At 43.6% G+C, this 60,948-nt stretch overlaps 3 protein-coding genes across 3 annotated transcripts; 1 reads left to right on the plus strand and 2 right to left on the minus strand.

The window, feature by feature from the left end:
* Positions 1-13,071: 13,071 nt before the first annotated feature.
* On the minus strand, positions 13,072-17,850 carry LOC311338304 (cytoglobin-1-like; the record flags this gene model as incomplete). The annotated part of the gene is made up of 3 exons (XM_084463528.1): positions 13,072-13,278; positions 13,709-13,940; positions 17,714-17,850. The coding sequence occupies 3 exons, from the start codon at positions 17,848-17,850 to the stop codon at positions 13,072-13,074; spliced, it is 576 nt and encodes a 191-aa protein (XP_084319654.1).
* Positions 17,851-40,897: 23,047 nt separating this feature from the next.
* Positions 40,898-50,511, minus strand: adsl (adenylosuccinate lyase). Its single transcript, XM_084488647.1, has 12 exons — positions 50,253-50,511; positions 48,075-48,278; positions 47,452-47,496; positions 46,172-46,251; positions 45,446-45,617; positions 45,275-45,321; positions 44,958-45,048; positions 44,640-44,709; positions 43,557-43,704; positions 42,838-43,018; positions 42,450-42,626; positions 40,898-41,087 (listed from the first exon to the last, which is right to left on the minus strand). Exons 1-12 carry the CDS (start codon positions 50,394-50,396, stop codon positions 41,001-41,003), a joined length of 1,446 nt encoding a protein of 481 aa, XP_084344773.1. The 5' UTR covers positions 50,397-50,511; the 3' UTR covers positions 40,898-41,000.
* Positions 50,512-51,944: 1,433 nt separating this feature from the next.
* LOC311367973 (GTPase IMAP family member 8) lies at positions 51,945-57,895 on the plus strand (the record flags this gene model as incomplete). The annotated part of the gene is made up of 6 exons (XM_084486844.1): positions 51,945-52,067; positions 53,993-54,578; positions 55,832-55,929; positions 56,362-56,493; positions 56,931-57,524; positions 57,822-57,895. The coding sequence occupies exons 1-6, from the start codon at positions 52,043-52,045 to the stop codon at positions 57,893-57,895; spliced, it is 1,509 nt and encodes a 502-aa protein (XP_084342970.1). The 5' UTR covers positions 51,945-52,042.
* Positions 57,896-60,948: the final 3,053 nt, after the last annotated feature.

The raw sequence follows: 60,948 nt of genomic DNA on the forward strand, positions 1-60,948 counted from the left end.
AATGGTCTTTACTATAACTAATTACAATTACATTTGTGTCAACTAAATTGTAAAAGATGTTCGGATATTCACATCATGGCTAATTTGTTTTTCTTTTGGTTTAGTATTTGTTAATTAAAAGAGAAGCGTTGATGAGTTGATGCGACAATAGTGATGGTATTCATAATAATTTTGTTTTATACCTATGATAAGGGTCCAATATGTTAAATCTGTATTACACAAAATGTACACATGAGAATTTGAGACTAGGGAAAGTTTTGAAGGAACTATAGAAGTTGGTGTGCTTTAAATAGATTTTACATGTTGAGTTTGCTTGAAAATTGCTGTATAGCCTATAATACAGTTAAGGGAGAATGCCATTTTGCAATAATATTTCCCGCTGTATTGCTCATGCTCACCAGGGCCACTGAATAAATGGGTTGTAAACTATGGGGGTGTTACCGCCCATACTCCCATGTGCCTCCCTGGCAGGGGCTAATGAAGGATGTCCCCGCTTGCCTTTTTATTTTATTTTTATTTTTCTATACCTGAAGGTGCTGAAAGGAAGATATGTTATGACATATATATAGCCTCGTATTTTGCTGTTTGTTTGTTTGTTTGTTGTTGCGATTTAGCGGCCCCATCGGGCCGCTAGGAGGGATTGATTTGATTTGATTTATCTTCCGATTTTAATTACTTTGACTTGATTTATCTTTTAATTTTAATTACTTTAACTTTCGGTTTTAATGACTAATTTTTTTTTAGGTATTTTGATTTCCTTAATCGTTTTGGTTTAATTTCGTAATCACGATTTCTTACTTAATCACATGTTCTGATTTTACCTTTCCTTCTGTGTCATTGTGCAAAGGGGATGTGAGGCCGGGGTGGATGCCACCCCCTAGGAGGGGTGTGTATGGCATACTCATGTCCGAAGCATGAGTAGCGTTTCTCCCACGTGGTTCCCCATACACCCAGCCAAGCGAGATATTAGGATCCCATGCTCATGGTTGCTTATTTTTTATGGTCAAGTTTGTCGTCTTTCTGTGATAATAATGATGCTACAATGATACGTCAAGCGCTGAGGTCCAACCCCTCGTGTCCCTAGTAAGTGAAGCCGTCTAGCGACGGGTTGAGGGGGATAGCTGTTTTTATTTGTAATTTTTTTAATTTTTTTATTTTATATATGGTTTGGTTTATATGGTTTGGTTTGGAGTTTGTCGTTATTTTTATGTTAAGTGAAAGTCGTCTGACGACGACTTGAGGGGGATATGATGGGAAAAATTAACCTAACGGACACATTACATTACGAATATAGTCAACTCTGGGTCCAAACTGAACGAACACAACACACCACACATTCAAGAGGGTCAAGATGACCCTCGAGCCCCCCTATCAGTTTGCGGAGAACACTCTGCCACAGCTGGATGGCGAGGACACACATATCACACAGAAAGACAACACAACCCGGAGGCTCAGGGACAAGAGAACCCTCTATAACCCACACAAAGTCTAGCACACACACCTGGCTAGGAAAGATACTATAAGTTTCACATGCACCGGATCACAGGGGCTCTTCTGAAGCAGAACCTCCTCAGAGGCGAAGCTCCGGACGACCTCAGCGCTGTTAGGGGACGTAGAATATTCAATCTCTCACGCTTTATGAATCAGTATTACCTTTGCCACTTTACTCAATAAATCCGAGGCCCTCGTGCTGACAGACTTTATCACCTCTCCGTCTCATTTTATCTGGTCAAGTAACTAGGCAGACTGTTTTTCCCAACAGTGTGTGTGTGTGTGTGTGTGTGTGTGTGTGTGTGTGTGTGTGTGTGTGTGTGTGTGTGTGTGTGTGTGTGTGTGTGTGTGTGTGTGTGTGTGTGTGTGTGTGTGTGTACTGTACTGGCAGATAAGAAACAATCCATTACCCTGATGAAGTGAGGCATGCTAAGGAATTCAAAATAGTGCGCCTTGATTGCAGGTTCACTGCTTTGAATTATAAAATTAGTATTATTAAGAAAAAATGTTGTTGGAATCACAACATTCTCATGGTTCAGGAATTCCAGGATTGCATTGAAAATCTAATTGATAAGATAAACGTTTCATATTTGGAAATTGAATTTAGTTAATTATGAATTTATACCAAAGATTGCAGAATCATAAATCATCCAAGCTCTAATTTCACATGTGAAGAAAGATGCAGCAACTTTCTCAACAGTGGTCCTGAGATTATAACGCAACTTCAGATTGTTCCATTGCTCTATCACACTCAAGGTTGTGCTTTGTTCCTGAGTATCAGCAGGGCTGTAATTCAGTTGAAGGTACAAAGACCAAAGATAACCACAGAGTATGATATTGCATTTATACAACAGTTAAACAAGCGCCATTTATTAGTTAACAGACAACCGATGAGGATTTTCCCAGGCTGTTTCCCTGGTATTTTGGATTTCCCTTTGTTTCTTTCCTTTCTCCTTCTCCCTGTCCTATGTTTTTAGGAATGCAAAATGGCCGTTCGGGACTCCACTGCACTGATTGGTGGAGGAATGACAACGAGGGCCAAGCCAGCAGTTAAAGGCTCATCAGTGCCACCTGTTCAAGGCTGAATGTCAAACACACCAGCAAGCTGGATGCATGTGTGACTTCGGTCCCTGGTCTTATCGGCACATGCTTGTGTCTGTGTTGGTGTCTAAATAGTGTTTTACTCACCATACTACTGCCTGTTGGTTTTATGCTGTCTGCTGCATTGGTCGCCATTGGTCAGCCATTTTATTTTGTTTGATTGTGATTTCTTGCTAAGGTGAAAAGGTAAATGCTAACGGGCAACGGGACTAAGGCCTGTAGTTTAGAGAATTGTGATTGGCCAAGGGCATGTTAGGGCTGGTCAGACAATGGGAGAATATATTGCGAAGTATAGGAGAGTTCGCAGGTTCTTTGTAAACCAACTCAGGTGATGTTGTTACTCTGTGCAGCGACAATAAAGCCTTGATCATTCAACCCTAGTCCTTCTCGACCTCTCGTATTTTACATTGTGGGTTTTATCCACAACAATCTCTCAGCTGATAGTAGCGAATCAAGCTTAGTACTGAATGAATCTTGAATGGAAGAGTCATGTCTTAGACGAGGTAGATCTGGGTGTGGTGTAGGAGCCATAACAATCCGGTGGTCTGATTCGAAAGGCTGACTTTTCTTAGGGTATACTCTGCAGTTCTTGGTAGCACGTTTGACATGCCATTATATAATCCAGTCTTCACTTGCAGCCGAGATTCAAATTAAAAGACCACCTATCCTAGTCGCAAACTGTTTCCAATTTAGTCCAATTTTATGTTCAAGATGTAGTCTATTTCCTTCTGCCGTTTCAATGAGCTTCATTGCATTAAAGCTGGTTGGGTTTTCATTGATAAGGGCCCACTCCTTCCCAACTATCAGGATCGCAGTCATGACCGATGGTTGCATTTAAGTCACCAGCAGCAATGATCTTATGAGATGGGTGGTCTTTTTTCACCCTGAATAATGTGCTTGACATCCAATAGTATGACATTTTGGGCCAGAGCGACAGCAACCTTCATGCCATTGTACACAAGCGCCAACATCTCAGCACATTGTCCTTAAAGCAGATTTCACATTCCTATCTCTTCCTATGTCAAACTTCGAAGTTATATTATGTGACATGTCCTTATATTAATGGTCCCGAGCCAAAACTTATGGCACTGATTTCGCTCCATTGGTATTATATTGGAATAAATCACTACATCTTACTTACCTATTAACCCTATACTAAACATATATCAGAGCGATATATCACACATATCCCACAAATCAGGATCTTCACACTTAATCAGATAGAGAAAATGGTCAATTGCCTTGTATAAGGTCTACTTATTCCAGAAAGAAAGAGGCTAATTCACCTTCCGGCTTCATTACTCCGTTGCCCGACCGCAAGGTCAGGCTACCCAGGGTGTACCTGTCACACAAGGTGACGGAGGTGGAGCTGACTTGAGTTTGAGTAGTGATTAGACTTATCAGCACTTATGAATGCCCGGTAAACCTAGCAATATTGTAATAATATTGAGAGTTGCGCATCAACACCAAAAACACCCCAACACATATGTGGCGAGAGGAAATTAAACTAAAAGATCTAACTAAAAACAAGAAAAAGAAACCGACAACGCCACCCTGGGAATTTCACCCAGGGAATTAATTTAAAGTGCAAAGCACACAGGTAAGGCCACTCCTTAAAAAGGCATGAGACGTGGTTTAAATGTTGTGGAAAAATACAATTTATTAAATAACTTCTTTATTTTAAAACAAAGTCTTTATCATCATATCGTTCCACCAAAATAAAGAAATCAACCAAAATCACCCAACATACATGGCACACACACACTGAAGTAAACCCGCTCCCAGGACACAGAAAACGAGACAAGGGGGGACACCACCACCACGACACCAGCACGCCACCACCGGTCTCCAGCCACTAAACAGAGAAATAAACGAATCAGTGGGCAATTGACAAAACAACATTAAACAAAATGATTTCAGAGATTAACAAAATTATAACTATTGGGCAAATAAACTTAACCAATATCAACAACTGTCCACTATTAACTTATATAGTAATAAACAAAAGAATATGGAAACAAAAACCCAAAAGAAAACAAACACAATACACCCGAGATAATTTAAACTCAGTAGGACTAAGTAAATAGTCAAACCAAAAGTACCAAATTACTCAAATAATCAGAACGCACTTTAACACTCATTCACACATGGGGGGGGCAAGCCCCGGTTAAAAAAACACTCTAGATAAGCGCCCCCGGTAGAGCTACTCGGGAGGTGTGCGCCGCAGCAACAGGCGGCAGTGGGCACGAGGTGCCAGCCGGAGCAAAGCACGTGGGGTAAACAGCAGCAGCGTGAAGCAGCAGCGAAGCAGAGCAGCGTGGAGACAGTATCAGCAAGCAAAGCAGCAGCGACCCCAATAAGCTGATTGCAGTTGGTTCTAATCATGAAAAAATGATGTTAGTGTTGCTACATTAGCCAGAAATGCTGCGGTTGTTTGCTATGCTAACACACATACCTGTTTACAACCAAACACGGACACACACACACACCCGTTCACACAGGAGGAGGGAGGGAGAGAGGACTCCGGCCGTCATCGGCGTTTACCTGAGACCACACTAGTGTTAGCCATCAGACAGCATCAACTACATTGCCGAAAAAGAGAATACTTACCAATCAAGAACTACACCTCAGCGCGCACGGGAAACCCGGAGCAGCGACAAGTAGTCACCCTGTCGGACCAGACAACCTTTGGCCCGGAAGTGACGCGCCAGTGACAGGAGCGCAAAAGGAAGAGGCAGGTGGAGGATGGCTGCTTTTATACCAGCCCACATCATGACGGCCACTAGTGGTACTAAACAAACAGTGACACTGAATAACATGGATAGCACATCTATGCTGCTACATTCTACCCCACCTTCTTGGATCGTCATCCCGACGATCAACAAAGTAAGGTAAACACAACAAGCTAACTCCAAGGTCTAAACAAAGCAGACACTGAGTTGGACACAGAAGCAGAAGGGTTGGCCGCTTGCGCCTCTCCAGCAGGCCGTGGAAGACGATGCACATTCGGGTGCTGACCAGCCGTTTGACGTGGGGTCCGGCGTGGGCCCATGTTACTGGAAACAGGGCAAGTGACCAAAGGAGGACATGAGGATGCCCCCGGATCTGGAATGGATGAAGGCACCTGGGACGTAGTTGGTCCAGCGGATGGCATGGCAGAATTGGCCACAGAAGGTCGTTGGTCAAGGACTAACAAATCATACTCAAATGAAGGCTCCTCTTCTGGGGATGGTTCGTCCCTGGGTGACGAGTTGTGGGAAGAGGCAGGACGAGGTGAGTCCACCCCTACGACCGCCTTCAGCATAGTGCGGTGGACCTGTCTGCTCTTTGTCTCATCGTCCACTGGCGCAATAGTATACACTGAGCCACCCTCTCTAGGCATCCTCAACACTCGATACTTCACCAAGCTCCACCGATCTCGGGTCTTCTGGGGCCCCCTGGCCCTGAAGTCGCGCAAGTACACCAACTACCCTTCCTGCAGTGGCAAATCTCTTACATGCTGATCATGGACTCGCTTTCGCCGATCAGCGGCATGTTTCAAACGCCCCCTTGCACCTTCAAAGGCCACCTGCAAGCGGGCTTGGTGCTCTTGCACCCACTCATGGATGGACCCACCGACTGGGCTCTCGACCCTACCCAACAAGAAATCGAGTGGTAGCCTTGGTTCCTGCCCGAACATCAAGACAAAGGGAGACTCTCCTGTTGATTGGTGGGGAGTCGTGTTGTAACAATAAAGGACGTGAGGAAGACACATATGCCAATCCCTTTTACGAGACACTGGCAGAGTGTGCAGCAGGTTGTGGCGTGTCCGGTTGAACCGCTCGCATTGACCATTTCCTTCGGGGTGGTACGGGGTGGTACGTGATTTTACGATACCATACAAGTTACACAACTGTTGAATGAGAGAGCTTTCGAAGTTACGGCCCTGGTCAGAATGCAAACGAGCGGGGACACCAAACTTATAAAACCACTCTGACACCAAAACCCTTGCTACGGTGGCCGTGTGCTGGTCCCGAGTAGGGACAGCCATGGTGTACTTACTAAAAACATCAGTAAGCACCAAGATGTTCTCTACACCATTCTGGGCCGGCTCTAGAGTAGTGTAGTCGATGGCAAGGATTTCGTTGGGGCGGGAAGCCAAGAGATGTCCCATGACTCCATGCGCCCTTGGGTGAACATCCTTGGCCACTTGACACCTCTCACATTGCTGACACCAACGGGCTACATCAGAGGACATAGCAGGCCAGTAGCATCGAGACCGGAGGAGAGCCAGTGTTCGCTCCACCCCCTGGTCACCATGCTCTTGGTGCACTTGGGTCAGGACCTCGTCTCTCAATACATTGGGCAACAACAGCTGGTACATGGCTTCAGCACCATCAGGTCGAAACACTTTTCAGTACAGGACATCATCCCTCTCAAGCAGGCGATCCCACTGCCGCAGCAACACTAGCGTAGCTTGGGAGAGCTGTGCCCGCTCCTCACGACTAGGACGCTGCGTCCTCCTCCAAAACACCAACAGTTCCTGTATCACAGGGTCAGTCTGCTGAGCGAGACGAAGTTCAGGTGGAGTAAGCTGTGGCATGGCTGCGATGGTAGCTTGGGTGGCCTCTGCCTTTCCCAAACCCGCTTGCTGCAAAGACTTCGGCATGGCTGTACCTGGAAGCATCGCCGCAACATCCTGGGGACCAGATGGGTGCTGACGAGAGAGAGCATCGGCATTGGTGTTGCTCTTCCCTGATCGATACTTGATCTCAAAATCGAAAGAGGCTAGCTGGGCTGCCCACCTCTGCTCAGTAGCAGCCAGCTTAGCAGAAGACAAATGACTGAGGGGGTTGTTATCAGTATACACAACACATCTATTACCAAGTTTCATAGAGCTATAGTTCGCCATGTTCCTCTCTGTAGGTCGCAGGCCCCTGCTAGCATCTGCCTCATCTTGCCCACCTGAGCCTGAGAGAGGACTGCGCCAAAGCCACCATAGCTTGCATCGACCTCCAGAATGAATGGAAGAGCGAAGTCTGCATAAGCCAATACCGGCGCGGTGGTGAGCTTCGCTTTCAGTGTTTCAAAGTTCTTGTTACACTCTTCAGTCCAACACCTGGAAAACCGCTGATCAGGCTTCTTGGTGCCACCACATTCAGCCACAGCCCTATGCAGAGGAGCTGCCAGCTTGGCGAATCCCTCCACAAAACGCCGGTAATAACTGGCAAAACCAAGAAAAGAACGAAGCTCCGAGGCAGTAGTGGGAAACGGCCAATTAGCAACCACATCAATCTTGCCCGGATCTGTGGAGACACCATCGGCCGATATCACATGGCCCAAGTAGTGCACCTCTTTGCGAAAGAACGAGCACTTACTGAGCTTGGCTTTGAGGCACTCACATTGAAGCCGCTCCAGCACCACCTTGAGTCGCTCCAGATGCTGTTCAACAGTGGAGGAGAACACAACAATATCATCAAGATATAACAATAAAGACTGACACTGCTGGTCACCAAAGATGCATTGCATCAACCTTTGGAAGGTGCTGGGCGCATTACAGAGCCCAAAAGGCATTCTGTTCCACAGGTGATAGGCAAGAGGAAATTAAACTAAAAGATCTAACTAAAAACAAGAAAAAGAAACCGACAATGCCACCCTGGGAATTTCACCCAGGGAATTAATTTAAAGTGCAAAGCACACAGGTAAGGCCACTCATTAAAAAGGCATGAGACGTGGTTTAAATGTTGTGGAAAAATACAATTTATTAAATAACTTCTTTCTTTTAAAACAAAGTCTTCTTTATCATTCACCCAAAAGCAAGTAAGGGCTTGGAGCCGAGTAAGTGGATGTTACGGCCACTGTTTGTTTGTTGCTGCCTTCTCTTCCCTCTGTTCTGTGCAGGTGCCAGTCATTACCCATTCATCATCCCGCCTCTCCCCCTGCTTGAACTAATTGTGAACACTTTTGTTAGCCCCACCATGTTTTTGTACTTTGTGGCTACCTTGTGGTCTTGGGACAGGTAAGACAGAGGCCTCTATACATTAACAACACGTAGTACTGCTCTTTGTTTAGAAAGACTAGGTTAGGAGTGTTGCTACCAACTGTTTTTGGCTTAGTTTAGTTAGGGTAGCAGACATGTGGTCCGCGGGGTTAGCTGTTAGCTTAGCTTTGTTTTGTTTGGTTAGTTTTCTTTGGCAACCCTCAAGTCCCAAGGCCCGGTTGCTGTGCTGTGTTGTGTTGTACTTCTGTGTTTTTGGGTTGACCTTCTCCAGTAAACCTGTGATCACCCTCATGCCTCATTGTCATTCCTTTATTGTTCACTCTCAATTGTTCATCTACACTCATAACCCAGACATTTTAACATCCGTTACCTCCCCCACTACCCCTAGACAGTGGGGTTGTAACATATTTGGGGGCTCGTCTGGGATGAACAATTGGTGTGTGTATAATATTGTGTCTGTAAACAAACTAGGTGGTTTGTAGTTAGCGCGTTGAGTGGCACAACCTAGCTAAGGAGTGCTATGTAGGTTAAAGGGATAGGGAAATGGCTACTTTTGCTCTAGATGAGTTCATCAAGGACCCCTCCATTTATGTTTTTGACCAGTGCAGGAAGGCAGACTTGTTGGCAATTGCGGAGCATTTTGGTGTGTTGGTGTCGAGGCTTCGTGAGTTAGTCCTACTTGAGGAGTTTAAGAGGTGTGTTCCTGAGCGTGTTGTTGTGTATTTAAATGAACAGAAGATTGTGTCATTGACCAAGGCTGCTGTCTTTGCGGACGAGTTCACCCTTACGCATAAGTCTGCATTTATGTCCCCCCGTAGTGAAAAACATACTGGTTCACTGCCTGCTGACTCCTCTGGGACCCAGCATCAGACTAAAAAGATGTCTCCCACACGTTACAAGGACCAGCGGGAGTGCTACTACTGCCATAAGGGAGGTCATGTGATGGCTGATTGCTACGCTCTGAAGAGAAAGCATTCAAGTCAGAACCCACCAAAGCCAACCGCTTTTATCAGGTCTGTTCCTCAGACATCCCAGTTGTTGGGACGTCCTGATCCTGCAGTTAAAACCGGTTATGAGCCATTCATTTTTAATGGTTTGGTTTCACTCACTGGTCAGCCGAACGACCAGAAGTCCATTCAGATGTTGAGGGATACTGGTGCATCTCAGTCGTTTCTACTGACCGATGCATTACAATTGTCCGAGGCTACTTCATGTGGATCTAATGTGCTGGTGCAAGGTATTGAAATGGGGTTTGTCTCTGTTCCATTGCACATGGTGCACATCCAGACTGATCTGGTTTCAGGTTGGTTTAAAGTGGCTGTCCGCCCTGCGTTACCTGTGCCAGGTGTAGTTTTTATCATGGGAAACGATGTGGCGGGTGGTAAGGTCCGCCCGGTACTTGAAGTGCTGAGTCAGCCAGAAAATTCAACAACGCCGGAGATGTCTCAATCGGCCCCCAGTGTGTTTCCTGCATGTGTGCTCACTCAAGCCCAGACAAGAAAGTGGGGTGGAGCCATAGATCTTTCAGAGTCTGTGTTAGGTTCCCTGCCTTCCTCTGATGAGACTGAGGTCTCTAAAGGCCCTCCTGGCCTGAAAGTGGCAGTAAGGGATAACGAAACACTTGTTGATCTGGATTCAATTAAGTTGCCCATTACCCGTGAGCAGCTTATTAGCACCCAAAGGAGTGACCCATCACTGGAACAGTACTATGCTTTAGTTGCCAGTCCTGAAGCTGGTAAGACCAAGTCAGTGGTTTTCTTTCTGGATAATGCCTTGTTAATGTGAAGGTGGTCTTGTCCTGCTGCTGATGGAATGGATTGGGGTGTGGTTAACCAGGTAGTGGTTCCAGCAGCTTATCGCAACCAGGTGCTGGCCTTGGCCCATGAGAACCCCTGGTCTGGTCACCTAGGTATCACAAAAATGTATGATAGGATCCTGAAGCACTTCTTCTGGCCTAAACTAAAGACCTCTGTGGCACAGTATTGCCAAACTTGTCATACCTGCCAGGTTACTGGGAAACCAAACCAGGTTATTCCTCCTGCCCCTCTCTGTCCAATACCTGTCATGGATGAACCATTTTCCCATGTGATTGTAGACTGCGTGGGCCCATTTCCCAAGTCAAAGACTGGCAACCAATTTGTACTTACCATCATGTGTGCGGCCATTAGGTTCCCTGAGGCGATTCCCTTGCGTACGATAACCTCAAAGTCTGTGATCAGAGCCCTGACTAAGTTCTTCTCTACCTTTGGGTTCCCCAAAAGTCTGCAGACGGACCAGGGCACAATTTTTCTTTCTAGAGTATTTAAGCAAGTGTTGCAGTCACTGTCTATAACCCACAAGGTCTCAAGTGCTTACCACCCAGAGTCACAAGGCGCCCTTGAGCGCTGGCACCAGATTTTAAGTCAGTTCTGAGGAAGTACTGTTTAGAGACAGGCAAGTGTTGGGATGAGGGCGTCCCGTTTGCCTTGTTTGCCCTTAGAGAAACCATACAGGAGTCACTTGGCTTCAGCCCTGCAGAGTTGGTTTTCGGGCATACTGTGAGAGGCCCACTGAAGGTGCTAAAGGAGCAGTTCTTGGCTGATGATCTGCCTCCCAAGGTAAAAGTGCTGGACTACGTCAGCCAGTTTCGAGAGCGCTTACAACAAGCTGGCTCTCTTGCTAAGGAAGCTCTGGCCTCCACCCAGAAGACGATGAAGAAGCATTGTGACCAGAAAGCTGTCATTCGCTCTTTCGAGCCAGGAGATAAAGTGTTGGTTATGTTGCCCATCCCTGGTTCAGCTCTGTCAGCTCGCTTTGCTGGACCTTATGCAGTGGAGGAAAAGCTTTCTGGCAGCAATTATGTGATTCGCACCCCAGATCGCAGACGTCAAACTGATGTTGTCCAGTTAATTTCAGATTTTCCGAATCTATTCAGTGACACCCCTACTCAAACAACTGTCCTGACCCATGACATAGATGTAGGTCAGTCACCACCCATTAGGCAACATCCCTACCGAGTCAATGCTCCGAAACGGACTGCCATGAAAAAGGAAGTGGAGTACCTTTTGTGTAATGGTTTAGCTAAGCCGAGCCATAGTCCCTGGAGTTCTCCCTGAAACTACCTCAGTTCCAAGTTGTCTTGAATGCTGTATCAGTTCCCCCCATATAGCTTGCACTTAAAAATAAGGCACTTAAAATTAAGAAAGTTTATGTTTTTATTTGTCTGTTTATACAGTTGTGAAGGTTAGAAGATCATTTCTAAAAATCTTTTACAATGATTGTTAAGAAAAGCCAATAAAGAACAGTTGTTGTACTATTCATTAGCAACTGATAAAAAAAACTAGGAATATTTCTATGGCATTTAGAACAAGATGACATTTAGAATTAGATGAAATGGAGATAATATAAATTATGTTGAAGGCACAACCCAGTTTGACATAATCATTGGCTTGCTGGTGGTTTGGGCATATTTCCTTTATACAGTTTAGTTTATTTATAAAAACACAGACAATATCTGTGACAAACAAACTAACAGCCAATATCTGTTTAGTTTCTGAAAAAAATAAGCCATTTAGAACAAAAATAGTAAAAAAGCTGTTATATGTATAAATGTGTAAATAATATACATAAAATGTGAGATGGAGATCTTGACTGTAGCTTTAGTTTGTGTTAGGTTGTTAGATTGAGTAGGCTGGTCTCTAGCATGTGTTTAGCGCCATGTTTAGCACTAGCCTCAATGTTTAGCACACTCACTCACTCACTCACTCACACAGGTCCTCGTTGTCTAATATTGCTTATGATACAATTTCTTTCAACCACCACTTATTTAACCATTACATTATTTTCCCACCATTTCTAATAAGCTTGACTGTTGGCCCATCTTAGGGTCAACCTCTCAGCTGTATTAGGTCTTTAAGAACTGGATACACATTTGAACCAAACACTCAGAAGCTCAACATTGCTTTTTACCCCTTGCTTGTCATTTTGAGCCCATGAGTGCTCATTAGTAGTTCACTGAACGTGAGCATGCCCATTACTTATGGATGTATTATAATATTTCCCGGTCACCAAGTTGGACATGGTACCAGTCTGTCTTAAACTGTTTTAATCCAGGACCTGTACGCAGGACGCGTAATTATGACGAATATATTCTGAACTTGAATTAACAGTTTTCCGACTCAAACTAATTCTGTGACTAGACACACATTTCAACAAACGTGAAGCGCAGGGGTTTAAACAGTCACTAATTAAATTGAACTATTTATTGGAAAGTGTAGCCCAGTAGCCACTGCTGCACAGCTACCCTGTGTTGAATTGGAACTAAATGGTCTTCCCGTGAACTGCTACGGAATTAAGTCACCAGTATGAACGAGGCCTTAGTACGGGGTATGGTGGTTCAGGTGCTTTGGCGCACATGCTCATTTTTGGTGTCGGGACGTCAATAATACAAAACTCAAAAAGTCTTCAGAAAGCCAGGAGAAGCGAGGTGGCCGTAGGGGCATAAGGGCTTGTGTTGATGACTAGCTGCTGCTGGAGGTGTCATCATGGTGGTGCTGCTGCTGGCCGTCCTGGTACCCAGGCCCGGGGGTCCAGCCCAGCTCGTCATACACGGCAGAGAGCTTCCAGCTCACGGTGGCCAGCAGCTTGGTCCACGCGGCCGCCACCTCCGCCGTCACCACCTCCGGGTACACCTCCGCAAGAACCTCCAGGATCACCCCACACAGGACCTGGGTGGAGGGGGGGTCAGGGGAATGGAGAGAGAGAGGGAGGGAGGGAGGAAAAGGTTGGGAGTGGCGACAGAGAGAGAAAGGGAGAGAGAGAGTGAGAGAGGTTAGAGAGAAAGGGAGGAATGTAGGGAGAGATGGAGACAGGGGGAGGTTAGAAGACAGAAAGAGGAATGTAGGGAGAGATGGAGACAAGGACTCAGAAGACAGAAAGAGGAATGTTGGTTGGTTGATTTAGCTGTAAATCTTCACTTTCTTCTGTGGACAACAGAGTGTGTGTATGCATGTTTATAAATCTGTCTTTTCTGTGTATATGAGCATGTTTATGTGTTTAAGTCAGTGTGTGGCATGTTTGTATGTTGTGTACTGTGTACTGTGTGTGCGTGCGTGTGTGTGTGTGTGTGTGTGCGGGTGTGTGTGCGTGTGTTTGTACCTTGAAGTAGACAGGTTCCACCTTGTGTGTGAGTGCGTGTGCCTTGCCCACCATCTTCAGCACGGATGCCGTCTTGGCATCGTCCTGGATGTTCTCCACCAGGGTGTTGATGGCGCTCATCACCCGCTGGGCGTGCTTCTTCAGCTGGGTGCTGCTCTCCAGCTCCAGGGGGTCTTTTATGTCCCGGAATTGGCTGAAGAAGCGCTTGGAGCTGGGTGCGTTCCTAAACAACCTGGGAGGAAGGGGTACAGGGATTGTCCAGCAGAATGCATCATGGGAAAGCATCATGATGGCAATTCTCCACAATATTTAGATATACTGTAAAATCCTAAATCACCTAAAATATACCATAACCAAGGTTATTAAATACGTTTTGCCACATCTTGCATGAGAAACGCTGTGGAAGTTTCAAACACAACGATGTCTCTCCATAATGACAAATCATTTCACGATAAATAACCTAACATTAACCAAAAAACATTACGACCACCAACATAATAACTAACATTCCAATGCTCCTATGCTCCAAAAATGGAGGCGCTCATTGAAGATGTGACGTTGTGATGTAAAAGCCTCACGAATCAGAATGATTGACTTGCCAACAGCAACGTAGTGCAGTTCTTTCCCTCCATGCATTCCCATATAAACATAACGTTAAAATAAAACTATAGAATATTAGCAAAAAATGTATACTGTATAAAATATGTGATTATATACGTTTTCGTTCACTTGTCTAACCTGTAAAAAAAAAAAAGCTGTGACCCTTGAGTTAGACAGACTATGAAGTACTATTGTTTATATCAAAGTTGAGAGAGAGAGAGAGAGAGAGAGAGAGAGAGAGAGAGAGAGAGAGAGAGAGAGAGAGAGAGAGAGAGAGAGAGAGAGAGAGAGAGAGAGAGAGAGAGAGAGAGAGAGAGAGAGAGAGAGAGAGAGAGAGAGAGAGAGAGAGAGAGAGAGAGAGACTAGATTTACAACAGACATTAGAGTCTGTAGTTCACTAGGGTCATCATCCAGGAAAAACCCACATTATAAAAAAAGTTCTTTCCTCATTATACGTCCAAGATTTTGATAAGGAATGATGTGTTCCACTCAAAGATTGTAATTGAACCCTAAGAGATATAACATGTTTAGGAGTTTGTGGTTTAACTCTTAACCCAGGAAAGAGAGCATTTACAGCTGTTGGACCTGCATCTCACCGGTGTCCACCACAGGCCTGATAACCCTCCCCTGTGTAATTCTTCATCTACAAGATATCGTAAGTAAACACTGAGTGTTGACATGGGAACATGCATATTTTTCTCCCTTGTAATTTTTAACTGTTGTGTTGTTTGTGCGGTCATGTATGTGTAAGCAGAGTGTAATTGTGTGTGTGTGTGTGTGTGTGTGTGTGTGTGTGTGTGTGTGTGTGTGTGTGTGTGTGTGTGTGTGTGTGTGTGTGTGTGTGTGTGTGTGTGTGTGTGTGTGTGTGTGTGTGTGTGTGTGTGTTTGGTGTGTGTGTAGTCTGTATGTTTGTATATGTGGTATGTCTATGGTGTGTGTATGGGTGATGTGTGTGTGTGTGTGTGTGTGTGTGTGTGTGTATGTGTCAGTATGAATAAGCATGTTGACTTTGATCAACATGCTTAATGAAAAATCATTATAGGAAGACATCTGTGATCTTTGAACACGCAGGTTCTGCAATAAACATTAAAGTATGAGCCAGTTAGAAATAATTCTTAGTAGATAATCTATCTCTGATAGCACAACAAAGGAGCGGTAGCCTTCTGTCTAAACGTCTGGCTTTGATACTAAAACAATTCTCTTATCGTTTTTTAAAATCACCACCTCTTTAGTGTCCGGCTTGGTATTCACAATGTGCAAACATTTTCATTTTAATGTAAAAATCAGCATTTTTGACAAAACAAAATCTTCTGTTATTATTTTGCTGTATCTACAATCAAATTAATTTGATCTACTCAGTAGACTCTCTTGTCCAGAACTCTTATCTCAATCAGACTTTAGATTCATATGTCTATAGTCTGAGGGCAGACATGCTCAAATCTGGGTGAACCAACGTGACCACCAGCCTAAACAACAGAAAAGGTTCATTGTGAATATCAGCTATCAACCAGGGGTTTGGACCTGTGATTAGAACCACAGATTTAGTTGTACAACTTGACTATGATTGTGGATCCAGATCCAGATGGAAGTGTTTAAAATGGAATGTGTTCAAAAGGCCTTGTGTTTGTTTTACGAGAGGAAGGTTGTTGAAGAAGGCTCCTCTAATTAAACTAAAGAGTAATAGACAGAATAAAAATCATTCAAGAAACAAAAAACATATCCCAGCAGTGTCCATATCAAGAAAGTAGTAAACATGTCTGACTTTTGTTAAACAGATTCATAGCATGAGGTGACCTTTCCAAAAGCGCAACGATTTCTGGTGAAAGACCACGTACATGACATTGTGTTACATTTAGTCATTTGGTAGACAATCAGAGAATACAATCAACATCAAGCAACTCCAAAGACTGTTAAGTACTGCAGGAGCATTTTTAACAGCTATAGAAATCAAACGAATCTATTTTATTTTTATATATATAATCTGTTATTAATGTATGCTCTCGGTCTTGGTTGAGATTGGTTGTCACCCGCCAAAACTGAAATGCTTTGCATTTTACAACTCATTGTACTACATTTTACCTTATTTTACTTTAATAATAATTTACTTTACTAACTTTTATTCTGCCATGTAAGGTGCTTTGGGTCAACTCCTGTTGTATTTAAATGTGCTATATAAATAAAAGTGACTTGACTTGACTTGCATTCTTGAACCTTTACAGACACTTTGTTCAAGGGCTGTGTTGTCTGGACAGCATGTTTTTGCTTGCCTTCCTGCTGCTCAGTTTAGTTTGCCAGTGCTTTGAATTGAATTGAATTGAAGAGTCTTTAATGTCCCCAAGGGGCAATTTGGTTTACAACATGTAGCCAGCTTTACCAGTGAGTTTGTGTTTGCTGTTGGCCAAGGAGAGATAGGCCTACGATATTCGTAATAAGATGATGTTGTTAAATTCATCATTGTCTTCTTCTGGATCCGAAATGAATGGTCAGGCGTATCCCGTTTGTTGTGGTACCGCTTGTCAAGTGTTTCCAGTATAGATTAATGCCATGTAATGCGGGGATCTGCACGTCTACAGATCCCCAACTCCATGAATGGTCAAAACACATTTTTTTAAAGCAAATAAAGTGTTAACCCAGATTTGCCATAGCACAGACACACTTGATTTTGGTTAACATTAGGTTCACACCTCACACATTCCATGATATTTTAAAGCTACTATCAACAATTTTCTCATGGTTCTCATGCATTCGGCGCTCTATAGCATGGCAAATCAAAACACAATACAATCAAAACCAAAAATGTCTGAATGCAGCGTTAATCTTTCTTGATCACATTTGATCTATTGCAAACATGTGGAAAAAAATGTCACTGATGCCAAAAGAAAAACTCTTTGTAGTTTTTTCTGTGGCCCACTGTATGTACAAATCAACCACTCTTTTTGGCTGTATGTGTTGTATCTGTCATTCAGATCATATTATCTGAGTATTCAAGGAATATAAATTTAAAGGGAAAAAATGACAAAGGCCTACTATTTTACCCAATTCAATGACTTTTGCAAATGTAGCTGTGCTAAACTGTAAACAAAGTCTTTAGACTGGACTTGGTCTTGCCTTGATATAATTAAATAACAGCTGTGGTGAAGAAAGGCTTTTGCTGGGTGCTTGTAACTCTCCATGCTGCTGTGGTGCTAAATTCTCAGAAAAGCGATCCTACATATAATTTAGCCAAACCGACAAACACTCTGCAAGAATAAAATATACATAATATATAATATATATAAAATATAATATAACATTACAACTTCAGTTTTTCCGTGTCCAACTCGTCAAGAACTAAATGTGAGGGTGAACAAAGGTCAGTTCTACGTAGCGGAGCGGAGGGGAAAGCAAAGGTAAGCCAATGATTACCTGAGCAAGATGGCCACACCCACTTTCTCAGAATTCAGGTAGACTTGAGCCCAGGTGTCCTGGATGATGACCTGCTCCCCTTCGCTCAGCGGGATTGGCACCTCCAATTCCTCCGCCTGCTTCCTGGCCCGGTCCATGTCAGAGGACAGGCGTGCACGGGAGCGCACGTGGTAGAGGTGAGGGTGCACGAGAGGGTGCACGTGGTGAAGGTTAGTGGGCTGATAAGAACAGACCCAAGAGTCCACCTAGCTTCTCAAACCCTAAGAATCCACCTAGCTTCTCCAACCCTATAGTTTTCTTTCTCTCTCTATCTCTCTTCCTCTCCCTCTCCTATTCTTTCCTTCTTCTTCCCTTCTTCTGCTGCTATGTTTTGTTCCTGAAGAGCTGGTATTTCTATCCGCTCCCCTGTTCTCCTGAGAGAGATGGTGAGATGGTGAGATGAGAGAGAGGGTAAGTGAGAGTAAATGACAGAGCGAGTGAGTGAGAGAGACTGAGAGAGACAGTGAGAGAGAGAGGCAGCAGATGAGTGCAAGAGAGAGAGAGCGAGGGGACCATAATAAACCCACTTGTGCAAGGAGGAGCCTCTGTGTTCACAGTTAAACATTTTCTCCCCCTCCCCTCTCTCTATTTCCCTATCTCCCTTTTCCCTCCCCTTCTCCCTCCTCCTCTCTATCTTTCACACCCCCCTGCCCAAATCTGACACTCTATACTAGCAAACACCCACAGGGCATGATTAGAAAAAGTTTCAATAAAATCATATCCTTTAATCATTTATATACTAATACTAATAATAATAACACCATGCCGAATGTCAACATTAAAGTTTCAACAACAATAAAGAATAAATCATTGAAGACACTAAACATGAAACAAGATTCTGACATTTAAAAATCACTTATTTAACATTCATTCAAGTACAATTCAACCAACCATTTAAGGGTCAATCATTTCCAATTGGACTACTAGATGTGAACTGCTTCTAATTCACACAAATATTAAGATAATGACACTGGAACTAGTGCATTTATGAACCTTGAAATCCAATATTGGCTGTTCTCACAATTATCTAAATTGAGCAATTTCAAGCTCATGGTGCCCCAGGAAATAGGACAGACATGTTTTGTATTTCATGTTTTGCGCTTACTTGTCTAGAATTCAATACTGCACAAGCGCTTGTGTTGTTTTAGCCAACACCTTAACCAAGAGACCAGTGATAGGGGCTGTCAAAATCTTCCATCAATCCTCATCTTATTGGTGACTACCAGAGAATAAATAATAGATTAAAAACCTAAACGTTAACTTCATGCACATCTTTGAACACGTCACTGGTATTCATATACTGAGGCAACACAATTTGACTTATTCTGATTCATTAATGTTTCATTAGTCATTCATTCTCGTATCACAGTGTTTCTCAACCTTTTTTGAGCAAATGCCCCCCTTACCTTACCCTGATCCTCTGGCGCCCCCCATTATTGTTAATTTTGTTTAAAGAAATTGCGACACCCGTGGGTAGGCTATATCCATTACCAACTCCACTCCAACTCGTGCTCATTGCTTGAATAAAAAAATTAAAAAAAGCTGTCTGTGTCGTTTTGGTTTCTTCTGGACAAGAAAATGTGTATTCAGAGTTTTATTAAAAGGTTTTATTATTGAGCTCTTGAAGTTGAATACGTAACAGTGCTTGTGTATATTTTTATTGGTTATTGAACTGTTGTTGAACTTGGGTTCAATATGTCCCTTTGTTTAAGTGACGTTGCCTAGCAACGCTGCGCATGTGCAGCCTTTATCCGCTTCGTTCGCGGCCAAATAGTAATTAAAGTTTGTTATTAAAACTTAAGAGCCTGTAACATGAGTGTTAAATGCGTATGTGCCGGTTGGTGTGCGTACCTTATGAAAAAAAGTGTTTATCGGTTCGCAGACGTAATGAGAGACGGTGCAGTGGTCTACATGTACTGCACACGTTGTTCTATTGTTTACAATACAATCCCCGAAGAGGATGGAGGGCTTTCATCGATGGCCTATGTTCCCTAGGGAACTAAAAGCCTAACTAACTAACTAACTAACTATTGTTTACAATTAGCATGCTAAGCAGAGTTAGCTTTATTCACGTCTTATGTTGATTCATGTTGCTTAGTGTAATGCCCCATCCACCACTTGCTTTGCATGTCCCGCAAACCAACCAGTGGAAGTCAGGGGAGGGCGAAATAGTTTCGGAAAGAACCACGCTGCTAGAGTTAGAAACAAAGATAGGCTTTTTATTTCAGTTATCCCATTTTTGCACTGAAAATATTTGAAAGTTTAAAAAGTTAAAAATAATTACTACTACACAAGCAAAGTTGTGACGCCCCCGTGTTCGTTCCCAGCGCCCCCTAGGTTCTACGAACGCCCCCCAGGGGGGTGCTGACGCCCCCGTTGAGAAACCCTGGGAGTTCCACGGAAGAACACTTGTACCGAAGTTAAGTGAGAAAATAAATAGTGTTTCTGACCCCGTGGTCCGGGATCCCTCTTTTGGTTGCACATTTGGAAAGTCCTGTATACAAACAGACGGCCTTATAATGCACATACGATCAGTTGGAAATTGATATTACCAGCAAATGTTCACAGGGTTAAAAAACCAGTTTTTAAAGATTTTTCAGACCAAATAAATGTGAGGACAACCGAGTTGCATTTTGTATAAGCTTCTCGCTCCTACCATCTAGCCAAGTAAATATAACTGCCTTCTACTCTGGTAAGGTTAGGGGCAAATCAAAAGGTAAAACACTAGCATACTCTTAACATTCATATGGGCTTCTGATACAGGGTTTCTCAACGGGGGCGGCAGCGCCCCCTGGGGGGCGTTCGTAGAACCTAGGGGGTGCTGGGAACGAACACGGGGGCGTCACAACTTTGCTTGTGTAGGCCTAGTAGTAATTATTTTTTACTTTTTAAACTTTCATGGTTTTCAAATATTTTCGGTGCAAAAATAGAATAACTGAAATAAAAAGCCTATCTTCATATGGGTTTCTATGGAAGCCCATTCCCGCCAGGAAAAAAAAAAAAGATGAAAACTCTTCCTTGATAAAAAAAATTAAATCCCCACTGTAAGTCATAATTATGAGATAAAAAGTCGAAATTATGAGATAAAAAGTCAAAATAATGAGATAAAAAGTCAAAATTATGAGAAAAAAAAAGAGAAAATAAAAAGTGCATAGGTTAAAGGTCCCATGGCATGAAAATTTCACTTTATGAGGTTTTCTAACATTAAGTTGAGTTCCCCTAGCCTCCCTATGGTCCCCCAGTAGCTAAAAATTGCGTTAGGTGTAAACCGAGAAGTAGGTATCTTGCTCCATCTTTGAAAAAAGGATCGCTGAAACGCTTTGATTTGGCTTCCGGTCCCGTATGACGTCATACGGGACCAGGTTACCTCCCCTTTCTCTGCTTGGCCCGCCCAGAGAATTTGGCCCGCCAATGAGACAATGAACTAGGACCGTGCGAGCGCCACATGTGTGTGTGTGTGTGTGTGTGTGAATACACACACTGTAACGCAAGTGTTCTTTGTTATTTGGATAACCGTTCTGCTGTTGGTGTTATGGCGCATAACACGCAACACAATAACGCAAGCTTGCATAAAGCTCCCATTTGGGGCTCCAGCGGGAGACAACCCCGGGCAACGGGCAGTGTTTAGCGGGGCTCTGACAGACAATCCTGGGCAACAATCCTTTTTCTCGTCCATGTCGCAGTTTCCAATTCCTTCTCAACCAACCCGACGCAGACAACCCCGGGCAACAATCTCGGGCAACAATCCCTTTCTCCTCCATTTTGCAGTTGTATTGACGTGGAAGTGGAAGAACCAGAGGCGTTTGAGAACCCGACGCAGTCGTTTGAGATTCGTAATATCATCCAGAGGCGCAAACAGCTTTTGCCCATGATAATATATATTATATTATATAGATATCTAAATATAATATGATATTATATAGATATAGAGCTCCAGGACTCCCGCCGGAGCACCCGGAGTGTTCAGTGTTCCACTGTAAACACTAGCGCATGGTGCCGTGGCCACAAGCTGCTCAGGGCCACACCCAAAAACGGCATGTTTGTGGAGAGCTCATAGTGGGACTGGCTCGTAGTGGCTGTAATTCTGCACCAAGGCAGAATTTCTTGAACGTCTTCAAGTACTGTATTAGGGGCCCACTAACACCTATATTAAAGCATCCATAAAATAGCATGCCATGGGACCTTTAAGAATTACAGCTATGGTTACTTTTGTTAAAGTCTTTCAAGTAGTCAAGTCAAGTACAAGTAGTCAAGTCAAGTACACCGTTACAACTAAACAAATTAGATCTCTGTTTGTGTAGTCAAAGCTACACGAACAGAGATCTCATTTGTTTAGTTAATTTAAGCATGGTTGGGGATGCCAGCGATGATGGTGACAATGAAGGGACCTTTGAAAACAGTGCTACTGGAGCGCATGCACACTTTACTTTTTATCTCATAATTTCGACTTTTTCATCTCATAATTTCGACTTTTTATCTCATTATTATGACTTTTTATCTCATAATTTCGACTTTTTATCTCATAATTATGACTTACAATGGGGATTTAATTTTTTTTATCAAGGAAGAGTTTTCATCTTTTTTTTTTTTTTTACTGGCGGGAATGGGCTTCCATAGGTTTCCAACCCCTCTATCGTCTCATCTACTTTTTACTTTATGCTCAGTGCCGTCATGATCGCCATAGTAACACCGATGAACAAACCCACCTCATCGCAGTAGCGTGGTGCTTTCCGAATTTCGCCCTCCCCTGACTTCCACTGGTTGGTTTGCGGGACATGCAAAGCAAGCGGTGGATGGGGCATTACACTACCCAGCAAACATTTTCTCGACCTGCGTCGAAGCGAACAAGTCCAGTCGACGTCGAGTTACGACGTGACTTCATTTCGACATGAAAACATAATCATTAGAGGAATGGTGATTTCAAGGAAGACTTATTTTAGAGTGGTGTAACCGAATAAACACTCCCAGCAAACATTTATGCATTCAACAAGTCTAAAATACGCCGGGTCACAACGTGACTTTATTTCGACCATTTGCTGACATGAAAACATATATGCCGCAACGGAAATGGTGATTTAGAGGAAAGCTTGTTTGACAGTGGTGTAACTGAATAAACACTGTTTATATCGCTATTTACCTTAACAACGATGTAACTTTGTAACATTAGTGTGAACGGTAATGTTTACACATTAATAGTATTATTGAAAAGTGTTATTATTCCAAACGCAATATGCTATCATGTATATGGCCAATATAGGTGCTAAAATGTTTTATTCCAGCATTTACTCAGTTCCATTTAGGAACTATTTTTCCTTGCGCACCAACACATAATCCCTCCAACGCATGCGCAGGTGATATCAGTTCGCCGTCAAGTTCGGCAGCAAGAGTTGCGGGTGAGTTTCGAAAAGACACTGCAATTTAAAATGCAACTGTATTTGTAGAGACATTACCCTTTTATTATTTGCATGCTAAACTGTTGAATTTGAGGCTACATGGATAGCGGGTTTTCATATTTGTAACATTACATACGAACTGAGAGCGGGAAACTAGCAGGCTAAGATAGCAGGCTATCTTAGCCCTGAAACGGGACGCTGCTACCCAGGCCCGGTTCAGAACAGAATGCCTTGGGGTGCATCTGAGATTATAGGGGGTGCACCAGTACTATAGTAAAACCAGCTACCCAGCTTCAGTTCAGACTTCGCTTTTTACACTAGGCCTTTCTACCAGTAGATAGACAAGCACTTCTGGGTAGTTGTACTGACATGTTGGGACAAAAACATTTACTGTGCTTAAAAGATGGTATCACATCATGTCTTGTGATGTGGAGAACATTTCAGCTGCAACGTTAGCTTATTGATATCCAAGCTTTGGATATGAGAATGAATTAATAATGGTTAAATTAAATCAAATTTGAAAAGGCTCAAGAGGTTCACATACTTTCAAGCAGCACTGTAGCCTTGTGAGACCAAATAATTTAACAACATAAACATAAAACATGCTCTGTATTTATATAAGTGAACCACTAAATGTTACAAAATAATTTTACATTATCATTCACAAGATAATGCTTGAAATATATCACTTCATGTCTAATACATCTAGATTATATGGAACCTTTTGAATTAAATTACAAAAAAATTGCTTTTCCCTGATATTCTAATATTATGAGATGCACCTTTATGTGAACCACTTAATGTCAATAAGTGCTTATTCTGCTGCCCAAAACTTTTAATGCTGACAGATAAAACCCAATTAGGAATGTTATTTTCACAAAAAGTAATCAGTAATACATAGTGCCTTTCTTAAAGTTCACAAGATTGTAAATAAATACAATCAAAACACAATTGGCAAATATGGGTTCTTATGAACAACACAGTGGCGCCGGCAAAGGCTGCTTGTCCGGGAGTGAGAGCTGCGCCGGCAAAGGCAGCGAGTCGGGCAGGATTGAGCTAGCGTTTCTAGTGCTAGTGTTCACAACGGTTATACTGTCTGATGTATTGGATTCTTTTGCGGTGTTCTTTTTTATTTTCGGATATCCATTGTAAATGCCTAATTGTTGCTGCCGAAGAAGTTTAATGTCACTGACGTGCGCGCCGCCGGACGGGGCGCAGTTTACGCGCACCTGTCATAATAATAATAACGTTCTTATCGGTTTAGTGAACAAAATAAATGCAGCAAACAACGGTATTTAATGGAACAATTAGTTTTGTGAGCAAGTGTTTTCTTTTTTTTAATCATATTTATAAAAAAATAATAATAATTCACTCCCTCCTTTTTTCAATTGAGGGTGCAAACAATTTTTTTGGGGGTGCAATGCATGCTTATGCACCCCCGTAGAACCGGGCCTGCTGCTACCTCCCAGCTGGGGAGCAGCAGCGTCCCGTTTCAGGGCTAAGGTTAGCTGTGTGTTCTTGAACATAAAACACGGGTGGCAAAGCCCTTTCCCTGTACATTAGTCCTGTGAACTGTTAGTAAATTTTAGGACCCATTCTTATTATTCATAGCGAGAGGGGTGATAGCGTCCGATGTAGCTAGCTAAATGGACTTGATGTAGCCACCAGTTAGCCCTTGAGGCTGGGGCGCTGGACGGTGAAGCTGTCTTCGTCCACTGAGCCAAACACTTGTGCATTTTGGCCAGTCAAACTTCCCACTCTCCCCCAACCTTGTACTGGTGTTTTCCTTCCAGCTGCTGTGAAGAGATGGAATTCCAAGGCCACAGATACAGAAATCGAAGCAGCCATGAGTTTACACCTGAAACATTCACCTGCAAGGACTGGGGGGATGAGATTTTGGTACCAATAAGTTTTCATTTTGTTGTTTAAAGAAAATCTGTCTTTTGCTGAAGATTAATAGGACATGTATTAATGCTTGATTGATAGGGTATGCATAACTAAACAAAATATTATAGATGTAGCCAAATATTGCTATCCTTTTGATGTGACCAAATGCTCTATAGGCTACATTTGGTTCTATCTATACATGTCTCATGTCGGCAAAGGGTCGAAATAAAGTCACGTTGCGACTCGACGTCTATTGGACTTGTTGGCTGGAATTGGTCTAATGGTTGTAAATATGTATACAACAGATTGAGACATGTTTAATTGTATACATGCAGCACAAGAACTGCTTGTTATAGGTTTAGTGGGTAGCTGAAACCCGTAAATTGGGGCATACTACAAGGTAACTGAAATGTAGCTTAATACTATTTTTTTCATAATTAAGTGGGTATTTAGTGTCTTGGCTTAAAAGTAAATTTCACGTAGGGTGAAATAATGTTGTCTATACAACGTCGAAACGACGTGGACTGATGTAGTGGTGGCTCGTTCGCGAACGAATCAGTTCGAACGAACGACTCTTTAAAACGAACGAACCGAACTGATTCGCCGCTCTCGTTCGTCGTCGTTCGTCTCGTTCGTTCTCCGAGACTCGACTCCAGCTCCACCCACTAGTCGCTGACTCGCGAGTCGCCGTTCGTTCACTGACTGTGTTTAGCGGTGAAGACTCGAGGACTGAGAAGTCACGAGAGTCAGACGGGCAACAACATCCCGATTATGAACATGAAGCACTCCTCAGCTAAAAGGAACTTAGTTAATGTTGTGTTGATTGATGACCGTTTGCACCATTGCACGATCGTGATTCGTTTGAGAATGAGAATGAGGGAGGAGCTGAGTCTGACCGACTCGGCTGAGAACGTGCATTTGCGATTTGTTTGAACGAGAACGAGGGAGGAGCCGAGTCTGACCGACTCGGCATTCGCAAACGTGCATTCGCGATTCGTTTGAACGAGAACGAGGGAGGAGCCGAGTCTGACCGACTCAGTGACTGAGAATCATGATTCACCGCTACCGGAAATGCGAACGAACGAACGAATGAATGAACGACTCTTCATGGCGAACTGACCGACGCAAACTGATTCTTTCAAACAAATCATGAAATCCACCACTAGACTGATGTCGTCTATGAGCCGTCGAAGCGACGTCGGTCGAAAGACTGACGTCAGAAAAACTTTCATATCAGCCCCTCAAATCAACGTCGTTTCGACCTCCATGACCAACGTCGATTAGACGTCTGATCGACGTCGAAATGTTTGCTGGGTAAGCAACATGAATCAACATAAGACGTGAATAAAGCTAACTCCGCTTAGCATGCTGATTGTAAACAATAGTTAGTTAGTTAGTTAGGCCTTTAGTTCCCTAGGGAACATATGCCATCGATGAAAGCCCTCCATCCTCTTCGGGGATTGTATTGCAAACAATAGAACAACGTGCACAGTACATGTAGACCACTGCACCGTCTCTCATTACATCTGCGAACCGATAAACACTTTTTTTCATAAGGTACGCACACCAACCGGCACATACGCATTTAACACTCATGTTACAGGCGCTTAACTTGTATAATAACAAACTACTTTGATTACTATTTGGCCGCGAACGAAGCGGATAAAGGCTGCACATGCACAGTGTTGCTAGGCAACGTCACATAAACAAAGGGACACATATTGAACCCAAGTTCAACAACAGTTCAATAACCAATAAAAATATACACAAGCACTGTTACGTATTAAACTTCAATAGCTCAATAATAAAACCTTTTAATAAAACTCTGAACACACATTTTCTTGTCCAGAAGAAACGGAAACGGCACAGACGGCTTTTTTTTTCTTTTTTTTATTCAAGCAATGTAGCACGAGTTGGAGTGGAGTTGGTAATGGATATAGCCTACCCACGGGTGTCGCAATTTATTTTAAACAATTTAACAATAATGGGGGGCGCCAGAGGATCAGGGTAAGGTAAGGGGGGCGTTTGCTCAAAAAAGGTTGAGAAACACTGATTACATGTATCTGTAGGTTTGCAATGAATCCGCTTCCAGTGAAATAAGAGACAGCAGTTGTATTTAGCAAGTACAAAAGTAAAAAAAATAAAATAAACTTACTTTTTACAAAATTGTCAGATTTCTCCTTTGTTGTTATTATCATTATGTGTTGGTTGACTATTATTATTTTCACCATACATTTTATTTGTTTATTATTATGACCCCTTTTTTGGGCCCTTAACTACTTCTGCAGCTTCTTCCCCTCAAAACTCTGTAACATTTTTAAATCTTCAGCTTGTATTGGAGTCAACAGCTACTTCCTGAATCCCGAAGAGAGCAACACTGTCTTTTATTCATTTACAAGGCCTTACGTGGAAAGCTCCCTATGTACTTATCTTCACTGCTAAATTCCCCCAATACAACATATCAAACTTGCACTCAGTCACACTTTAGACTTGTCATTCCACGCACCAATAGCAACTCAGGAAAGATTGCTTTTAACGTTTATACTCCTGACAGATGGAATAGACAGATCTCAATTGAGACGTTCAAGGTGATGATTGAAGTGGCATTAAATAGGGATTGTTTTAAATTGCTTTCTTAATTTCCCCATTGTATTATTTATATGGATTAATATGAGGTTCTGGTTGTATGACCTACTGTTTATATCTATTGTACATTTGTATTTCAGTTTTTATTGTGTGTTGTAATCAGGGCGTCATTGAAAAAGAGAGCTTGCTCTCAATGGTTTTCCCTGAATGAATAAAGGTTAAAAAAGAAAAGTTGATACGATACCTGACCTGATACAGTGGCAGATGCAATCCCTAGAATGTGTTTGATGATGAAATAAATACATTGAACTGCTTCAAATGTGTTTGGTGACATGGTGTGCATGGTGACAAAAGCCTACTGAAGTGGACAGCATGTTTTCCCTGTCCCTGACTGGTTTCCTGTGTTACTGTGTGTTGATGTGTTGTCATCTAAAGTCAAAGCACACAAACACACACACATTACTTCTCAAACTGTAGTGAAGTACAAAGAAAACACTGCTCTACACTTGTACTCTAGTAAGTATGATGGTTACCGGTATACTTCTACTCTATAAACCTGTATTTTTATAAGACAGAACAGAATACAATTATGCCACTCATTCTCTACTCTACTCTGCTCTAACAGACTATATCATCCATCCATCGACATTATGTATGATATATCTCTATCAACCAGAGGGGGTAGGATACAGTGATAAACAGGGCGGCACAGGCCGAGCAGCAGGCCACCCGGAGCGTCCCCCTGCCATGCCTTGTTGTGGCAGGGAGCGCTATGGTACATCTGCCACAGCTGGAGCGTGACGCAGACCAGGCCCGGGATGAACGCCAGGAACATCCCGAAGAAGTGCAGCACCATCACAACTGAATGCTGATGCGACGGGGGGAAAACACACTTTTGTTTTAAATTGCTTTTGGCCAACCGCCTTCACCTCTCTCTACGATATTTGATTTGTTAGCGTTTAAATATTTGAATGGGACTTTTTCCATTGTAAAGGGCATTATGAATAAAATGTGTTACCTGGAAGTTGCCCATGAGGGAGATCCCTGACGAGGAGGTCAGCCCCAGAGCCAGGCAGGCCCTGTTGGTTTTAGGATGGCAGTCCGAGTCCCGGATCTGCTGGTAGCGGATCACCACAATCAACATGCCTAGGGTCCAGAGAGGAGAGGAAGGGGTCGATGCAGAAGATGGTAATCAGTCAAGACAGATTATAACCAGGTATGGTCATGAACCCCAGTTATATAAAAAATTGCATACAAATATTATAATTATATCATATTAGTTACATAATAATAATTATAGTAATAATTATCATAATGTTAACAGTAATTATTTCCATTATTATCTAATTATTAAATCATTCATATTAAATTGTGTTAAATAATATTCTTTATTAGAAATGCATATCATTGTAATAATCTAAGAATTATTATATAAAAACATATACACAATAATATGAATTGCACAATAATATTTAGATTGTAATGCCGTAACCTAAAAGTGAGCAGATGTTGCATAACCTCAACCCCTAACTATAACCAGACTTTACTTTCTGTTCCATAATGTTATAAAATTAAGTACATGCTGTTACATTTTTACATTACTTATTGAATAGCTTATTGAATAGATATTATTTTGTAGTTCATCTTGTGGGTCCTTTCTGCAATCCCTAATCTGTTATGTTATATGTAGTATGTATGTAATATAAGTATATAATATAATTTAAGAGCTGTCTTATCTTACTTACCTGATGAGTGGAAAGCTCTCTGTTATGTGACCCATGGGACACAGCCACAACAAACCTAACAGAAATTAATGACTTTATTACTAATTATTCATATAAAAGTTCCGGGTTCTCTGCATGTAATTGTCCACTGTGATCCACTCTTACATGTTGCCTGTGTTTTCTACTTCAGTGCATTAATATCACTCTTTTGGGATTTAGTCCTAATATTTTGCTGATCAATATGCGTAAGTAGTGCTTACACTGCCGCTATGCCAACCAGCCCAATGGCAGTGAAGCAGATTGGTAGCCACAGCCATAACAACATGTTGCCATCCGACTGTGTCTCTTATCCAAACTCGGGCTCAGCACCTGGTACAGAAAGACATTCTCAATCACGTTAGAGAACCACTAAATACCCATGAAAAGGGTGTAGATTGGAGCAGTTTTTAACGCAGCAGTTGCTTCCAGGCATTGTTAAAACAGTAAAGAATTTCAACAACTTCCTCTGCTAGCAGCTACCGTGTCAACAATAACGCAAAGCTCAGCTGCACTCGGAGGGGCGTACCTACCAACATGGCGGAAAGGGGGGGGGCTTACACGGCTTACTGTGCCGTGACGTCAACTCCTCATTCCTAAATGAGAACACAATTCGGTGTTTAGCTAGGCTAGTTGCACACGTCTTTTTTATGTAGACTAGCCTAGGCAAGGCCTGCGGTTCGATGAATACTTTTCTATTACCCCCGCCTTCACTGCTTTGATATGAAAAATGGCTGAGGCAGGTGAGTCCTCCGAATCAAGTCGAGTATTTCAGGCCAACTGGTAAAGGAGTGTCACGGCTTTCAAACACACAAACCATAAAGCCTATGGACGCCTCAGAACGGACTAGTCAACGCGCTGCGGCATCACTCGGGCAGGTTGGTGTGTGTGTGTGTGTGTGATTTCAAAGTAACAAATTCAAAGCCGATGCATGCGTCCGAAACTATTCGTTCAAAACCAAATAAACAACAAAAACAGCGTTCCTTATTCGCTTTAAATACTTTTACCGCGCCGTATTAATTCCCAAGTTTTGAAAAGAAAATAAAGTATTTGAAGCGAATAAGCGACGACACACACGCACGAACACACGTGCACGCACGTTCATTCACGCAAGCAGGTACCCACTACAACCTGGAGAGGCTGTAAATGCTTTTAAAAATGATAATGGCTATAGACAATTTTTGACAGGTTACAAATTCTCCCAATTTACTTACTATTCCTCTGTACATACTTGTTTTTTCCTGCATTTTACAGATTTGTGGGGAGTTTTTCTGTATTACAAACAAAGATCTACTCGGAACATTCAGAGCTGCTGTAGAAAAATATGCGCCCTATTGCTGAGTTTGTACCGCGCCCGAAAAACAAGAGTTTGGCAAGGACCTGAAGGAGATACTGAGAAAGCTTGATGATGAGGTGTGTGCACAGTACAGTACCAAACAATACTTTTTCCCAGATGAAATTCAATCTGTTGAATTACAATTAGTCTTGCTATTATTAGAGCTATCTTTCTGTTTTTTCTTTTTTTCTTTGAGACCACCAACATCGTCAGACACGGCAAGGAAGCAGCCATGAAAGGACTTCCTGTGTTCCTACGTGAAGATCCTAATCTACTTTTCAAGCAGTGTCTTGTAAGTATTAATGGTCATTAATATACATTTTACAAGCATAGAGATACAATTGTAAAATGAAGATACTGTAATTGAAAATACTACAGTAGAAAATCTGAAAGTTTATTTCTGTTTCACCCTCGGACTGCTTGAGAGAGGGAAGGGAAGTTAATTGCCTGTCTTATATAAAAGCTTATTGGTTGTGAAGTGAGTCCCTCTAGCACATTTGACAGGGGTTTCAGATTATACCATGAGGAAGATGCTGCTTTGATATACAGGTTGTTGTCGGCAGATGTTAGACCGAGGCTACCTGCTTTGGCTAGAACTAGGGGGCTAGATCACAGCCATATCACTCACCACCTGTCAGGTCATTCTTTTGATACTTGTGATTAGGTCTAGGCCTCTACAGGCTACAAGCTATTATTTTTCTTACAGTCCGAGTCAAATGTTCTGGGCCACATAACTACAAGGGTGATATACTCTTCTACATTGGGTTGGAACCATTTCCTTGGTTTTGTGGACATTGCAGGTTATGCTGGTGAGCTGGCACGCATCTCACAGGGGTGAATTGTACCATAGATTATAGATAGATAGATTATACCATGAGGGAAGATGCTTTTATTGAGCTGGCTCCTCTTTGCTCTTTTATCTGTTTAAATGTGCGCTATGCATGATGGTGGAAGTTCAGTTTGTATTATTTGTTTAAATTTCTTGGTTGATGCTTTTGCCCAACAGAACATAGAGTAGGTTTAAAGTTTAGGATCACTTTGAATGTTCTTGTTTTCAATGGAAACACACATGAGTTATCCTGCATAGGAAATATAGGAGACCAAATCCAGTCTTTATTCATTTTTTCCAGATTCATATGACGGTCTTATCATGGTAAACTAGATCATTGTCAGGTGTTTAACAGCGACACACACTCGGAGACAGTAAAGAAAGACGGGTCCGAGCTGCTACGCGCGTTTGATGTGCTCTCACCGTTCTCATGCACACAATTGTTTTTTTAATACATAAATTAAAGGCTTGCGGTTTGTCCACGATGCGGCCTATATGCGGGAAATTACGGTAGTGTAGTTAACATAGTTTTCATAGTTATCAGCCTACGTGCTGCTGAGAAGACCAGAGTTTTTTTACAACACCCTCAGGGGTCGCATAGCTATTGGATCATGAGGAGATATTAGCTGAATGCTAGGAAATGTTATTTGTTTAAAGGTCCCATGGCATGCTATTTTATGGATGCTTTAATAAAGGTGTTAGTGGGCCCCTAATACAGTACTTGAAGACGTTTAAGAAATTCAGCCTTGGTGCAGAGTTACAGCCACTACGAGCCAGTCCCACAATGAGCTCTCCACAAACGTGCCGTTTTTAGAGGCGGGTCAAGGTGGAGGGTGGGGGTGTGGCCCTGAGCAGCTTGCAGCCACGGTACCATGCGCTAGTGTTTACAGTGGAACACTGAACAATCCGGGTGCTCCGGCAGGAGTCCTGGAGCTCTATATATAAATAATATATTATATTTAGATATCTATATAATATATATTATCATGGTCAAAAGCTGTTTGCGCCTCCGTATGATATTATGAATCTCAAACGACTGCGACGGGTTCTCAGACGCCTCTGGTTCTTCCACTTCCACGCCAATATTAAGTAGGCTACAGACTCAACGGAGAAATTAAATGGAGGAGAAGGGGATTGTTGCCCGCGATTGTTGCCCAGGATTGTCCGTCGGAGCCCCGCGGAACGCTGGTCGCCCCCGGGGCTGCCCGCCCAGCCCTGCTGCCACGGCAGTGGTCCGTCTGTCTTGTGCTGAGGGATAGTGGATGTCACATATTATAAAACGGGGGGCCTAAATCAAGCGATCTGATTGGTTCCCAACCGTTGTATATTGAGCGTATACACACAGCTATGACGCCCGTTCAGTTTACAGAGTCCAGTATCACTCCGCGCCTAACTTGAACTGTTGTTTATTTATATATAAAAGCGATAGCATAGTTCACTGAAGCCTAAAAAAAGCCTGTAAAGCAATAGGCACACGGTCGCCGGCAATTTAGCCTTCTAAATTGCTAAATTGCCGGCGAACCAAGCTACCGTCTCTAGCCTTCTCTCTGAAGGACGCTAGTGTGTTGCATAGCAACCGCCGTACACTTTGCCGGCAGCCAGGAGGGACTACTTTTCTGTATTCGTTAAAAAAAAATGCTTTTCCGACTTTCTAGCTTTTTCAAAATTGAGGGTGTCTATGACTTTAATTTCGCCATATTTACGTAACCGTTTTATAAAAGCAATAGATCACTTCAGTCAGTGATATACGGTCATTATACCACAGTGAAGGGGGTCGCCGCCCCTCCGCTGCGCGTCGGGACGGACAACGCCCCTTAACTGTGGTATAATGAGCGTATACCACGGCCTGTCGTGATCTATTGCTTAATTCTACTCTGGCCACCTGTGATCGGTTCTTTTAAGCAATCTTACACAAGATGGCGTTCTTGAATGTCATTGGTACGCAAAGCACAGCCGTAGGAACGAGGCGCTTGCGCCGAGTTCCGAAGTCCTGTGCTTCAAGTACCAATAATGACATTCAAGAACACCATCGAGTGTAAGATTGCAAATCAATAACACAAACCATCTTCATTATCAACAATATTGTAAAATGTTTTCATATTGTGGGTTAATTTGCCCTCAAATTCAAGCTTTCTGCCCGAGTTCATCTCCATCAGAAAATAGTTCCTATAGTAAAAGCGCCTCGTTCCTACTGCGCAAGTGAAACAATGTAACAGTTGAACGTTGTTATGGAAACTAGGCTCATGAAAGTAGTTTCAGCTAGTTAGCATAGCGATACTTTCTGTAATTAGGCACATTTTTCTTGTCCGTTCTTTCACCAGGGGCCTCATGTACAAAGCTTGCTTACGCACAAAAAAGCTGCGTAAGCAACTTCTCACGCAAACGTTCGGATGTACAAAGACTGACTTGACGTGAGAAAGTGCAGTTCTCCACGCAAACTAAATGCCTGGCTTACGCACATTTCTGCTGCATTTTGTCAGTTGGCGGCACATAGAGGCAATGCAGCGCAACAACATTAAGCCTACGTGATCACGAGTCATGAAGTAATATTGCAATATGAGGCGAGTTCAAAGTGGATTTTAATGTCGGAATGCGTGATCTTAAATGCGCTTCAATCATGCGTTATTGTTGTCGAGACGCATAATGTGACAACAGTGTCACATTATGCGTCTCGACAACAATAACTTGTCAGGCTAAACTTAAACAGACCCATAAAACTAAATTGTCAATATTGGAATTAAAAGGAAGCCCCAGCAATATTATTTTCAGTGATGGCTTGTTTATTAAACGTTACATATTTTCCGGACCACGCATGACATATTCTCTCTCTTCACACATTTGTTGTGAAATTCTTGACTGCAATATTATTATGTGATGTTGAGTGGAGTAAGCACAAGCCATTGTTAGTTAAAATCAATCCATCAATGAACCAGTCGGCCAATTAAGAATTATGTAGCCCTACATATTATTGACACATTGGGTGTATGGATACAACCTATCGTCAGCATGCATCCAAATAAATGAGAATATAAAAGCATGCGCAAAATGTGCCGATAGGTTGACAATGGCAGTGTTGGCCTTGTTAGAAGATGGTCGCATTCAAAATTAACGAGTGTTCCGCGACTATTATGATTTTTTGGTCAAAAAAGAGCCGATCCCAAATCACAGCTGCCACCCTTTGCTCAAATAGGGCGAGCTCCCAGACTCCGCCCCGCTGCGCTCTGACCCACGCTTCTCCGGTGGGTAGAGACCTTTCTTTTTACGTCCACCTTGATGTCCGACCACTTTTTTTTTATGTCAGCCACAGTTCGGCTTTCCGCCCCAACCTCATTGACGCCAGTTTTTTGCTTTTGGTGCTGATTTTGGTGCTTTTGGTGCTGAAGAGAGCCAAACAAGATTTTATTTCTGGCCTCTACCTCCGAAATCAGCACCTCCACCTCGCATTCACTAAAGTTATTTTTTCTTCCTTTCTCCATGTTCTCCTTTCTCCTAACGAGCGCACTACTGCAGGCCTATTTATACGAATTAGCATATTCAATGAGGGAGGAGACTGGGTGGAGAGACGGGCTTGTGCATGTGCGCTCGATTTCACGTTAATTGGGATGTACAAAGAGAATCTGCGTGAAATCGTGCTTACGCAAGGATTGATACATCCAGATTTATTTGTGCGCAGCAGCTTTCCAGATTTTGGCGTCCGCAAAGTTTTAGTCAGAAATCCACGCAAGTCTTTGTACATGAGGCCCCAGGCATTTAAACACACTCTAGAATGGGAATTGACCAATCAGAGTGCTTGCTTAAACTTGTGTGTTATTGAATACCACATTAAGTCAGCTTTACAAATTTTCTCATTTTTCCCATGGACAGCACCAGATAGGCTTGAATGACGGGGATATGGATCAGTATACACCGGAATGGTCCTTCAACAACAAAGCTAAAATGACAGACAACTTCATATTGGATATGACAATCCAATTTGAGATGCCTGGCTCCCTACAAGACATGTAGTATGTGATGTGAGTTTGAATTGAAAATCATATTTCTTAATGTCCTCAAACAGGAAACTGATCCAGATGACGTGGCTGCCAAGGGAGTTACTGTGGGAATTCTGTATGTCCTGTGTGGCTGAAGCCTCATCCCCCAAGATCCAAAACATCGCACTCATCTTAGAGGAATCCATAGTAGTAAAGGACCTTCCGGATACTCCCATGGCCTACCTTCTCGGCCTCCTTTATGCACTCAATATTTCCTATCCGGAGGACCTTAAGTACACCTTTGAAACACGTGTTCCTGGATAATGGCCCAAAATGCTCTGTGTGCGATCTCTAAAGAAAAAGCTTTGTCTTGTCTAAACGTTGCAAAAAGAAAAGTGAAATAAAGAAACAGGTTTTCCCTCTTGGAGTCAGCTCTGATTAGCAGCTGTGAAATTTGACAAGTTCACATAATTGTTTTGTGTTGTGTTCTCAGACTAATTGCTGGTTAATAACTCAAAAGTTTGTAAAATGTGTGTTACACCCATTTGTAAGTTATGTAGTTATTGCTAATAAGGCAACGTGAAATTTGACATTGATTTATTTTATTTATATTTTTCTACATTGTTACATTGCTACGTTGATTGTTCTAGCAAAATGTTAATGCAGAATGTATTTTCAAGTTAGACCTGTGAAGCCATACGTGTCAAGACAGCTGTGAATGACATGTTATGTGAATTTTAACAGAACATTTTTCATGTTAATTCTCTTAATGCCCATAGTCATCTCTGACCAGCAGCTGGCAAACTAATGTTTTAAGTGTTTATCACACATTTTATTGTCTTAAATTGTATTTTAGATGCATCTGAGCAGGGATTATTGTTCTAGCATAAGTGTAACTGCAGAATGTTTTTCAAGTTATACCTGAATATTTGGCCATATTGTTGAATTTGAAATTCACACATTGATCACTGACTAGCAGCTGTGAATGACATGTCATGTGAAATTGTTTCATGTTAATTCTCTTGATGCCCATAGTCATCTCTGACCAGCAGCTGGCAAACTAATGTTTTAAGTGTTTATCAAGTGAAGAATGGGGAGATCGCACACTAGGGCTGAGAAGTTCCAAAAGTATTTTAAAAGCCGAAACAACAATTACAGGATACATAAACAAGGGGAAACGTTTCGGGTCTAGCCCTTCATCCGTGTTCCTTGTACGTGATGCGTCACAGGGCGCAGCAGCCTTTTATAGGCTCGCCTGCCAATCACCCCAAGACACATGAGTGTGTTTGGGGTCACAGTGTATCCAAATCACCAAAGTTCGACCACAGGTACTATAATATCACGATTATATACAAACATGTACAGGAGATATAACATTTGTATACAGAAACATATAGTCACATTTTAATAGTGATACCATATTAAAATTAAAATTAAAATATATATTTAAAACATAATATTTAGAAAAAGGTACACATCACCCTTATCAAAAGCAATATCATCATAGCACATTAGGTTATCTTGCGTCCATGTTGGCCTAGTCCATTATTCAACCAACTATTCTAATTACAGTTACAGCGAACATGTTAAGGTAAATTCATCATTGATACCACATAGACGGTCTCCTAAGACCAGTTCAGACCAAAGATTCGCGACACAAGACTATCTTGGGACGTCGCAGGGGAAAAGTTGCAACAGTGTGAACTGGTCGTCGCAAGGCGGCTGATGCCGTTGCAAGGAGTCCCCAAAGATTGAACATGTCAAATCGCCAGGTCCAGTTTTAGAACGCAACGATGTGGCTATTTCTCTTCAGCCAATCAGGACAGAGCACAACAATTTAGGCTTATTAAATACAAGTTGTAGATGCTAACGGTATTATCTTTGGTTTTACACCGCACTTATTTAACATGCCCTGCAAATGTATAAATCAGTGTTCGAATTACGTGGGAGCCAGAGGGAACCGAGCTTCCAAAAAGGCAAAGTCAAAAAACTGAGGGGTCTCATATCTGAAGGTGTCTGCCATATTTGGCATTGTAATTTCATCTTAAACAACACTCATCCATCCCCGTGCAGTCTCTTACCATTACAGATGTTAGATTAAAATATAGGCTAGCCTACTATACGTCACGTAGACTGACTCATTTCACGGATTCCTGTGAGACCGGGTTGCCTTAATTACATCGGTCGCATTTGTCAGGTGAAAACTAAATGTCAAGGGAAAGAGGCGGTGGTTGAAAAAAGTATTTCGATCGCTTATTAAGTTCACTCGTGGCGTGTAATGATTTATTCGTTTCCCTGTATCATTTCCTTAATTTAGAAGACAGTTAAAAAATAATAAAGAAAAAATAATTATATAAAAAAATGTATACCAAAAAAAATTATATTGAAAAAAAAATTATATTAAAAAAAATGTATGAAAAAAAAATTTATATAAAAAAAAAATTATGAAAAAAAAATTATATAAAAAAAAAATTTATGAAAAAAAAATATAAATAAAAAAAAATTCTAAATTAAAAATATTTAAAAAAAAAAAATAGGACCTGCGCACAAATGTTTTTTTTTGGATGCGCACGCGCATCTTTTTTTGGACATGCGTGCGCATGTCCAAAAAAAAGATGCGCGCGCAGATCCAAAAAAAGATGCGCGTGCGCATGTCCAAAAAAAAGATGCGCGCGCAGATCCAAAAAAAGATGCGCGTGCGCATGTCCAAAAAAAAGATGCGCGCGCAGATCCAAAAAAAGATGCGCGTGCGCATGTCCAAAAAAAAGATGCGCGCGCAGATCCAAAAAAAAGATGCGCGTGCGCATGTCCAAAAAAAAGATGCGCGCGCAGATCCAAAAAAAGATGCGCGTGCGCATGTCCAAAAAAAAGATGCGCGCGCAGATCCAAAAAAAAAGATGCGCGCGCAGGTCCAAAAAAAACTTTTTTTTTATAATTTATTTTTTATATAATTTTTTTTTATATAAATTTTTTTTATATAATTTTTTTTTTAAATAATTTTTTTTATATAATTTTTTTTTCACAATTTTTTTTTAGATAAATTTTTTTTATATAATTTTTTTATATAATTTTTTTTATACAATTTTTTTTTCATAATTTTTTTTAATATCTTTTTTTAATATCATTTTTTGTTCATATTTTTTTTATATGACTCCCACGTAATTCGATTTATACATTTCAGAGCTGCCAACTTGCACGGTTTCACCGTGTGACACACGGTTTTGCCTGCTAACACACGCCACACACGTCTCCCCCCGTCAATCCCGATCGTCGGTCCGTCCGTTACCCCCCCCCCCCCCCCCCCACAGTCAACATTTACACCCGCGGACCCTGCTATAAGGTATGCATTACAAGATTCTACTGAATCTCACGCCAGTAATGTAATGCATTACTGAACTGGTCGTAGGAGACCATTCGGGAACCATGCCTATGTAGGTAAACAAATGATACGTCTAAACGTCTTTGTAGCGCGTTAAGACTGGACGTTATTGGGAAACCGGGCCCAAAGCTCTTCTGACTGCGCAGATTCCACAAGATGGATCATATCTGAAGCTGAATGGTTCCACGTTGCTTAGCAAAGTAAACATTAGTTGAAAAACACACAACATAAAGCATGTCAAATGTAAGTAACGTCAACGTCAATCAACCTCAATGTGCCCTGCGCCACCTTCAGCAATCTATTTGACTCAATTAAAATGTATTAAATGATTTTAGTATCCTTAAAAAAAGCAGTGCCGCCTGTTGATAAGATAAGCCCACTCCAGTGTTTCCCACACATAGGCCAATATTGAACAACGAGCGCCACAAATTGATTCCGCTTTTCTTATTTATTTTTACTTGAACGCGATTTTTAAATGTAACTCCGCCAGCCCGTAATCGCGCCCCCGTAATGCTGCCAGTCCGACGTGTTCCCATTCCGACAGTCCTGTGCACGTATGCAAATTAGCCATGTGCGCCAAACAGAGGAAGGGCCCTATCTTGCGCCCGGCGCAATTGACTTTCTACACCGACGCATGTGTCGTTGCTAGTTTGCACCCGGCGCAAAGCTGATTTTCCCCCGCAGCAACCAGGCACCACTACACTTGCATGTTAAATATTATGATGTCAAAGATTATTCATACGTGTGAAACTGTATGAAATAGCGTGTGGATTGTGGAAACATTTTTTCCCTGCATGAATGAACATGAATGAAGTATAGTAGGCTATGCCATCCGTTAAAATAATAATAACAATAATACATTCGAGCAAAGTATATTCCAGGCTTCCAAAACAAAATCTAGTTTTAGGGTAAATTATTGGTTATTAATGGTTATTGGTTATAAGTTATTTGGGAAAGAACAGCTGATACAGCGGTAAGTTGTACTTTTAAATCAATGCATCTGCAAACACCGTACAGCAAACACATATGTTCTTGACCCAGACATCGTGTACAAGCCCATTACTTTTAGGATTGATGAGTATTTGATCGTGGGTTTGCTGTGCTGTGCGTTGCTGTGTTTCGCCATTCTCCACTACTTCTGCATTGTAGTAATTCGCTGGAGCTTAGTTTGTTTAGATCCCGCTAGTTGGATACATTGCATTCTTTCGTAGTGGCGACTTCTCGACTGCAAGGGAAGCTCGGCTTCCCCTAAAATTCCCCGAAAATTAAATGGTCAGATATATACTGTTGTGTTAACGTTTCATTGATTAAAAATGCGTTAGAACACGTCCATCTCGAAGACGAGTTCGTTCAGAATCAGCTGCTTATCGCAGGTCGACTGACTCGATTTCCTTCTCATACACTTACGTGCTTAATTTGCGTGTGTTTAGACAGATGGGCGTGCACACACACGCGCACCAAGCATCACCCGCATTCATTCATTATTTTAAACACTCACTCGCGGTAAAACTATGTTTTCTCACGATCAAATACTCACTCATACGCGATCAGGATTGTTATTGTTGTTGGATGTGTGGCGTGTGTGTAAGCAGGCAAAAGCGTGTGTCACACGGTGAACCCGTGAGAGTTACGGTGAACCCAGCTCTGCTTCAACTTAAAAAATAATCGTTCATACTCCGCGTACCACTAGAGAACGCTCGCGTACCACGTAGGCCTACCACCGTTTGAGAACCACTGATCTACAACATTCTCAAAGTTCTTCCAGTAATTAATTAACTGGAGATTTCGTCTGTACCACACAGAAGCTGCATTGTAAATGCATTTATCAACACTGTCACACTTGACCTATATAGTAGTGGTTTTGGTTGAGAATGTAACAGTCAAATATTTATGTATATATTATATTCAACAACAGACTGCATGAAGTAAAACGAATAAAAAGGCACCAGACAAACTGTTTCAATATTCATTAAAATCACAGATGGAAAGATACAATACAACACATTTTAACTGAAATATATCTTATTTTATTCAGTGTAACAATCACAATCACAAACAATGTTGCCAGTGAGGCCCCTGCATGTGCGTGGATGCATTCATGTGTGTCTCAGAGCTCAAGTTCAATCTTGACATCCATTTTGGTTTTGTACGGCTCCAGCATTGGACGCACCTCCTCAGAGAGGAATCTGGCAACCTAGAAAATAAGTAAATGGAGAAGAAGAAGAGTTCATATCTAGAATGGTTTATTACTTTCTCGAAAGTTCTTTCTACTACTGTTCCGTACATTCTGCTGTGACACCCAGTTTTCCCATCTGGCTTAATAACTTATGATTTATTAATTTACCTTATCATTTTCAAGAACAAATATGTTTGACGTGATGTTTTCCCTGGACTCTCTTGTAAAAGGTTTTGCTTAGTTGCATAGTGTGTGGAGTCGGCCATGCAAGCATTTCACTGCACATACAAGTATGAAACTGCATCGTACTTTAAGTCCACTAATGCCGCTTTTCCACCGACAGTATCAGCTCGACTCGACTCAACTCGACTCCAGGTGCGTTTCCATCTAAAAAAGTACCTCTTCAATGTGGGCGGGTCTTAGAAAAGAACCTCTCCAACATGGGCGGTTCGTCATTAGGTTTTAATCACGGGAGACGCGATTCCCGGGAAATCTGAATCTGATCAAGACTATTTCCTGATTCCCGGGAAAGGTTATGATGGGAAATAAAATAAAATAAAAAGCGCAATGACTGCGCGTCTATTGTTGTCATACGGTAACATTGATGGAGGCAAAACTCGAGCCTTGGGAAAGGAACGACACTAAAACGAAACAGCGAAACGCTGATCCTCCGGAACCGGTCCGTGGACTCCAGCCACGCCGGACACACACAACCACACCCGACACACACAACCACGGACAGCCTAACTCTAGCCCCGGGAAAGGAGCGACACACACGGCGAAACGCTGATCAGTGTCCCCCTCGGGAGCGGGTTCGTGGACTCCAACCACGCCGGACACAACTTAACTTTGAATGATTATTCCCATTTACAGCCGCTGGCCAATCAGTTACCAGCAGCCTGTTTACGTCACACAAAAGTACCTACTCCGCTCGCTTGGAACCTCGACGGAGGTAGTACAAAAAAAAGGTACCCGGTACTAGGTACCGGGTACTTTTTTTGCCAATGGAAACGCAAAAAAGGCGAGTCGAGTCGAGTCGAGCTGGTACTGGCGGTGGAATAGCGGCATAACTGGCTGTGCAACTGTGTGACGCAACGTAGCGTAGCTCGGCTGTGGGGTTGGAGAGATTGAGAGGGGTTTTGGGAGTGTCGATATTAATACTCTTTTAAACAAAAAGGTTAATTGATCAGTTATACAATGTTATTTTTTTGATAACATGCACTATCGATCCGCTTTGAATACAGATATGTACAGCTATTTAAGCTACGAGCTAGTTGAAGTGTTGCGTGTTGCAACTTCAAACTTTCGATTTCGTTTTTTTTATAAAGTTTGACGAAGTTCTTGGCGGTTCGGACATGGCCGGGGACAACGTAGGACTACCTGCTGGGGAGCTCTGCCGATGAAGGTCTTGGGATCCAGGATGGCGTCCAGGTGCGGGAGGATGGGGCTGAAGTAGGGGTCGGCCTGGACCCGGGTCAGCAGGTCGTTGTCTCCGCCCTCCTGCTTCACCACCGCGGCCGCCTGCTGGGACAGCACGCGGATCTTCTCGTGGCAGTCCTGGCGCACGGCGGGAAGTAGTGATGGTTAGAAGGAAGCCGTTATCCAAAGCAATTTACTTTTACATTTTGTATACTTTTTCCTAATGATTACATAAAAAAAAAAAAAAAAGCCTTTTGAATAGATTCCGGAAACTGCAACAGTGACGAAACAACAACAACAACAGAGATGGAGGTTCAGACGCGTCTCTCGACTCTCTCCGTCCGCCCACCTGCCGGTTTCCTCCGGCCTTCACCATGGCCATGATGATGTTCTCTGTGGCCATGAAGGGCAGCTCGTGGCGGATGTGTCTCTCGATGACCTTGGGGTACACCACCAGCCCCTCGGTCACGTTCTGCAGCGTGCTCAGGATGATGTCGGCGGTCAGGAATGACTCTGGCAGAGAGATCCTCCTGTGGAGAAGGCAACGGACGGACCGGTTCAGGAGGAGACGGTGACGTGGAAGAAAACGCATTGGGAGGCATATAATAATATTTAAAAAATAAAATCTCTACATAGCCATTCAGTCCCTTATTTGTCTGTTGCACTATTGTCTGTTGTACGTCGTTGTGTAGCATATACTTAATTGTGTTGTGCATGCATGTTGTGTAGCATGTACTTAGTTGTGTAGCATCTGCAGTAGCTCGTTATCACTGCTGTATACGGGGAATGGGGTCAGCCTGGCGATTGTTAGTACTGGCACTTGGTTCTATGAACATCTTTACTGTACCGCCGCCGATATATTGTCTCACTTCTTATGACAAATGTACTTATTGTAAGTCGCTTTGGATAAAGGCGTCTGCTAAATGCCCTAAATGTAAATGTAAATGTAAATTCCATTTTCAACAGCGTCCCAAACAGAGTGCTATAGTCAGCTCCTCTCTGTGCTCTTTATGTCGGTTCTTAGTGACACTCAAGTGTTATGTGTTTCTTGTTGTTGGGTTGGGCGACCTGTTGGCGCTGTCGTCCAGAGTCCTCTCCAGCCACTGCACTGAGGCCGTCTGCGTGGGGTTGCTCAGCAGCGCCATCAGGTGGCGGGCCAGGCTACAGCAACGCTCCGCCCGCATGGGGTTCCTCTTGTAGGGCATGGCACTGGAACCTGGACGCGCGACACAGGCGTGTCAAACACATCCGACTCAGACGGAAATACGTGTGTGTGTGTGTGTGTGTGTGTGTGTGTGTGTGTGTGTGTGTGTGTGTGTGTGTGTGTGTGTGTGTGTGCTCTTGTGTCCTTTGATTTTCTTGAAAACTGAGTAATCACTAGGGGCGTTACAAAAATATCGACACGGCTATATACCGTCGGCCTCCTTTGTGCAATACGAGAATCTATACACCGGCGCCAAATATAGATATTTTCATTATTTATTCATCAATATGTATTTTTTAAGACGAGAGAACTGAAAAACTCATTTCAGCCCATGAATAGAGACAGAAATCCAACACTTCACAGGGTCCTTTTGTATTCATAGTTAGACATATACCGTGATGTATTGTTAGAGGATTGTACCAATTATAATTGTCCAACTATATATTGATTATCGCTGTATCGTGATATTATCGGTATCATGATGGGCCATGTATTGCATATCGTATCATGAGGTACCCTGTGATTCCCACTCCTAGGTATCACAAGTTGTTTTGTTCAGCGATTCTCCGGAAGCTACAAGCAGCACTATCGGAGGCAAAGCGGTCGTCCTGTATATTATTTAGTGATCTTTTTTACTATTATAATATTAATAGAATATATATTTAATATATTCAATATATATGTTATTATTTATTTATTGATGCATTATGCATTTATTCATTGCTATTTATGCATTTATATAATGTATGAATTATTTAGTACCATTGGATCATTTAGTAAATGCTTTCATCAGGTGACTATCAATGAATTCAAACACATTCATTCAGGAGCCGATAGGCCTGCTAGGGTTAGACAGTCTCCTGCTAGTTTTGAGATATATTGACGTAAGACCATTAACAAATAGTGAAGCACACAAGATTAATTGGATTTCAAAAGCGGATAAATACCTATCTGCTCTTTCTCAAAGGGCTCCTCAATCTCCTTCAGGTTAGCCAGCAAACGGATATCAGTACAGATCTATCAGTGATAGAATTAGAAACCAGGTTAAAATAAGAATAAGAATAATAATAAGAAATAAATGGTTATGAAAGTATACAGGATAGTCAATATAAAAATATATATTTTTAATCACAATCACACAATACGCTTGAAATGTATTTTCATTTTTGTATAATCTCTGCAGGGTTCATTCATAGGTGTAGTGTTGCTAGTCCACCACTAGGGGTCGACATTCTTCGTGCAATTCCAAGTCAGTGTCCTCTCACCTTATGAATGGTGGCTCCTAGACTGGCCAGGCTTGACAAAGAGTCGATGTCAACCTTGCGGCTGTACGTCTGCCCTGTCACCAGGTAGGACCTGGGAAAGGAGGGAGGGAAGAAGGACGCGAGGAAGGAGAGGAAGTCAACTAATAAATACAATTCCCCAGGGCGATAGTCTTAGCAATACTGGCCTCTGCCCCATCGAAAGAAAGAATTTGTAAGTTGAATTTCATCATAACATTCAACATTTGAGCTGTTCCAAATTCAAAGGGATCATGGGGGATTGAGTCTTCAACCGAAATATGAGTGAGCATGGAACTCACTTTTTGAAGCCAGCCATCTCCGTCACCATCCTGTCCAGATCCTCCACCTGTCAGTCAGTAACCACGCCGCAGATAATTAGCACGGTGACACGGTTCAATCAAGTCTCAGAAGGTCGGGAGCCGCTGTCAAAAAGGGCACGTGACCACCGTGGACGGTCTGTGGGTTAGCACCTTATCGTGGTCGCCCTGGAACAGCTGCAGGAAGCTGGCCTGGGTGCCCGTGGTGCCCTTCACCCCGCGGAAGCGCAGGTCGTCGCGGGCGCGCTGGAGGTTCCTCATGTCCATGGCCAGGTCCTGCAGCCACAGGCAGGCCCGCTTCCCCACCGTGGTCAACTGGGCCGGTCTGAGCGCGGGGAGGACAGCCAGGGGAGGACGGGAGGAAGCGTTAGGGGGGGGGGGGGAATGGAAGGAAGGGATGACGGTAGGAAGGAAGGGAGGATGGAGACAGGAAGGACGGAGAGAAGGAAGGAGGAGAGAATGAGAATCATAATGGAAGACGGGGGCCAGGGCAGAAGCATGGTACCCCCGTGTAAGGAAGGAGGGAGTTTGAGAGAGAAAGGAAAGGAAGGAAGGAAACATTGATGGAATGAAGGACAGGAGGATAGAAGCAAGGAATACATGAAGGAAAGAATGGATCAGAAACATGTGCGTAACATGTCGCGCACACACACACACACACACACACACACACACACACACACACACACACACACACACACACACACACACACACACACACACACACACACACACACACACACACACACACACACACACACACACTTTTGAAATGTGAAATAACTAACAGCACAGCAAGATAAACAGCAAATCCCTTAGCAAAAACAACTGTGGCTATCTCCTGGGACAGCCTTGCTCGTCTTTTCCGGTGAAACTCACTGGTAGTGTGTGTAGCCCAGCGTGGGGAGGTCAGCGTATTTCTCTGCAAAGTTGGCCAGTCTATCCAGGACCCTAGCCAGCTGGGGTGAGAGGTGGGGGGGGGGGGGGTCGTCAGCATGTTTTCATGTGCACACACTTTAACGCAAAAAAGAATATCACACACAGAACAACAAACGCTTGCCCCACATAAAGAAAAGACGGAAGATGAAATGCCCGTGAAGGCGTGGGACCTCTGTGCAGCAAACCACTGTCTTCTTGTGTCCGAGACACAAGAAGAATACGGCTAGTGAGGCTTGAAGGTTCTCGAAAGGCTTGGATCGTTATGCTCCTAATCCTATATTTGTATTACTAGAAAAGGTTAAGGTCATTGTTGCCTAAATGATTACCCATTATATCCTTACCTGATCTTCTAAGGTAGCCTAACTAAACAGTATAGGCCATTCCTTTTATAAACACTCACACACGAAAAACACGCCATTCTGTCTGGGGATTAATACCTACCAAAACTTGGTAGGCCTTACAGGCTACATCTTGTGACTTCTAGTTCAGATCCTAATTGATACATGCCTTTATAAATACATAGATACATCCTTAAATGCAAGATACAGCTTGAAAATGTTCTGAGAATTAATCCATCATTCAAAAATTAGCCCTCTATAATCAAAACAAAATAAATTTGGCACGCAAATAAAGAGCGAATTAATATAATAATAATATTTCTGCACACCCTTTTGCAAATAAAATTAAATAAAAAAAGATAATATACCAGCACACCACATCACACACGTGTACCATTGAGTCACGTAGTCACGTTTTAGCCTTCGCTTGAATTGATGACAACGTCCGATACACATTATACACACACACACAAAAACAGATACACCTAACCCAACACACACAACACAGAACACATTTCAAGCACAAACATAACAACACACTTACATAACACGTGCACAAACCCAACACAGATATGCATAAACCAACACACACACATGAACTCTTCCAGGACTTCATCCATAACATCTGTTTATGTCATCATCATGTCCCTATAGTAACGCAACACTGCTGCTTCACCAAAGCCACTCTGACATGATCGAATTATATCCAGATTGTTGACACAAACAGCTGAGGTTAGATTTGACAGAGAACGAACACACACACACACACACACACACACACACACACACACACACACACACACACACACACACACACACACACACACACACACACACACACACACACACACACACACACACACACACACACCTGAGCCTCACCTTTGGCAGCAGGATGTCAAAGCCGTCTCGGAGCATGATCAAGTCCTGGGGAAAGAAAAATAAATACATAAAAGGAATTGGAGAGTTGGCAAAGGGAAAAAAGTTACTGTAGTCTAGTTAACATTGGTGCACCTGCCAACGTCTACAGTTACCATCTGTACTTTGCAAGGCAGATCTTCTACGCATTGGACCACAGATGTGTTAGGAGAGAAAAGGACAGCTTTGCTTGCATGATTTTCTATTTTAAAAAGGTCAGGACAGGTCTGTGGTGCACCTGGTCCGTCTGCCACGGGACACGTTAACTTCTGGCTCACAGCGCTCGTCTCTGCACATAGTGTACTGTACAGAGAGAAAGACTGACGGCAAACAAAATGAGCCAAATCGTCAGCCACGCACCTCCGTTACATTTGAAATACATGGTTTTTTTTTGTTGCCAAAATTATATCATCTGAATAAGACGCCGTAACTGCATCGACAACTACTAGCGCAAATTATGATTCATTTGATGCATTTCACTAGTCAAATCAGTCCTGAAATCCAAAGAAAAGTAAAAGAAAAAAAAAAAGAGTATAAATAAATCCAAAGAAATTCGAGACACCATAGCTTCCTAATATGGTCCTTACGGTGTTGTCTCCCACGTAGCAGGAAGTGGCACCCAGGTGGATGATGGGCGCCGCGGCGGGGCAGCAGTGGGCGAAGGTGTGCACGTGAGCCATGACGTCGTGCCTCAGCTTGCGCTCCTCGTCCGCCGCCATGGCGAAGTCGATGTCTTCGGCGTGGCCCTCCATCTCCACCACCTGGGCCTCGCTGATGGGCAGGCCCAGCGCCTGCAGGGGGAAGAGGGGGGGGTGGGGGGGAAAGGCGGTGAGGATGGGGGTAGAAATGGGTCAAGAGAATAAATCTGAATATAATTGAAGGCATTTGGAGTACATGTCTTGCAAACACAATCAGCGCATACTAGTCTTGGCATGGGGGGGGGGGGGGGGGGGGGGGGTCCTTATATGCCCCAGTGGGAACCCCTTTACCCTGACTTGTCGTCTCGATGAAAAGGGACATTCATCATCAACCCCCAGAAGGGAACGGATACTGATACTGTAACAAATATGTTCAGGTTTAAGGGATAAACATTCCCTTGAATACAACCCACAGAGGGGGCCGAATTATGGATTGTTTGCTGTCCTGGCTGCACAATGGTAGAACGAGCTCCCCACTGACAGCAGGACAGCTGTAACCGTACACACGTTCCGTCACAGACTGAAAACTCATCTGCTCAGGCTGCATCCCGGCTCACGAAAAAATAACAAATAATAAAAGGATATTCCTATAACAAATATATAAAAATGTTCCTATAATATAAAGCTTGAAGCGGTTTGCTTATTTGATGCATTTTGTGTACTGGCATTATTATTGCAATTTTTAGGTTGTATTCTCATGGTTGAATTCATGCTCTGGACAGCTAAGGAACCGAATGGAATGACTCGAACACACAGGGTATATGATGATGTTTTTTGGTGTCATAAATGTAAATTCCGCCGTCATTAATGGACACTTTTATCCAAAGGTTCTTACAGTACTTTCAGTGATTACATTGTTAGCATGGGCAGGCCAAGTGGGAACCAAACCAACTAACCCTGCCGGTATTAATGCCACGCTCCATCGTTGGGCGAGACATAAAGGACAGCTTTTGACTCAATAACTTCTAAAAAGAATATGTTTAGAAATAAACTACAGCAACTCAATTGATTGGTCAAATGACAGGCTGCTCCCTCCTTATAAAAAAGGTCAAACAAAGAAGAGGTCAGTCAGTCAGCCTATCCCAGAGTACTGTCTGGAAATGGGGCTCACAAGACACATCACATGCCACGATCAAGTGCCTCCAATTTGCACTGAATGGTCATGTGACCGTGCCAACAGAAAACAACCAGACAGTTGATAGCCAAACAAATGTTTGTTTTAAGTCCTGTTAACTTGTAACATTTGCATCCAACAAAGAGCAATCAATTTTGCCAAACCAATGACAAAACACACACACACACACACACACACACACACACACACACACACACATTCACACACACACACACATTAATGATTGTTCTGCGGGGATGGGGGGCACAAATATGGCCAGCATTAAGTATGTGAGACGGTTGGAGAGAACAATATCATAACTCTGCAAGTAAAATGAATTGAATTCTTCTTTAAGTTGAAAGTTTCCAGTTACTGTGACATTTAGCCAGGCCAGCTGATGACCTTTCAATGGTCCCGTTTCGTGTGTGTGTGTGTGTGTGTGTGTGTGTGTGTGTGTGTGTGTGTGTGTGTGTGTGTGTGTGTGTGTGTGTGTGCTGCTTCCAATTAAACTACATTAAGGGTGCATATGCATCATTCACACAGTATTAAGTCACTCTCCAAGATTCAGTAACTGAAGATATATCCCAGTCAGGCCTGCAGGATGATATTTGTGTGCTATTTTACAGAATATGGAGGTTCCTTGTGTAGGAAAACTTGGGGGGTGTGTGTGTGTGTGTGTGTGTGTGTGTGTGTGTGTGTGTGTGTGTGTGTGTATTGGCTCTGTCAAGTTTCGGTGTATTGCCTGCATAAGACTACAGTCCCACAACTGAGTATTCCAGTGTTGTTCATTACAGGGGTTGCCTGTAGCACTATGTTTAGAACAGGGAACATGATATGTCTTCCTAAAGGTCGCAACCTTTTCTTATGAAGTAATACAGGTTGTACGAACCGTTATGCCGCCTAGACTATAATGTAAAGATGATAACTAACTATCCTGTGTTAATGTATCAAACCTTTTCAGCCTTGGCCAGATAGATCCACAGTTTTCTCCAGGTTGTAAATTTCTTCCTGTCACTGAAGTTGTAGGCCATCTCCTTGCTGGCATATCTGGAAACCAGCGGGGAGCGATATTTCATAAACTCATCCGATCCTTCCATGACTGCAATCAAACTCGTTTTGTTGTCACACTTAAATGATTCAATCCGGCCTATCTAGTAGCTGTCTAAAGACAAGTCAGCTAGCATTGCCGCATGAACAAGCTCACATGGAAGCGTTTTTCGTCTTTTTGCGACACTCATGGTCGACGTGCGGCGTGAGGTAAAAATGGTTTCGTACTGGCAATAATTTACGGTGAAAGGTCTATAGATTTTTAGTAAATATTTAGCGTTTATAAATAAATAATAGCGTTTACTGCTATCGCAATTCTTTGCTCTTATTGAAAATATTTAGGTATTTCTAAGTGCTCTTGCTTGACAAATCACGTCAACGCCTTTTAAATTAGAGCGCACGGTTTTGAATCCACAGCATCTTCGTTGAACGGATGGATCATTTACTTCAATGATGTTGGCACTTCGCGTGGGTTTGAACATGAATTACCTCTTCATTATGGCGTCTCAGATCAATTAATCATGTTAATGACAGCATTTGTTAATTGCAAATTTGCTCGTTATGTCAGAGAGCGGGGGGCTTTGCTCGCTCCTTCTTCATGTTCATATTTCCATGTCCACGGGGTATTATAAAAATAGTAATGTGTTTTGGTGACGGTGTGTGTGCATCAGCTGGGGAATGCTTCCAGCTGTAAACACGTTCTCTCTCTCTCTCTCTCTCTCTCTCTCTCTCTCTCTCTCTCTCTCTCTCTCTCTCTCTCTCTCTCTCTCTCTCTCTCTCTCTCTCTCTCTCTCTCTCTCTCTCTCTCTGTTGCTGTGGATCTGTCTATCTGTCCCTTTACCGCAGCCTTCACGCTACAGTTGTGGGTGATGTGTACGTGTGGGAGGGTCGGCTACCTCCCAGTGTTTCGCGTTCCATGGGCAAGACGAGGCGTGTACTCCTTCCCGCCTCCCGTGTTGCACAACCTCGCCGCTGCTTGGACTCACGAGTGACGACAAGAGGTAATTAGACGGACAGTGGGTGGGTCGGGTGAAAGATAAAGACTAAACGGCAAATTAGATAAACAGCGGGTAAGGCAGTGTGTGTGTGTGTGTGTGTGTGTGTGTGTGTGTGTGTGTGTGTGTGTGTGTGTGTGTGTGTGTGTGTGTGTGTGTGTGTGTGTGTGTGTGTGTGTGTGTGTGTGTGGTGGGGAGGAAGGGGGGGGGGGGGTCTTTTAGATGGGCTATAAGGAGGAGAGGGAGGGGGGGGAGGGAGGGGAGAACCGAAGGAGGGGAGGGGGTGAGTGGTACAGAGGTGGTACAGAGCGAGGGAGAGAGCTGGATACAAAGTAGAGAGAGAGAGAGAGAGAGAGAGAGAGAGCAAGAGAGAGAGAGAGAGAGAGCAAGAGAGGGAGCAAGAGAGGGAGCGAGAGCATGCAATAGAGACCTGGAGAGTGTGTGTGTGTGTGTGTGTGTTATGTGCTGCAGTAGAATGAGAGTCCGCGAGCGAGGCAAGAGGAAACACTTGGACCGCCAGCACCACCGCCGCCACTCTGCAGATCCCTGCCGACGCACCCCGGCTCCGCGCCGCCCCCTCCTCCATCGCTGAGCGGCCGGGGAGAGGGGAGACGAGGAGAGACGGCAAAGTGGAGCCGAGAAGGAGAAGGCGGAGGGGGGGGGCGGCGGTCGACGAAGACGCCAGGGGTTCTTCGCACAAGATGGCTGCTGTGCCGTCCGAATCCGGTGAGTTCAACACTTCAACACCAGCGTTTCTCCTCACCCTCTCATCGTCATCCTCCTCCTCAACATCAACATCCTCGTCGTCGCCCGTAAGCCCTCACCCCCCTCTTCCCCTCTGTCTCTGTCTCCCGCTGTCTCTCTCTCTCTCTCTTTCTCTTTCTCTCTCTCTCTCTTGCTCTCTCTCTCTCTGTCTGTCTCCCCCCCCCCCCCCCACCTCCTCATCCGTTGCCCTGGTGATCTTCTCATCATCCCCATACACTTGTCCCACCATCATCTGAGCTGCAGACAATGCCGTGGCAAGCTTCTCCTTGGAGACAGGAAGCCGACACGGCGTCCACTTCCTGTGTCCCGCTGCTCACATGGAGAGGAATAAATCAATGATTTTTTTTGGAGGCTTCTCCCTCCTCTCTCTCTCTCCCTCCCTCCTCTCCTGCGGCTCATTCTAAACGCAGGATACTTGTAGACCTCGTCTCAATCTCAGGTTGCGGCGTCGTGTCACTCGTCATGACCACATTGTGAGCCCACACTCCCTGTGACATCACCTCTGTGGACAAAAGGGAGAGCTGGAACAAATGCAACAGAAAGAAAGGCTGGAGGACAAGTAAGGGGAGCCAGGGGTGGCAGAAACAGTGACGGTGTTGAAGGACAGACGCGGGGAGGAGGAGGCAGGAAGGAAGAGAGCTAATGTTTCACGATGCGCCGGACAGTCAACCTGAACGCCAATGTGATTCCATCCACCTATCCATCCATTAACAATTTAGTCATTTAGCGGACGCTTTTATCTAAAACGATTGAAAGGGAATACAGAGCAGGTAGGGCGTCCTGCTCTGGGATGCTCGCAGGTTAAAGCTGCGGATATTGTGGGATCAAACGCAGAACCTCTTGGGTTGGCAGTGGAACAGCTAAGCCACTACACTACCCTGCCTTCTCCCACATCCATTCAGCCATGCAGTCATCCATCTATCTATCCAGCCGTCCATCTTTCTGTGGTCAGTGGGTTAGATCCTGTATCCCAGCTGACTTTGGACTTAATGCAGTGGAACGATGCTAAACGGCATGCCAGTCAATGCTGGGATAGAGTTGCTCACCTACTATTCATGCTGAACGGGCACACGGGCACACGCACATGCACGCGCACGCACGCACGCACGCACTCTCACACACACACACACACACACACACACACACACACACACACACACACACACACACACACACACACACACACCGATGTTGGGTGTCCGCCTCAACATACCTGAAACTGGAGAATTTTGACTTAGGGTTACATACTCACATAGACATGACATGGGTACCAATCATAACCAGATCTCAGCGCAAACTGCTTGCCTATGGGGTTAAGCTTTTGTGTTTCCTCACATTGAAGATGTGTTGAAACCCCGGCGTTTGCTGAGCACAAGACTGTATTCTCTCTTCTGGGGTCCTCATGGAGGGTGTTACAAGGATTGGTTACTAATAACAACAGTGATGCTGACTGCAGGGTTTTTTTTTTTAGCTAGCTCATTTTAATCAATGTGGGTGTTCCTTTGGGACAGCGAGAGGACCCATCCATAAAATAGCGCAAAATCCCTGACAACTGAGCATCAACAAACTAATAAAGCCAGCAGTGACATCACCGGTCTCCAGTGCATAAACGGAGAGTGTTTTTCAAAGGCTTCTTCTAGTCTATTCACACTATGACGATGTGCGACGACAAACTAATGCAGTGAACAAGGTCACCGATTTGAAGGGGAATCACAGTGAAGGGAATCACATTCAAGACGGTCTTTTCTCCATCAACGTCCTTCCACCATCCAAAGACGACACTAATGCCCACGTCAGCTCTCCGAGGGCATGGGATCACATGAAAGGAGTCCCCCCCCCAATGTGTTTCAACGTCTCCCCCTCTCTTGTGCCCCGTGGCGGTATAGGGGACACCGGAGGCCGCCACCCCCCCGAACGACGTCTGCTGCTGCTGGGGGGGCGGCGCGCCGGGAAGACCTCCTGCGCCAACAGCGTCCTGGGGGACCAGGTGTTCCAGGCCGGCACCGAGACCACCCACAGCAACGTGGGCCAGACGGAGATCTACGGCCGCCGCGTCACCGTGGTGGACACGCCTCCCTGGGGGGTCCCGGGCCACGTGGCGGACGCCGGCGGCGGCGGCGGCGGCGGCGACGACGACGACGACAGTGAGAGCGCCACCGACGGCGACTCGGGCGGGCGCCATCCGAGGACGGCGCCCGCCAGCCTGGACAGCGAGGACCCGTGCATGGGGGCCGTTCTGTGCCCGCCCGGCCCCCACGTGATCCTGCTGGTGGTGTCGGTCTCGCAGCCCTTCAAGGAGACCCAGCGGAGGGCTGCCGAGGACCAGCTCGGGGCCCTGGGCGGAGGGACCTGGAGGTACTCCATGGTGCTGTTCACTGGGGTGGACAAGCTGCCCAAGGGGACCTTCGTGGAGGAACACATCGCCAACACAGGGGAGGCACTGCAGTGGCTGGTGGAGAGGTGTGGGAGCAGGTAGGAGGGGGCCCTGTTGTCTTTTACCTTGCATTTACATTGAGTTATTTGGCGTATAGCCAAAGCGACTGGGAAATGAGGCTTAAAGACTAACAATGCATGCAATCAGAATGGTAGGGGCTACAAAATAGGTTAAAGGGCTGCAAAACTGAGGTTCCTCCTCTACTTCTCTTCTTCACCCTTCTTGGTCTCTCTAAATCTCTAAATCGGTCTCTCTCTATAAATATATCAGTCTCTCTCTCTTTCCATCACGCACATGTTTAATTCAGCGCGGATGGTATTGCCCACGTCTCACCATCTGTGTTTAGTCCTTCTGTACACTGGGAGGATGTCCTTCGTAGGTTGTGAAGCACAACCCAACACACATGCTCTGGAAACCAAATAAATCAGTTTAACCATCAAACACGAATATGCAACTAGAAGGACACAGCCAAACACATTTTAATCAATAGCATAATGGCAGCCTGTGAAGGCCCCTTGAGACTGTAACTGTGATTAAGTGCTTAAGTGCAAATACAGTACATTTGTACATTTACAGTAACATTTGAACATCCCGATTTATTTGAGAGTGCTTGAAGGAGAGTCTGAAAACGGTAGTCAAATTCCTTGCCTGTGTAAGGCATGTTTGGGCAATGAAGCTGATTCTGATTTCTGATTGGTTCTATTTACTTGTCTCCTGGCAACAACTGGAGCAAATCAGACAGAGCCATTGCAGTAACAAGTGGTTAACCCAAGATGGGGCTGTTGCAGAGGTTTGGGCTCTTTGGAGAAAATGTCTAACCTTTTAAATAACTGCACATATTCATACTCCTATGCCCTAAAAACGCACACGGTCTATAAAAATGTATACTGAGGCTGCAATTTAATTCACGGGGAATAAGAAAAATGCCTGCCTCTTAGAATTTAATAACCTGCACTCAGACCTTCTTTATCTTAACCTAAAAGTCGATAAAGGTCGTTGTATGATAGCGACACAAGGGCCGGATAGTGTGATCATAGTGAATTTCAACCCCATTGTCCGCAGTGATTTTGTTGGCGCCCTTGAGAAAGATCGATGCATCACCCCTACCTGCTCCCTTATGACATGCATCCTTGATAAAATGCACTGTAAGTTGCTTTGGATGAAACGTCCGCTGAATAAATAAATAGAATAGTAAATAGTACAACAGCCTGCTGGCTTGGTGCCCTTAGCGATCCCACCTTTGGAGCTTAGTGAGAGGTGATTACCGTTGTTCCGCCGGTTTGCTCTGCAGGTACCATGCCTTTGACAACAGCAAGAAGGACGGAGACGAGAACACGCAGGTGCCAGAGCTGATGGAGAAGGTGGAGGAGATGATCACTGACAATCAAGGTCAGACTGCGATTCACTGTTTGTTTGTTTTTGTTGTCCTTCACATTGTATTCGAATCCTTTTGATTTTTTTGTCCGTTCCTATTTTTGGTTAAGTTTTGTTTGTATGCTTGTAAGCTTTTTTTGTTTTTAGTTATGACAATATAGTGTCTACTACAAAGTTACATAACAGTAGAAGTAAAGGAAAGGATTATTTACAGGACATAGCAGGATCCAATATAATTGTATGTTTGACTATTTTTGTATATTTGACAAACCTCATTATTAATATTATTATGTATTATGACATTTTAGTTAGATCTATTATATAATATGGTGCTTGTCCACAGTGCCTCGCCCCATATTTAGTCCCGGATATCATATTCATATCTCCCCCGGCTCTGGAACCACCTTGCTTCAGCACTAATGAAACCTGTGCAACTCTGTTTTGCAGGCTGGTACTTTGAGGTGAACGAGCTGATTCTGCTAGAGGAGGAGCAGGCCAGGAGAGCCCTGGAGGAGGAGAGGATGAGGATGGAGGAACATGCCAGACAGAGAGACCAGATGATCGGGGGACCCCCCAGAGGTAGGGAAACACACTGGGGCTGTGGGGCTGTGGGTATGGGCGGTGGGAGGGGGGCGAGAATATGCTGACTGTATACATTGTAAAAACTAAACAGTCAGTTAGTCAAACTCTTGTTACACCAAATTAATTATGAGCAAGTGATTATGGCAAGATGTCGTTACATCACCTTACTAATGGGACTAATTAGGACTAATGGAACACTACATGGGTATTTAAACACTTGGATGAAATGTGTCGCTAATGTATGATTATTTGTAATTGGCCCAGGTGTGATCAATACAGTTCTATCTGATCTTATCTTATTAGCATGAGCCAGCACTTCACTTCCACATTTAACTCATCAAAAGCACAAAAGTACTTTTCATTTTGAGCCAAATTTATAACTGAACCTCTTACATTTTGCATGGCGCTGCGTAATCCTCCCCCTCCCACCCCAGAGCTGCGCCTGCTGCTGCTAGGCTGGAAGGGCGTGGGCAAGAGCTCGGTGGGGAACACCATCCTGGGCCGCCGGGACTTCGAGGTGGGTCAGGAGACGGAGATGTGCCTGCGCAGGCAAGCGCTGGTCTCGGGCCGCCGGGTCACCGTGGTGGACACCCCCGGTTGGGACTGGTTCTCCGTCCGGCGCACGCCCAAGCGCATCCGCCAGGAGTCCCAGCGGGGGGCGGCCCTGCTGCGCCCGGGCCCCCACACCCTGCTGCTGGTGCTGCCCGTCGTGTCGTCCCTCACCACGCGCAAGCGGCGCACGCTGCTGGCGCACATCGAGGCGCTGTTCGGCGAGCGGGCGTCCCTGCACACCATGGTGCTGTTCAGCTGCGGGGACTGGCTGGGACGCACGCCCATCGAAGACCACATCCAGAGGGGCGGGCGGGAGCTGCACCGCCTGCTGGAGTACTGCGGCAACTACTACCACGTGCTGGACAGCAAGACCCCCGGCAAGGACAGCCGCAGTGTGTCGGACCTGCTGGACAAGATCGAGGAGATGGTGCGGGAGAACGGCGACGAGGCCTTCCTCCCCGTGCAGAGCGAGTGGCGTAAGTCTCTAGAGTCTTTTTTTTTTTTTTTTATCTGTGGGAGTCTAGTCTAGTCCCTTTTATGTGATTCATAGATTTGTCCGTTTTATAAACTATAGATTTTCCGTGATACAAACTTTCAAATATACCCGCCCCCCCCCCCCCCTCAGCTCTACAAATAAACACTCCTAAGGAAAGTTAAAAGTAAAACAGAAAGTTAAGTAAAATATCTTGAGTCTTGATTCTGTTGGATTTTTCGGTAGTTATCCACCACACACACACGTGCACACGTCTCTTACATTTTGTGTTCTTTTTCAGTGAGCGAGGACAGTTCACAATCGTCAGACAACACAGAGCCCGAGGATGACTGTCGAGGGTGTCAGCTCCAGTGACGGCGTCCTTCGTAGCAAGAGTGGACTCCTGCTTTTTCAAACCCTGCTCTTAGCCTTCTACCAGGCCTAAACATAACCTCATTTATACGTAAGTAGACAAGAAAATAACCTCATCCAGTTGACCACGCCTCTTTTTCCATGCCCAAAGGCTTCAATCAAGAAGCGGACTCAAACACAACTCAAAGGGCCTTTTGACATGAGACGACGCAATCGCAGATGACCCACACCCTGGCTTGGTCTCATCCTCTGTAGCGCGTCACTGTGATGAGAAACCTCATCCAAGACTGAAAAATGTTTACTAACAAGCCGTGAAAACTTTCATAAATAACAAGGTCTTAGGGGGTTGTGGTACGAGGTGCCGGAGCAAAACTCATGCCCACGATTGCGAATATACAGACGGATGGGGGTGCCCTGCCCCATATCAACTCTGAGCTAGAGGAGCGCAGCAGAGTGAAAACAACTGTACACCCAGGGTATCAGACATGCAGAGAAAGCTTTGGAGTGTTAGCTTTCACTTTCACTTTCGCTTTCACTTTCGCTTTCACTTTCGCTTTTGCTTTAAGTAGAAGACGTGAAGGAAAGTAATCATGCTGACAGAAAGTATTGAAAGTACTGCTGGTATTGCTGGTACCCTGAGAAGTTCCTCTGAAGTGGGGGTCACTGCGTCATATTTAAATAATGTAGCTATTTAATGCTGTCTCCTGTTCTTTTAGTTTTGGGGGTTTTCAATTGTAGGCAAGGAGAAAGAGTGACTGTAATTTAACTCAGAAATATTAAGCTAGCTAAACACAACCATGAAGCAAAAATTATATTTTTATGTTACAGTAGAGATAATAAACAGTTTGCCTTTTGGGGACAATATTTCCGACACCTTCTACAAAATCGCTGGTTAGCACAAACTGCAGGTGTGAGTCAGAAGTTAACCAAAATGACAGTTGCTTTGAGACTTTGCTTAAGTTTGCATGATCCACAGGATAGATGCAGCATTTGCACATTCTGAGCCAAACTCCCCACCTCCACATCTCATTAGTCTATAACAACACCACACTGCTATCACCTGCCAATCCGCCATCCTCCCCCACAAATTAAAGAAACATCCTGTTTACGGCGCTGTCTCATGCCGTGGGACCCTCTAGAGATAACCTCATTCAGTCTCAGCAGGCGAACACAGCCTCACCCTACAACGCCATGCCCGCTTCTGACCAACAAAAGTGGTTTTCTTTTGAATAAAGAAATAAATATACATACAAACATGTATATGTATATATTTATATTTATATATATATACACACATATATATATATATATATATATATATGTGTGTGTGTATATGTATGCGTGTATATGTACGACAAAAATAATTTCCCTGAAGCATGCTGAGATGATACGCATGCAATCCAAGATACACGACACAGTGCCTACGCAGTTGTTGGCCAGCTCACGGGTGAATCTTGCAGCTGCAAGCCACATCCATTTTTTACAGTGACGCCATTTTCCTCACCTTTTATAACTCTACTGCTACGGGAGAAGAAAAAGAAGAAGCAGAATAACAAGGAGAAAAAAAACCTCAAACACTTGAGCCCAGTACTGTTAAGATCAACGGTATGAATAACAAACAAAAAAATGACCTAAATAATAAAGTGTGACCGATAGCACTGCCATGCATTTAATAAGAAGAGCAAAGCCAACAATTCTCATTCAGGAGCTGTACAGCTCAAAGGGAAAAAATCCCTGAGCTAGCTTTTGTTCCAAATGCTATTTAACTCTGTGCCCCATCTCATCATGGTAGGCTGACGCAGCACTTAGTGTAAAAAAAAAAAACAGCATGAATTTCCACGTGCTCCGCAAGGATGTGGAACGGTTCCTAAATGTTACTTTTGGGGTCTTGAGTCCACTACCTTAATAATGTTCCGCTCCACCTGTGAATACATTCTAGAAGCTGTGTATATTTACATTGTAGAAGATGTAACGTGAGAGATATAAATATGAAAAGAACAACATTTTGCACTGTGTTACACTATTGATTGTAGCTAAGGTTGAGTTAACTTGCCGTGTGTGTGTGTGTGTGTGTGTGTGTGTGGTCCTAAAAATGGTGATTTCATAATTGCTTATACAATTGTTTATCCTTGGACAGCTATAATAAAATATATGGATATATTGTTGTCTATTTTGTGGTGCTTTGGCTGTATTTATTTTCCTGGCAGCTTCAGATTGCTTTCATAATTCTGAGCAAGTTAATGCATTAACAATATACAGAGTTGAAATATATTGGGGGTACTAATAATGCAAAATAAGGAGAATGAAAAGAATACCTGTTACCTGTTACCTGTTAGTTTCTTTAAAAGGTCCCAGTTATCTTTTTGTGTTTCTAAGATCGTCACTAGAGGGAGGTGTGTCTTGTGTTTGAATGTGTTTACCCGTTTTCACACAAATGCAATTTGTCAGTAGCATACGTTTGTATATCTAGTCTTGGCAAGGTAGAGTCTAAACATTTTTAGTGCAGCAAAAATGAGTGGTTTAGCCTTGCGATAATATTCACCCACAAATAGTAGTTGTATTTATAAAATAAGTATTCACTTTACTTGACTTCACTGACATTTTTATGGCGGAGAAGTTTGGCAGTAAAGGTGTAGGCCTATAGTTTTGTATATTCGCTGCCAATCCATAGTCAAGCCAAGTCAAGTAGCCTATATAAATCAAGGAGTAGGATATACCATAAATCCTTTGTCTCAGTGTCCAGTCTTGATAACAGGAGTAATGGCATTGATAGTTTGGAGAAAACTGAGAGAAGATGCAAGCTTTATAGTGACCAATGATGACTCAGCACAAGAGAACTGGACTGTCTGTGTGTGTGTGTGTGTGTGTGTGTGTGTGTGTGTGTGTGTGTGTGTGTGTGTGTGTGTGTGTGTGTGTGTGTGTGTGTGTGTGTGTGTGTGTGTGTGTGTGTGCAAACTTTCACACAGAGTATCCCTACCTCCAAACTGATTACCTTCCAGTCCTAACATCATGGTAACAAAGACATTTTGTCTGAACAATCCATTTATTCCTGGTCT

This window comes from Micromesistius poutassou (genome assembly GCF_964030765.1).
Source record: "Micromesistius poutassou genome assembly, chromosome: 1".
NCBI lineage: Eukaryota > Metazoa > Chordata > Actinopteri > Gadiformes > Gadidae > Micromesistius > Micromesistius poutassou.

Bases quoted from the DNA above. Each gene is read 5' to 3' on its own strand.
- adsl (XM_084488647.1), bottom strand. From the start codon at position 50,396: ATGGAAGGATCGGATGAGTTTATGAAATATCGCTCCCCGCTGGTTTCC. The intron at 43,705-44,639 runs GTATTTATCCGC...TCGCGCGTCCAG, and splicing joins CTTTGAGAAAGAGCAGATAG to GTTCCAGTGCCATGCCCTAC. The intron at 41,088-42,449 runs GTAGTCCTACGT...CTTATTTTCTAG, and splicing joins TCGGCAGAGCTCCCCAGCAG to GTTGCCAGATTCCTCTCTGA.